General features: G+C 41.7%; 1 pseudogene across 1 annotated transcript; it reads right to left on the minus strand.

Moving 5' to 3' along the window:
* Window positions 1–21,018: 21,018 nt before the first annotated feature.
* LOC307175120 (cytoskeleton-associated protein 2-like) lies at window positions 21,019–23,292 on the minus strand (annotated as a pseudogene). Its single transcript has 2 exons — window positions 21,539–23,292; window positions 21,019–21,330 (listed from the first exon to the last, which is right to left on the minus strand). The product of its transcript is annotated as a cytoskeleton-associated protein 2-like (transcript).
* Between the last annotated feature and the right edge of the window lie 48,797 nt (window positions 23,293–72,089).

Consider the following 72,089-nt stretch of genomic DNA (forward strand, 5'->3'; position numbering starts at 1 on the left):
AAGTGGTTCAAAAGGTGATTGGTCCTAAAGCCAGTGGGTACCAAGACATCTGTCTCTAAGGGAGAGGCTGCACAGGACAGTGATGTTTCGACATTGTAATGTCTTTGTTTGACTACTGGTTAAGCAAATGCTGTACTCACTCCATCCCCACTGCCCTGACGTCTGTCGTACAGATGGATATTAAGTGGAAGTAGTTTTTACGGTTAGCTTACAGGAGGTGTCTCTTAAAGTTTCAGTGCTTCTGGAGGACTAGAATTGGAGGATATCTGCTTCTCCTCTTTTTCTTCTTAGAGGACAAGTTGAGGCCAAATTTTCAAACTCTTCCCAAATAAACCAAGGAAAGAGAGTAATTTTGTTTCAAAATGCACTTCTGTATCAAAGGCTACCGTTTATCCCTTCTCCTTCCAGCTGAAGTGATTAATATTCAAGCTGGTGCTATGCAGAAGGTTAAGCTTACTGTGTATTCTCCAGCCATTTATGCTAATTGGAGCCTCTCAGTTGTATTGAAAGATTCATAAAAGTATCAGGAGATACTTTATACTGAATTAAAAACTATTGGACTGGGTGTTTCAAGGCTCCTGCTCAGAAAAGAACAATTATTAAAATGTATTATTCAATTAAACATGGAAATCTATATCTATCTCCAAAAGTTGGGCGTAAGTAAAAGTGCTACCAGTTAGAAAGGGTCCATTAAATCTGACAGTTGTAGCATATTGTATTTTGCATGAAGTTGGGTAAGAGAATAGGAAGTAGAGAAAGACTAATAATGGGGTTTAGAATGCACTACCCCAAATGTGGCACCTGGCATCCTGAATATTTTAAGTTGAAAGGGTTTGAGCAAAGTACAGAAGCAAGAAGGTCACTCTGACCTCCTCCCTCCCTCCACTTTCTCCCCTGAAATAGGTTATAAATCCTCATGTGAGAGGTGCCCGCCCTATATTCAAAAGGAAAGGAACATCCTTATCTCCAAAGACAAAGGGACTCCAAAAAGAATCCTATCAGACCTTGCTAAGTTTCCCCTGGTTGACAACGCTGACCTTATATTCCTTAACCTACATATTCCTCCACAACTGTCCATTCTTCATCAAACCGAGCACAAAAATTCAGATTGTCTGTTTTGGAGGGATCTTCATTTCCTTATGAAGGCCCCTGTGTCACACAAAACTTATATTAAATGAACTTGTATGCTTTTCTCCTGTTAATCTGTCTCTGTTAGTTTAATTTTCAGACCCAGTCAGGGACCCTAAGAGGGTAGAAGAAAACTTTTCCCCCCTTACACTAACAAAAGGCAGTGGAAAAGTTCTAAGCTGTTCTGTCTCTCTACTCCCTAATAGGTAAAAACAATTCCAGTTGGGTAAGAAGCCCTCTGGACTTCTCATATGTTAAACTAGTCAGTGAACTTTCAGAAGAGGTCAGTCATCTACTCAGTTAGAAAGTCACCTGCAGACACTTACTGCAAGCAGGCAACGACATGCCAAAGAAGAGAGCCAGAAAAAGAGGCCAGAATGAAGGCTTCTTAACGGAGAGCTGACTTCCTGGACTCAGTTTTTCCCTCTCCCAGGAGACATTAGCCAAAGAAGTCCATTCTCCGAATAACCAGCGTCATCCGTGGCTTAGGTCTCCATCCACACTGTCTGTTCATCACTCTGTTTGATGGGTTTTAAACTCACCTGAGCATCCTATTTTGCTGCAAACTTGTTGAGCCTAGGTATCCAGCAAGTCCAGAGTCCCCTGGTACAGAGCCCTGGGCCCCTGGTCCTGAGTACATCAGATGTGTGCTGACTGCTGCTTCCTGCTTCCTGGCTTGGCCAGAGCTTTGTAGAACACACATTACATAAGAATGGAAAATAGATTGCATTATTTTCAACATCTCTAACCAAAAGGATTGTCTGCTGTCTGAATAAAGCAGGCTGCTCTGATGCACCTGGAAATTTGGCATTTAGGACATATAATATAGAAGCCAACAGCCACTGTCTCAGGAGTCTGTCAAGTCTGAGGAATGGATGTTCCCCAGGCCAAGGTATCTGGCATGTTGTAGGTCCTCAATAAATATTGAATGAAATCTGGATCTGATCATCATCTCTGGAGAATGGTCTCACTATTGGCCAGGCCTAGAGTTGCTTCAACATTTAGCAAATACATCTGAAAAGTCTTCAGAATGAGAACTTTTGAGGTTGGCGTGACCATTGTTCATTTTCTCAAAAAAGCATTCCTTCCACTGGAGCACTTTTGACTCTTGGCTTGATCTGTTTCGTTTATTAAATAGGTGTTGAGCGCTCAGATAGCCCAGGTGCTGTTCCAGGCACTGGAAGACAGAGCCCGATAACCTAGCCTCTGCCCTTGTGGATTTCCGAGCCTGTGACCCAAACATACTAATAAGTAGCATATTTATTGAGACTTCACCAGAGCTCAGTTTTTCTGTGCGAGGCCCTGTGAGAACTACAGAAGAAAACAAGTCCTTATAGTTTACTGAGGTTACAAAACATACATGTGAAAATGAGGGCCAATTTAACTCTGATGTGTCTTGTGTAGAGCGTGGGTGAAGGTCAATGGTGGTGTCCACATTCCTAAATCCTATCTTTTTTTTTTCACGTCCCATTGTGTTTGAGCTTTTATCAACGATTGACAGGGGTCATCATTCTTTTTTCTTTTGTGTGGTGGTTTTAAAAACCTGACTTCAACATTTACACACTCCTCCCATGAAGAGGTAGGGTCTGTGTCCCCTCCCCTTGAATCTGATTGGCTTTGTGATTGCTTCAGTCAATGGAGTGCAGGATAAGTAGACTCTGTGACTTCTGAGGCTAGGTGGTAATAGGCTTTTTCTGCATCTCTGGGGACACTTGCTCTAGTGAAACCATCTAAAACTTACGATGTTCATGTTGGAGAGGCCCTAATAATAGGCTTTTCCTGCTTCTCTGGGGACCCTCGCTCTGGGCAAAACCATCTGTAATTCATGAAGCTCATGTTGGAGAGGTCCTGTATAGGCACTCTAGTCAACAGCCTCAGCTGAGTCCCCAGCTGAAACCAGTGTCCACTGACGGCCATGCCAGTGAGCAATCTGGAGGCGCAGATCAGCTGAGCCTTCAGAGGACTGCAGTCGTAGCTGACATCTGATTGTATCTGCGTGAGAGACCCCAAGTGAGAACTGCTGAGCCAAGCCCTTTGCAGATTCCCGGCGCACAAAATCATCAGCAAAATAATGGTTGTTTCAAGCTGCTACATTTCGGGGCTATTTGTTTTGCAACAGTAGTGACTGAAATACCCTGGCTTACATGACATCAGATTCTCCTTGTTGCCTACTAAACCTCCCTCTACTTTTGGCCTCCTATGGCAGCTCATCCAGGCCCACATGCTGACAGCATGGAGATGGCCTTAGGATCCTGGTACTTTCCTCTGACTTCCAGTTCCATGGATCCAGTTGCCTAGTTGAATATCTCAAAGATGCGTTATTGCCTTCTTTGGTTCCTTGACCACACAGTATTTCCTTCTACCACAGGGCTTCCATGCATGCTGTGCCTTCTCCTAGAATGCCCCCCACTATCGTTCATGAACCCCTCATCCCTCAGGTCTGAGATCACGTCTCTAGAAATGGCTCTTTCTCAGAAAAGCTTTCTCTAAGATCAGGTTCCCTTGTGTTATGTTCTCATGGAGCATTTCACTCCATTTTTAAAAGTACATTTGTCAGTGCTGTATTTCCTCTTATAACTAAGGTCTGGCTCTAGTACTGCATGTAGTCCATGACAGCAGGGATGGCATCTGAATTTTGCTCACCATTTTTACCCCAATGCCTAGCACAGTGCCTGGCTCAGAGTTGTCACTCAATTATTATTCACTCATTCATTCCACTCCCAACTCTAGTCCCATTGCACTCATTCATTCATTCATAACTTCAGTGATTCCCTCATTCAACAGATATTAATCATGATAAAGGCTAAATTCCATTATGTCCCAGTGCCTGAGCTAAGCACTTTGTAAATGCCATCTCCTTAATGTCTCATGCTAACAACACTACAAGGAAAGTATTTATTATCCTCCTTTTACAGAACGGAGAACTGAGGCAGCGAGAAAGCAGTTATTAAGTGGCAGAGCAAGGATTTGAAGTCAGGTCTGTCTGGGTTCAAATCTCATGTTCTTGAGCACTGCTCTTACAGGGAGTAGTGAAGGGCAAGACTGAAGCCAGTGGTCACCTCCTTTCCTCATCTTGTTGATAGAAAGCCAAACATGCATTATAGCTGCTGTCTCCAGGGATGGCTTGAAAGGCAGGAGAGCTGGTGGGGCAAGAGAACCCTGTTCCCCCACTCCCTTCTCCCAGCACCTAGCATCTTACAAAGTCTAAACCTTGTTTCTACCTGCCACCTTGGCTTCCTACTTAGGTAGGCCTTCAGATGTTGGGAGGAAAACTTTAAGCCTCTAGCCTGCCTCTGCTGGAGTTTAGGGATTAATGGAAGCAGGAAATCTACCTGGGAAGTAGCAGAACCATCCTGTTGCCAGATAGGCCTGCTCATTGTTTGCTGAGCCAGATGACTCCGACACAAATTTGTCAGTCTGGCCAGCAGACTGGAGCTGCTACAGGGCCCCTGACTGCCTGGTAACCTAATGGAACATGGACTACTTCATTACCCTTCAGGCTTTACACTTATTCTGAACCTAATTATTGTTGTTGCCTCCTACTGCTCAGGGTTGAACTGGCTGACAACTTCTTATGGTTGCATCAGCCCCTTCTGTCACCTAAAGATGTGTGTCAGTTGTAGCATCCAAGAGCTTAAGGGATTAGTAATGAGCAGGAGATGAGTGAGGCTGGGCAGAGAGAGATGGCCTCTGATTATGAAGTTCGATGTGTTAGAAATGTTGCCTTCCAAGTACGAACTCTGATACGGTTTCCCGAGGGAGTGTGTTGATTCTGAGAAAAGGTTCCAAACAAATGGAACAGAGAGAATGACCTCATATGAATACAGAGCTTGGCATTTACTGTCACAAACACGACCTCATTGGACTTTCACCCTCTTATTGAAAGATGTGTTACTTTCTGGTGCCAGACCTATGTCCCTTTCAGAGAGATTCGGCTCTTTCATTATAGAGCCACCTCCTGTGCAAGCACGTCTAGACAGATCACTCATATGAAAATTATTTATATCCCAAACAGGGACACTTTTTGAGAATGAAAGGAGGCATTAAAATAATCAATAGGCATTAATCTATAACAAGTATAAACTGGGACTCTCCTGGGCAAACTGGAACAATGGCACAATGGACACGTTGATATCTCCCCCCAGTAAGAATCAAGGAGAACACCTCTGCTAGGAACCCCTAGTTTTTAAGAGTACAGGGAGGCTGTGTGGCATAAAATGTGGGACTTGAACTGACCATACAGATTAGTGGCTTTCAAAGTCAGTGCTACTGGAGATCCCAGGGTTTCCATAGCAGTCAGATGAGAAGAAAAGGTGGCAGTGGGTAATGGAGTTGGGTAAGAATCTGGGTAGGGCTGCCGGTTGCCCCTGGCCAAAAGACCAGACCAAATATAAAGCTGGTTGGAAAATGTCGCCTCATCATAAATGATTCACTAAACAATACAGAACAAATGGCTTAGAGTTTTCTCAACAGTAGCCAACCTAGGACTTCAGCCTCTTCCCATCCCTTGCCATAGTGGCCGTTAGATCGCTGAACCAAAAATGCAATTTATAGCATCCAGCCCTCCAAGTGAAGATTTGGGTGGGGGATTCTAAAAGCAAATAGTGGTCCAGTGAATAGGATCAAAGAGAACGCACCCAACTTGTTTAAGGGCAAACATCAAGCTTGGAGAAGCAGGTTGAGATGGGAAAACAGAATGCTGCAGGGCTTCATAGAGCCTGTGACAAAAAGGAGAGTATTGCTATCAAGTGGCCTAGAAAGAGGGCATTCATGAAACACACAGGAAATATGTCAACTTCAGACAAGCAGATCCTTGATAGCTTTAAAATATGTTCTCTGTAAAATACGCTCTGCAAAAACAATTAGATGTCAATAATAACAGTAATTAGCATTTGCCAAACACTTATTCTGTGCCAGGCACTATTCAAAATATATTAAATGTATTTTTTTCATTCAGACAAGATATAGGAAGAAGTAAAAGGAAGCTGAATGAATTTAAATAAAATTGAAATTAAAATTGCAATGGCAGAATTTGAATCCATATTAGAAACACCAAAGCGTTGATTTGATACCTGGGAAACATCTAATCCTTTGTATAGAAGACAATTTATTTTAAAATGCATATGAAAAAGGCAAAAGGATGACAACTGTTAAACATCATGACATCAAAATACATAAAGCAAAGGCTAATAAAAGTGCAAGGAGAAAAATGACAGAAAGATGAAAATGAAGTAGGCAGCTCGCACACGGTTATTTGCATTTGAAAGGCCAAGAGATAAAAGTAAATAAGTAATTAGAGATTTTTGAAAAATAAAAGTTTAAAGTTAATTTAATAAACATATACCAAACTTTACAAAGAATATACCTTTTTTAAATTTAAATTCCAACAAAGCACTTACCAAAAAAAACATATATATTAGACCATATAAAAGTTCCAAATGATTCCAAGAGTATCAGAAATCAGATAGATCATATGTGCTTTTTTCAGGCAATAATTTACTATCCTAAAGGAAATAGTATTAAAAATTAATAACAAACACATATTTTGCAAATCTACTCATTTGAAAAATGCACATATTATAAATAAGTCTTGGTCAAAGAGAAAAGCAAAACAAAAATAATTAAAATTTAGAAATTAACAATAATATTAAGTATGGGAAAGTATAGTCAAAGCTAAACTCAGGCAAATTCTTATCCTTAAATGCTTCTATTCTTAAACAATACAAGAAAAAAATAAGCTAAATACTAAGTACAAGAGATTGGATAAGAAAAGCAATAAACAATAGGAAGCAGGAGATAGAAATTAATGTAGATAAAAGAAAAATTATTTTGTTTTTAAAAGTAAGATTTTTCTAATTCAAGGAAACTGATATATTTCATACTGTATAGACTATTATAGAATATAAAGTAATTTTACCAGTGCTTTTTATGGGTTTAATCTAATACTAAAACCTGAGAGTAGGACAGATCAATCTAAATAATATATTAGTGTATGTTATGTATATTAAAATAATTTATAATGTATATTTACACGTATTAAAATTATATTATCATGATTTATTCCAGAAGTGTAAAAATAGTTTAGTAGTAAGAATCTATTAATAAAAGTCATCTACATTAATGAGTCAAAGGAGAAACATGATTTGATAAGACATGTAATTCAATATCCGTATGCATTAAGTTACAAGTATTAAGTTACATATTCAGTAATTTGGGAATTTAAATCCAGATTTCCTCTACAGTGGCAGAATTATTCATCTGAAACCTATAACTCACCTTATATTAATGTTAAAATGATAGAGATATCCCCATTGAAGTCACAAGTAAGATGGGATATGCTCTATCACGTCTGTTTAGAAAGTGATCTAGGGAGAAACTGTTGGCAAAAGACACCTCTGGTAAAGGACTTATCCAAAATATATGAAGAACTCTTGAAACTCAACAATAAAAAACTATCCAATTTAGAAATGGGCAAAAGATCTGAACAGACACCTCACCAAAGGTGATATACAGAGGGTCAATAAACATGAAAAAGATGTTCACCATCATACATAATTAGGAAATTGCAAATTAAAACAACAGTGAGATATTACTACATACCTACTAGAATGTCTACAACCCAAAACACTGACAACACCAAATGCCTGTGAGGACGTAGAACAGAAACCCCCATTTGTTGCTGACGGGAATGCAAACGGTATCAGAAGACAGTTCGGCATTTTCTTACAAAACTAAACATGCTATTACCATACAATCCAGCATAGTAATTCTTGGTATTTACCCAAAGGAGCTCAAAACTTATGTCCGTACAGAACCTGCACACAAATATTTATGGCAGTTTTATTCATAAGTGCCCAAACTTGAAATCAGCCAAGATACCCTTCAGTAGCTGGGTAGATAAGTGATCTGTGGTACAACCAGACAGTGGAATATTATTATCCAGTGCTACAAAGAATTGATCTATCAAGTCACAAAAAGACATAAAGGAAATTTAAAGGCATATAACTAAGTGCTGGAAGCCCATCTAATAATGTAACATGGTACATGATTCCAACTATATGACATTCTGGAAAAGGCAAAACTATAGAGACAGTAAAAAAGATCAGTGGATGCCAGGGCCTCAGAGGAAGGAGTGATGACTAGGAGAAGCACAGGGGAATTTTAGGGCAGGGAAACTATTCTGTATGATACTCTAATGGTGGTGACATGGCATTATACGTTTGTGAAAAACCATACAACGTAAGCTCAAAGAGTGAATCCTAGTGTAAACTGTGGACTTGATAGTGATGTGTTGGTTCACTCACTGTAACAAATGTACTACTGTTTCAGGATGTTGATAGTGGAGGAGGCTCTGTTTTGGGGGTTGGGGTGGGTCAGGGAAGCAGGGAGATCAGGAGTACGTGTGAACTGTGGCCTTTCCATTAAATGTTTTTTTTCTTTTTTTTTTTTTTCCATTAAATTTTGCCGTGAAGCTAAAACTGCTTTTAAAAAATAGTCTATTAATTTAATAGCAAGAAAACAAAAGTGATCCTGGTAGTTCTACTCATGCGATAAGAAGAATTGAAAACATATTTTAAAGGGGGATTCAAAATTACCCTTATTTGTAAATGGTGATGTCTTCCCCCAGAACCCCAAAGATGGCTTTTATGGGGTCAACTCTAAGCCAGACTTTGATTCTCCCCTTTCATCCCTTCTCTAAATTCTTTAAACATATTTTCTCCCTATCTCCATATCCCTTTGCTCAGTACAGCCTCTTCTCTGCCTCTCTCAGGGTACGGATACGGTGGAATGGTATGGACACACACACTACACGCACGTGGACACACACACTACACGCACGTGCACACACTGCTCATGGCCAATAGCTCTATTTCTTCGTCTTGCCTCCAATAATGATGGTCGTGTCTTTTGGTCACTCATTCATCCACTCAGTAAATGTTTATTTAATGCCTGACATGTGCCACGGTCCTGAGGAGAAGATAATGAGCACAGGTAAACCCGTTCCTCCAGCTCCTGGAGTTTATTACTGGAGTTCCGTCCAGGCTAGCAGGAGAGACAAACAATCAAATAATTGCACTAATGACTTCACGCATTCATTCCAGAAACATTTAGCATGTGCTGTCTTTCTAAGAGCTGGTGGCACACAAAGATGAAACACTCATGAACAGCTCATGAGGAGCAGAAGAGCCAGGGGGCAAATATCTATAGAGGACCATCCATGGACCAGGGCCTGTGCTGCGTACTTCACAGGCATTCGGCCACTGAATCTGCACCACAGCACCAACGTAGACATGATTGCCCCCATTTTAAAGATGAGGAGATTCAGACTTAGATTGAAGTAAATTATCCAAATCAAGGTGTCATGACCAGCATTGGAATTTAGGCCTGTCCAACTCAAAAGCATGCTTAATCTAAGTAGCTGTAATGTAAACTAGGACATAAGGGCGTTCATTAGCTACAACGGAGAATAGTCGCTACGTGGCACGAACAGTGTGGGTTGCCCTCAGAACCCAACACTGAGTAAATAGCAAGCACGATGCCACTCCATTGTTCCCAGCCCGTTCAGAACCGTGGAAGTGGGCAGCACCTTGACCCCTGTGCACAGTCACAACCTTTGTGGTTCCTCTCTGTCTTCACTCACCTGCAACATCTCCATGTACTGCTTGGACATGTACACTTTCCACCTACTTGGCCCAAGTGTTAATGAGCTGAAAGAAAACCAGTTGTTAATGAGAAACGCAAAACACACAAATAGCACTTTACTGAAGAATAACGATGAAGCACATTTGGCCGTATGTCCACAAACATAAAGACAGGAGGCTGACTGTGGTTATTCCCATGTATATTCCCCTCAAAGAGTTCCATGAAACTCTTACGATTTGCAGAATTAAACTATAGTTTGCATGTAAACAAGACCTTAATGTTTCCTGGAAGATCCCCACATTTTAAAATAACAATCTTGAAAACTGAAACCAAACATCAGTGCCTACAAATGCTGTGAATTTTAATCTATGTATCTTAAGACATTAAAAACCCACAGAGTTTAGAAGAAACATCAATTAACATCTTTATTGAATATGCAAGACTATGTCAAATCACAGATACTGTGTAGGAGGTGGTGTGAACCTGCTGTTTTAGCACTTGGGCCACATTTATGGGCCAAAAATGAGTTACATAGAGACGTCTTGGTAAAAATGGCAATGAGAATTGTTCCTGGGAAGATATGGTAAGCTGCATAGAGCTCAGAAAAAAACATTGACTTAAAAATACATTTCTAGTGTTACAATTTATATACAGTGAAATGCACCGAGTCCGAGATGTTTAGTTTGCATGTGACCAAACCCACCAAAACCTTCAGTTACATTGACTTAATCGCCACGAGTGTGTTGCCTCGTGCAACTGAAAGTACTAGGGCTTCAGATACAGCTGGATGCAGGGGCTCAGGCAGTGTCATCAGGACAGTCTCTTTCTTAGCTCTGCTTTCTTTCTTTGCTGGTCTCAGCCATCCTCTCTCCTTGTGCCTCTAGAAATTCCAGGTTTCTCTTTTCCTGAGTTGAAGTCCAGATAAGATGAGGACTTTTTCTAGCGGTTCCAACTAAAGTCAGAGGATTGCAGCAATTTGGCTTGGATTGGGTCAAAAACTCCTTTCCAAAAACCAATCACTGTGGCCAGGGGTGAGTAGAGTCGGTTCTACCCTCCCCCTGTGCGCTGGGGAACAGGATAATCGGAGTGCTAGTGCCAGAAAAGGGAGGAATGGATGCTGGACAAGAAAGTCAATAGATGTCGACAAAAACTCAGAAGGAGGCTTTGATCTTATGTGAAATGGTGATGTGATGATGACATTAGTTAACACAATCACTACTGCTTATTAAACACCTACATATTCCGAGCTCTCTCTACAAGCAATCCTGATCACAACACCATAAGGTAGGGGTTATTATGCCCATTTTACTAACAATGACACTGAAACTCAAAAAGATTAAATGAATTGCCAAGACTGAGTAGCTAGTAAGTGGGGAAGTCAGGATTTTAATACGGGTCTATCTATCTTAGGACCCTGGCTCAGTCTGTTGCGCCAGTCCCTAAGTAAGCATTTCCTGCTTCTGATTTGATACGGAAAAATGGGGTGTGTGTGTGTATCTGTCTGTATTGAGAATTCAGAGACAGAGGGCTGAGGAGGCAAATCATAAGGGGAAAGAAGATGCTTTCAGAGTGGGTACCCCTGACTGGGTGGGTGTGTCCTACCAGCAGCGCATTTTGCATCTCTGGAAAAGCCCAGGCCCATCTGTGGCTGAGAGACACATCTGTGGGAGCTCTGAGAGGTGGGCAGGCAGTTTTTCCACATTACGTATTTCCATGGCTTTGTTTTCTATGGCTTTGTTTCCCTTGTCAATTTCCCAACAGCTGAGAAACTTATTAAGACAGAATCACGTTGCATATTCATCAGACGACTTGTTAATCATCTGCTAAGGCCCTCTAGAGAGCAGGAGTCCTGGAGCTCAAATGAAGAATAATAGGCAACATGTCCTCACCCGCTCCTGAGCGATCTGTTATCAGCAATTATATAAAAGTTTTCGGGAAAGTGGGTTTAAAGCAGAAGGAGAGTTTGCTGTTTGTGGCTACGCTATGCTTTCTTTTTGATCATCTATTTGTTATCTTCCTCTGTTCCCACTATACAGGTAAAGTAGGAATACACTCCAGTTTACAGAAGGGAAAACTGAGACCCAGAGAGTGAATGATGGAGAGCTTCAGTGTAGGACACGTTAGAATTCAGTTCTCTTAACCCTTCATTCAGCATCCCTAGGGGCAGGAATTGTTCATCTGTCCTTTTCTGCTAAGAAGCTGCTCCTTAGAACATGTGCTTCTCTAAGATGCATGCCCTTTGTCTCATTAGTTCACCGGCAAACTACAAATTCCTAGAACAGTGCCTGGGCCATAGAAGAGAGTCAAAAAGTATTTGCTGAATGAATCCAAGTTCTCTAGACCTCAAGTAGGCACCTTACTTACGATAGGCAATGAACATAGTCCATTCTCAATCTGCTTTGATTCCCAGGAGTAGTGTCCTCTGTAAGGCCTCCCAAACAGCCCCAGTGAATGCCGCTGATTCCCGCAAACCTGGTCTAATCGCACCCGCTTGTTCAAAATGCTTCTTTTGGTTTCTTGGTAGATCTCAAAATGGTGCCTCAAAATTGCGCCTCCTGTCCACTGTGCTCTCCCCTCACCACTTATCCCAAACGATGGGCCCAGCCCCTGCCTTAATTCTTCCAAAGCACAGGTAGTGCCAGACTGAGGTATTTGGTACCAAGATTTCTCTTCTGTAGAATGACTGCAGTGACGGTAGAAGCCTATTTCATAGTGATTATCAGGAGGTCATGAGATAATGTGTGTGAAATATCACGCTCCCACGGAGTAAGTCTAGTAAGAGTTAACCATTGTCATTATCACTGAGAGGTGCCGGAACCAGACTACTGGGTTCAAGTTCCAGCTCTGCTATTTAATAACTGCGTGATCTTGGGCAAGTTGCTTAACTTCCCTCTGCCTCAGTTTCTCAACTGTAAAATAGGGATCATGATAGAATTTGCCTCATAGGGCTTCGATGAGGCTTAAATGAATCAATATCTTGTGAAGAAGAGAGAACATTTCCTGGACACATAGTCAGTGTCATAAATGTAGCAGCAGTGATATCCGGGTAAACCCAGGACCAGATAGCAGATATTGCAGCTCCTGAAGTCCTCTGCTCTCAGGGGCCCCCATTTCTCTACTTTTCTTTTACACCACATTCTAGGAATTCCTCACCGTGACCCTACCCAGCCTTTCACACATCCTAGGTCACCTACCTCTCTCTTCAGACCTGGTCAGAGGAAGAACAAAAATGTTAGAGCCAAAATGGCTTGGTCCACGGTGAGGATGGCCTGTTACGCTCTTGACTGAAATTCTCAACATCTCAGAATTATATGCATTTGTCCATATATATGCACTTACGCCCAGAGACATCCAGGCTTTGCTGAGCACCCATCCTTCTTATATGTACGCTTCCCGTTCCTTGACCTTGCGTCTGTCCTTCTGGGTACAGCCCTGATCCACCTCCTTTGAGAGTTCTCTCTTTCTGTGGGGAAGCATAATAGGCTAGTGGTTAAGAGAACAGTCTTTATAGGCAGACAGCCTCAGGTGGAAGTCTTGACTCTGATTTCTACCCCAAGCAAGTTGCTTTCCCCTCTGCTCCTCAATTCCCTCACCTGTAAAGTGGGTATAACAAAAGGTACCTCATTGATTGAGATGTCTAAATAAGTTATGTGAAAGTAGGTAGTAATATGGCAACTGTGTATAAAATTAATAGGCTGCAGTGATCCCTCTAGTTCTTTACTCTGATTCACTACACAATGAACAACAGATCAGTCATCCTCATACTTTATGGGATATTAAAATCACCGAGGTAGACATTAAGGCTCTGAGGCTCAGGTAGTATGCCAGCCTAATTAAATTAGAATCTCTGGGGGTGGAGATCAGTATTTTTTAAGTACACCAGTTTGGGACCAGTACTCTAGATTGCTTTCCAGTCTCTCTGCAAATGGTGTGAACCATGGAGTTTGGCCCAGCAGTGTGATCCAATGCTATTATATCTAAAGGGATCTTGGCCGTGAGTGGTGTTTTGCCCACGTGTCCTGTCAGCCCAGCCAGAGTGGAAGGGCCAAGAGAGCTGACAAGGGCACAGGCCTCCTTGTTTTCGCCATCCCCAAGCCTGGAAAGATAGGTGGTTGAATTCAGCGCGTTCCTGTTCTTGACGAATTAATTGAAATAAAAAGTAGGCTTCAGCTGGTAGAAAGGAAACCTGACAGTCCATTTCAAAGAAGTTGAAAGCGAAGAACAAGGGCTCTGCAGTCAGGCTGCACTGGCCTGAAATATAACACTCACTAATTGTGTGACATTGGGTAAGTTACGTAACCTCTTTCTGCTTCAAGTTCCCCATCCATGAAAGTAAGCAAATAATAAGACCTACTTCTTAGAATTGTTGTAAGAATCAAATACAATAACATGTGTGAAGTACTTAACGTAATACTTGGATCAGCAGTAAGTGTTGCCTGTTACTATTATTATTATCCTGAAGACTTGTTCTAACTTGCCTCAGAGTTCAGCTATAGGCCTATGTAATAAGCTGGTGTGATCATAAGATCTTTATTGGATCCTTATTTCTCAGTTTCCTTGGATGGGGTCTAAGACTGTAGAATTGCTTTATTTGAAATTCTGTGGTGCATCAGGGTATTTTTTCGTTTTTTTTTGTTTGTTTGGCTGTTTTGTTTTTGTTTTTGTTTTTTTAAGTACTCAATATCATGCCTGACACACACTAGGACTCAATAAATGTTCAAATGAAAGAATATCCCTGTAAGAGTCAGAGAAGGGAATGTGTCTATTTCAAAGGGAAATACAAATACAGACAAGAATCAAGGATGGAGAGAGGAACAGATGCCCCTGGCATGTTGTCATTTAAATCATCATAGGACGCCACATGTAATTCCTGATGCTGACTTCCCACAAGTCTGCCTTACTGTTTCAGAACAATCTTTTCTGGCTGTTTATTTTTGTAAAGTCTCCCCATCTCAGCCTTTGCTGAGTCCCCATGTCATCCTCACTAATTCATTTAGTCATCAAAGTGACAATGCCTAATTGTAAGCTACAGTGAAACAAGTCTAGAAAGGGACTCTGTGGCAAGCTCCCCCCTACCTGAGAAGAGGGGCACAAGTCAGTGTGTGGCTCAGATGCTCCCTGCTTCTGGAATGCATCAGCTCAGCTCAGCTACCAGGTCTATGGCCACGTCATAACGTATGTGTCTCACAGCCTCTACAGGTTCTGCTTGGACTATGGGTTTGTCTATCTTTGAAAGAGAATATAAACTTTTTGGGGAGGGGACATTTATCTAATAGTTTGGGAAATCCAACTGGTATGGCCTGAAGCCTGGGTAAATTGTGGGTGACAGTAGAACTGCATTACAGGAGACAGTAGATCAGGGTGGGTTTTTTTTTTAATTGAAGTATAGTTGATTCACAGTGTTGTAGGGTGTTTTTCAGAGACAAGGCTTTGAAGCCAGGCACGCTTGGGTTTGAATCCTGGCTCCTCTCCCCCCGTAGTTCTGTGATCGGCAGCAGTGCTACACAAAGACCACCCTCAGTCCATAAACTGTCACCAGTCAGGGAAGAGACCAGGAGCTTGTGCCGAAATGTAAATCAGCTACATCACTAAAAGCACCATTAGTCTGCTGACTTTTTTTTTTTTTTTCCCCAAAGCAAAACTTTCTCAATGAAGGAAGCAGCAGGGCATTGATTTACATCCTAGAGTAGGTTGCTTTTTCCCTTGCTGACTGATAGCAAAGAGCTCAGAGAGCAGCATTTTGAACAGCAGCAACCTCGGGCAGTGACTTAACCATTCTGAGGCTGTTACCTCATCTGTAAAATAGGGACAATGATTCCTCCTAAGTAACAGGCCTGCTGTGAGAATGGAATGAGATACGGCGTGTGAGTGCTTAGTGGGATGCCTGGTGCATATCAGGTACTCAATAAATGAAAGCTATTATTAAGCAAGATAAGGTAGTCCTAATACTACCAGACGATGTTAACGCTGTTATCTGAAACAACAATGAAAACAGAAACTTATGTTCAGGAAACGAAGGGATCAATGGTTAAATAAGTTTAGAAAGCTGATTGAGCTCTGGGGGACAGAAGGAATCCATCCTAGATGTATGCTCTATTTCTGACTCTTTGGGACCAGAGCTATTTTATTTTTGGTTCTCCAGAGCCGTCAAACACTGTGTTTAATAAATGCATGGAAAGGCTGAAAACAGATATTTCCCGTCCTGTCATCAGTAGACTCAAGACTGACCCTGGTATCTTGTTTCTCCTATTTCCATCCCCTGGCCTGTCTTGAGCATGAGTTGTTGCCTCTTCTGGGTTACCTCCACCCGGCTTCAGCTCCACACCTCCCCTCTTAACTTTCTTCTCCCATACCTTTCTGCTTGAATCCCTTTTAACAGTCTGGCAGCAAGAAATCTTTACATTAGCTGCAGGCAGTCTGAACATCCAAGAGAGCTTTTGACCCTGTGACCCCAGCAAATGGTTCTTTTGGGGCCAACTGACTTGGAGCAGACAAAAGTTCTTTCTGGGAACTCACAAGTCTCTGGTGGCAGAAAGAAGTACGCACATACAGGGTAAAGTTTCCCCATGAAATCTCAAAGGGGTCCGTGGAGGATCCGTGGAGGTAGAACTGTGTTCAAAACCAGCAACTTTCAAGCATTTTCATTCTACAGTTTCCATCATGTTTTTCCACCTCAAAATGTTAGTTTTTTTCTTTTCTTTTCTTTTAGTTAAATAATCACGCACTTGCTTTAGATTAGGTATATATTAATCTGGACTCTTGATTAAAGGTGACAGAACTCAAATTAAAGTAGCTTGAGCAAAAAGAGAATGTGTTGGTTTCCATAGCTGGGAAGGATGGAGGAGAGGCTAACTTGAGATGCGACTGAATTTGGGGTCCTAAATAAGTATCCTCAGGGCTTCTCGTCTCTCAGCTGTGTTTTTCCTTCTGCTTCTCTTTGTTGATTTCATTTTCTCCTGCTGCAGATTTATTTCCTCCCAGTAGATATATATATATATAATAGATATATACGACAGCAGTTCTGGGGGTCACAGCCTGTAATCCAGGGGACGGAAGGCTTCTGTGTCTAAACACCCAATTATAAAATCCCAGAGTCACCTGCCCATTCGGGATCAGAGAATTGAGATAGAATAATCATACTGGGGCTGGGTCATGTGACACCCCTGCCCATCTTCCCCATCCCCTTTACAGCCAGGATTTGGGGGAACGGTGAACTGAAGGCCCCACCAGAAATGCTTGGAGTCAGGGAATGTCCAGGTCTTCAAAGGAAGGAAGAGACTGTTAGAAATGAAGGAGGGAAGAGATGTCAGGCTGATTTACAGAACACATGTGTGTTACAGAATTCTGCAGGGGGAGGGCAAGACTTAAGACAAAGACATAATAGAACTTCAAACAAAAATGAGGGAGCAAGTTTAGGTCTTATTAAGGTCACTCAAATTACTCAATAGAAACTAAATACCTTGTCTGTCTAAGGAATTGACTGGTCTTGCTGATGAAAACCACTGTTTAAGTCACCTTGATCTAGAGAGAAACCAAATTCCCCACATCTTCAACACAAGCCTGCATTTTCTCATCACTAACTAGGCCTCGCTCATGAACCCAACTCTCGTCTCTCTCTTTCATTTCTCTTAATAAAATGCCTGCCACATGATACATGTTTAATGTATATTGGTTATTTCTGTCATTTTGACTTAGGTTATTACAAGAACAGTCTCATTAAATATTTATAATAACTATTTATATATATATATATATATATATATAAAATAATCTTATAATTGCTCCTAGTCTCACACGAGGAAACGGAAGCTCAGAGACTTTGTGATCATAAGATCATATCACAAATGATGGCAGGGCTGGTATTATCCAGGTTTGTCAGACTCCAAAGCCAGAGCTCTTAACCTCTACACAATGAATTTGATCTTCGGTAGTTGGCACATAAGAGGAGAAAATGGTCTTTCTTGACCTAACTCTAGTTTCAGGTCCAGAACAGTAATTTGTACCACCCCAGCCTTTAGGCACTGTGTCATCATAACTACAAACCATTCACTATACAAGCACCCTTTATTTAATTGTTAAGACTATTGAGTAGAAGATTCTGTCTTGATATTCCAATTCAGTAACATACAACAAAATCTCCCCACAGACATTTCTTGCTTAAATACAGACGCCACATCTGATTTCATTTGAACTGCAGAAACACGATAGGGCTAGTTTTTAGCAGTTCCATTTGGTCCTTTATCAGTATCTTTTGTTAATAGTCATCTCCTGTGTTGTGGATAATTTCAGCATTACTGAAGCTCCAGGTTATCTCATTTCTGTTGTTTCTGGTTCCCTGTGCTTGTTCATTTTCTACCACCTGCCAAGATGTTCGTCTTCATTTTGTATGTGTCAGCAGCCTGAGAGCCTTGAAAGATGTAATCAAGATTTTTAAAGAAAAACTAAATACCAAATTCTCTCTGGTTAAGGCAGTGGCAGTGATTTTTCTTCCCCTGCTTACTTGACTCTTAGGTCCTCACTGACCTGCATCTATGTTTGGAAATGGCATTACCACTTGTAAGAGAAAGCAGATTGTCTACTGAAAAATCTTGGATCAGATGCACACATTAAATATATTACAATTTTATTTGTCAGTGAGATTTCAATAAAGTTGAAAAAGAATCTTTGGATCAGAGAGATCCATTGGAGCCAGGATTCCCCGTTCGGTCCCTTCTTTGGAACTTCATGGTTCTCTTCCCTCCTCCCTGAGTCCTTCTTGTCTTTTTCCCTGGCTCCTCTAGTCTCTGTCATTTCTCAGGTTTTTGTCTGATGTATTAGGATGTTTCAGCTGCAAGTGACAGCTTACATTGTAAGGACACGTGTCTCACATGTCAAGAAATCCTCACATCGATCAGTTCCAGGTGGGTTAATTTAGCAGCTCAGGTCACTTCCCTCTTTTGTTCTGTTCCCCTTAGCAGGTATCTTGGTTCTTAGGCTTGTCCTCTTGCTGTTGCAATTGACTTTGAGTCCCAGGTGTTACATGATACAATCTGGCTAACAGAAATAGACATGTTTGTGTCTCACTCTCCTGTCATCATTGAGGGATGCTTACCCAGAAGCCCTCAGCTCTCACTTCAATGGGAGGAGCTACATCAGGCCCATGCCCTAACCTTGCAGTTTAGACTGATAAGGATTTATGTTCTGTGGCAGGGAAGAGGCCCTGAACATCTAACCATGTGGGGTGAGAAGAACAAAACAATCTGGGTTCTATCACTAAAAGAACTGAGATACAGAAGGTAGAGTCTGTCTCACTCTCTTGGGCAGACTTTAGGTGTGGCTAACGATCTTGGCTGTAACTAGCAGGACGATGACTCCTAGTTATTTATCTTTAGCCTGGGTTTCTTCTAAGAATCAGAGTGGAAACTCCAAATATCTGCTTAGCACTTGCATTTAAATATACAGATCTTCCTTTTGGATAACCTACAAGCTTGCAGTCATATACAACTTAGATCCCACAAACTCTTGCCTCGAAAAGATCACATGACTTTTCAATTTGCCTCTTTCATTTTTAGGACTTTATCCAGGCTGAATCCCTAAGCAGAGGTTAGTTAAAGGAACATAGGTCATGCCTGTGAACCTTATCCCATGCATGCTATGGGCACCTTTTATGGGGTCACTGTTTTTGTATTATGCCTTATATGAGCAGAACACCTCAGTGAGAGATCAGGGAAATACAGGAAGTCCTTACTTTGCATGGTAATGTGGGACTGTAAAAATGATCATGCAAAATCCACACAAAACGGTCTTGATAATCTACGTGATAATTTTCTATTGTTCTATGACCTTTAAGAATTTCCATCAAAGCATTAAAAGCTCTCTTACTGTTACTTATGAAAGTATAGGGATATGGGAAAAATAGAACTAATATTCACTTAATACAGTGTTACTTAAAACATCAGAAACATCGAGAATAAAAATGTGTTGCTTCTTGTAAAAAAAAAAAAGTTATAAATAGTAGTTTGAACAGTGCCTGCCTTCTCCTCATCACATAACTCATAATACTGCCTGTGTCAACATCTTTTCTGTGCCTTGTCAAACTGTCTTGCTTCTTTCTAAGTTTGGAGTAGCTTCCAACATTTTCTCCATTGCACTTTAAAGGTTGTAAAACAGCGCTAAGAGTTCTTTTCAAGTGAAGGTTTTTTTTTTTTTTTAATATATAGATGTTTTCATTTATTGTATACATATTAGGTACACAGTTTAAAAGGAATAAAAACCCTACTCAGTAGAACATAAGACAATAAATAGAACAAAGACTGGCACTATTTTACAAATGGAATTAATGAACGTAAATAAGAGTAAGTATGTGATTTTCAACCACATTCATATTATGCAGTTTTAAAACTACCTAATCTTTTACAATGACTAAATCCTTAACTGAAACTGTAGAGTTGGTGAAGGATGTATGCCATTTAAGTATTAGTTCAGAGACTTACAAAACAATTTTACTGGTGGTATTTATGTGTGGGAAGCAGAGACCTACTTACTGTGTATGACTATCATGTTTTAGGAGACATGAGGTTTTTATATTACAAGGAAGAAATCAATTTTAAGTATTAGTTATTTTAGAAATACTACCTAAACTAGGATGACATTTATGAAATATTATATATTCCTTCTCTAACTCCCTTCTGTTAGTCTATAAACAATATCAGACGAAGTGATGGAAGTTAAAATTTTTAACATTTCAGATAGTCAAGTTAGAAAAGGAACTAAAGAAAGGAACTCAGATTTAAAGTTCTGAATGCCCACTAGGCACATTTTCTTGCTTCTAACAAAGTATCTTCTTGTAGAAATGGAGTATTAACTATCCCTCTTGGGGACCTCGGCTACAATAAAAAAGAAAGAAGCCAAGAGACCACAGATGCAGACTCACTGGCATTGCTGGAGAGTGACAGTGAAGAACCAGGGGCAGAGTCCCAGAAACACAGGAGACCACGGCAGTCTGGGCTACTAGAATTGGGTGATAAAGCAAGCTAACTCTGTCTTGACAAAATTTACCTGTCTTAGAGAAAAAGTCAGTCTATTGAGATTGACAAGGTAGGTTTAGCTTTCCGACGCACAGAAGGCAACACCTGCTATAGAGTGGACATGAGTAAGTGTTGACTGCCGTCAATACTTAGGTACTTGGCAACTCCTGACCTAAGGGACATGCAAAGCAACAACAAACCAACCAACTCAGAATAATACAACCCCACTCCTTTCAGAGCTTCACTTCTCTGCTGTCTTGTCAGTCTCCGAGTACATGTGGCACAGGGCTGCGCTGGGGCAGCACACAAAAGCGTCAGTTTCACTTTCCAACTGTTAACTGTTCCAGTGAAGACACACAAGGATAATGGTCTTTTAACGTATCTGGCAATTTAGAAGTCTTCTCTTGAAGACATCGAAAACGTCTAACTGGTGTGAGAAACTTTAGCTGTTTAAATGCAGAATTTGTTTAGTCAAACTGCATCTTCTTTTTCGCACTTTGCAAGTATGGAGTAGTAGAAACATTATATTTAATTAAGCAACCCGCCCTAATTTCTGTATTGCGGGTTTTTTTGTGTGTGTGTGGTACGCGGTCCTCTCACTGTTGTGGCCTCTCCCGTTGCGGAGCACAGGCTCTGGATGCGCAGGCTCAGCGGCCATGGCTCACGGGCCCAGCCGCTCCGCGGCATGCGGGATCTTCCCGGACCGGGGCACGAACCCGCGTCCCCTGCATCGGCAGGCGGACTCTCAACCACTGCGCCACCAGGGAAGCCCAATGTATTGCGGGTTTTAACATCACTGGTTGGACCTTTTGTTTTGCTATCTTGCTCTTTTTTCACAACTTTGAAATACTACATTCGTAAGATGCTTATTTTCTCTTTCCGGTTTTTCTGACCCCAGATTAACACTTATATCATCAATGGTGGCTTCTTGGATTTGTTCCTTGGTTGCACAAGACTCCCCAATATTTTCTCCAAATTTAACTTTTTCTTGACTCTTCATTGTCAGAATGTCAACAGTTGCCTGTCGCATCTCTTCAATAGGCTGAGCTCCTGCCAGGATGGCCTTCTCATAGATTGCAGTAATATTTTCAATAGGACTCATAAGTGGTTCAGTACAAGCAGGCATATCCAATGTTTAACAAGATTTTTGGCATCTGGAATATTTTTAATCAGGTCATTCAGTGTAACCAATACTTCTTCTTTTGGATATCCCTCATTAATCAGGTTTAGGCATTCAGAAAATGTCTTGTTTACTTTTTCAGTCAACAATCGTTGTTCGTCTTCTTCAGCCGTGGCAGTCCAGAAGGACCCAACTGGTTTTTCATTTCGTGCTTCGGGCACAGGCTGGGTAACCACTGAGCTGGGAGGCCTTTTCATCACTCTTCCTTTGCTAGCTTTCCACTCACTCAGACGAGCCTTTCTCTCCTCCGCAGTTTCTCTGCGCTGAGTCCATCTACTGTCACTAGCTGCTTTCACCGTGGTATATCTGCACTGGTCAATGCTTTTTGACTTTTCTCTCAGTTAAGTATTAGAAGACGAAGCAGGCCTGGCTACCATTTCAGATGTCATGCTTCTTGATAGTGTCTTATTTCTTTCTGTGTCCTGAGAAGAACTGGTTTTGATAATAGACGAAGCTGTGTTTAACTGTAATAATTCTTTCTCTCGAGGTCCTTTCCAAACTGTAACACTGGCAGACATCCTACTGATGCCTTGTTTCATGGTGTCCTGGTTATTACTGTGGTGACTTCTAATAGAAGGTCGCACAAGTTGACTGCTCTGAGATGTAGTGCTCACAAATTTAGCGGCAGTCGTCGTATGTGAGGCTCTATCACTTTTCACTGTTACGCTGCTGGTGTCTACAGGCTGAGACTTTGTGGCTTTAGAGACAGTAGCTGAAAGTCTCTTCATTGTTGCAGAGCTCATCTTTGACTTGTAGAGGTTTCCTAAAGGAATTAATCTTAGACTGAACAATTTGGCCGCGATAAGATCCAAGCACAGGTTTCTTGGGCATGTTAGCACCTTGCTTTGGTTTCTCTGCAGTCATTTGTTTCTATTTACTGTTTTTAAGGTGAAATGCTTGGCTTAAGGTCATATGTTGACTTTGGGGGTCATCTTTAATTGGTAACAACGGCAGAGTTTGATTATTATCCTCAAAATTAGGTGTATCAATTGCTGTAGTTGAATTGGTTAATTCATTAGAAGGTTTTAAAGGAATACAGTTCTCTTCCATTGTTATATTATTCTTGATCCCAGTAAGTCTACCGACATTCTCTTAAGGCAAAAATGGCTGATAAAGTTTCAGAATTTTTGTCTCTTCTTGGATCTGACCTTCAGATGTCTTCACTCTTTTGTCTCTACCACTGGATAATATCTGATTTTCCTGTTTGTATGCAAAAAAAGTGTTTCTTTTTAACAGATGCTCCTTGAGTTTTTGTCTTCTTTGCTCTCTGAACGGGGACTGGGCCGTCTGACTCGGGGGCAGCTGCAGGTCCTGGGGCACGGCTGGGGTGCTCATCACAGCTCCAGATAGGGGGACGCGTCTCCAGCTCGACCGCCGCAGACTCCCTCAAGCCAGCGCCACCACACACTCTCAAGTGAAGGTTTTGAAGGTGCCCATTACTTTGGGATATTATCCTCCCTTTCCTCATTCATGTGGCTAAGTCACCTTCACTCAGTTCCTCTGGCTGCCTATCTAGAGGCGCTGCGGTAGTGGCAGTCAGCATCCCACTGTCAGCTATTACTGCGCTATTTACGTTGGATTTGAATTTTGCTCCTGGTGTTTCCACTTGCTATTTCTTTGCTGCGCCTTCCTTTGGGTTGGCCAACTTCCTCTTTTGAGTATCCATTTTTGTCAAACGTCCCATGGGTTTATCACCAGGAGACAAGGAGGCAACCTCACTCCAGGGTTTGCTGGCTGTGAGTGAACTGAATTACATGTGCAGTGACCAATCACTGCCAGCCTTTGAAAGATGTGAGTCGACTGGCCACTGACCATGGGCCATATCTGTTATTGACTGATGAGCTGGTGGCAGAGTTTCTACTTTATTCAGTTTCTCACGGTTCGTATACCATGGTAACTGAAAATGGAACTGTGTTGCTGGGGGACTGGTGTTGCTGCACTGTACCACATGGTACCTGAAATCTGTGTACTACGTTTCAGAACTGCGCAGAGTGAAGGCTGCCTGTGTGGTAATTCAGGACATATCCATTCACTGGCCACTCGCTGTCAGTGTTTATTTCAGCTTTATACTTCTGAGACACCCCAGGCCAGCCCTTTGCTTCCAGGTGGCTGTGACGTAGGCAAAGCACAGTGTTCCATCAAATGCCCATCCTTGGTTGATATACCTGGTCTCCAGCTTGAGCAAGGATGTATTTTAGCCTTGAGCCTGTGCAGTTGGCATGGACTGAAAACAGCTGTTAATTAGGGGGGTGATGTGCAGTGTAGCACTAATGAGAAGCAAGAATGCCATTAACAAGTTGAGTAAGCCAAATGACTACCCCCGTCAATCAAAGACGGTAAAGGGAACCAATATGTAGTCTACAGGTTTTCCTCTTTCTTCTTTTTTCTGGTCCGTTGGTAAGAGTGAAAATTCACTCTCTCTTAGTGGCTTAGCCTTCAAAATCTAATCTAATCCTATCTAATAAACCAAGTGCTAGGGGAAGGCCTGGAAGACTAGCACTGCCTTGCTGTGTGACCTTACACAGAAATCTTAACCTTCGTTTACCTGCACTATATTCCTCCCCCAGCTTTCAAATCCTCTCCTTGCCACAGGTATGTTGCAGGCCCCTTTGATACCCTTCAAGGTGAACTCTACCTTAACCTCCAGTGGTTTGAAGTAGTGAGGAAAATTTGGGGCTTGCTGACTTGGAGCTTATTAAGATAACACTCTTTTCTTTTAATAACAATAAAGAGTATGTGCATCTCCTATTTTTTCTTGTATCTACTTAATTATATGCTTCCTTTTATGTGACAAAGAGAGCTATTAGGTTATGGAAAGAGCACAGATTTTGGAATCGGACATGGCTGAGTTGGAACCTAGCCTTGTACGGAGTGTACTTGAGACATTCTATGTCATCTCACTGAGAATGAATTCAGTGTGTGGTGGCTCCCATCATTAACTGATGGTCATAAGCTGACATATGGGTCAAATAAGCTGATGTATGTAAAACATTTCACATAGTAACTAGGACATTAAATGTGCTCAAAAATGCTATTTCATAAACTCTCTATTCTCCTTGCTACTTTAGCTTCTGGTAAATTCACAGACAAACCTCAGTTGTTCAGTCGTAATGATTAACCAATCCTAAATATTTGGTATAGCTAGATTTCTTCTTTATATGACTATCTTTTCTTTCTTTCTTTCTTTCTTTTTGAGTAGTTTTGTTCTTAACGGTTTTCTTTTGGATGTGCTTTAATATTAGAAACCTCCTCAATCATTTGTGGATGTAGATGGATGTACAAAAAGAATGAATAAATTGTTGGTATAGGCATACCTCAGAGATATTGCGGGTTCAGTTCCAGCCCACCGCAATGAAGCAAATATTGTAACAAAGTGAGTCACATGAAGTTTCTGGTTTCTCAGAGCATGTAAAAGTTATGTTTACACTATAGTTGTAGTCTACTAAGTGTGAAATAGCATTATGTCTAAAAAAACCCAAAGTATATACCTTAATTAAAAAATATTTTACCGCTAAACAAATGCTAACCATGGTCTGAGCCTTCAGCAGGTCGTAATCTTCTTGCTGGTGGAGGGTCTCGCCTTGATGTTGATGGCAGCTGACCCATCAGGGGGTTGGTTGCTGAAGGTTGGGGTGGCTGCGACAGTTTCTTAAAACAGATGACAATGAAGTTTGTCACATAAAGTGACTTTCCTTTTCCGTAGCACGCAACACTATTTGATAGCGTTTTACCCACAGTAGAACTTCTTTCAAAATTGGAGTCAATCCTCTCAAACCCTGCCATTGCTTTATCAGATAAGTTTATGTCATATTCTAAATCCTTTATTATCATTTCAGCAGTCTTCACAGGTGTAAATTCTGTCTCAAGAAACCACTTTCTTTGCTCACCCATAAGAAGCAACTCCTCTTCTGTAAAGTTTTATAAGATTGCAGCAATTCAGTCACATCTTCAGGCTCCACTTTTAATTCTAGTTCTCTTGCTATTTCCACCACATCTGCAGTTTCTTCCTCTGCTGAAGTCTTGAACCCCTCCAGGTCATCCATGAGGATTAGAATGAGTTTCTCCAAACTCTTGTTAAGGTTGATATTTTTGACCTCTTCCAATGAATCATGAATGCTCTAAATGGCATTCAGAATGGTGAATCTCTTCCAGAAGGTTTTCAATTGACTTTGCCCAGATCCATCAGAGGAATCACTATTTCTGGCAGCTATAGCCTTCCAAAATGTATTTCTTAAATAATAAGACTTGAAAGTCAAACTTACTCCTCGATCCATGGGCTGCAGAATGGATGTTGTGTTAGCAGGCATGAAAACAACATTAATCTTGTATGTTTCATCTCCATCAGAGCTTTTGGTTAACCCAGTTGCATTGTCAATGAGCAGTAGTATTTTGAAAGGAATCTTTTCTTCTGAGCAGTAGGTCTCAACAGTGGGCTTAAAATATTCAGTAAACTATGTTGTAAACAGATGTGCCGTCTGCTAGGCTTTGTTGTTTCATTTACAGAGCAAAGGTAGAGTAGATTTAGCATAATTCTTAAGGGCCCTAGGATTTTCAGAATGGGTTATGAGCATTGGCTTCAACTTAAAAGTCACCAGCTTCATTAGCCCCTAACAAGAGAGTCAGCCTGTTCTTTGAAGCTTTGAAGCCAGGCATTGACTTCTCTCTAGCTGCAGAAGTCCTAGATGACATCTTCTTCCAACATAAGGCTGTTTTGTCTACACTGAAAATCTGTTGTTTAGTGTTACCACCTTCATTAATGATCTCAGCTAGTTCTTTTGGGTAGCATGCTGCAGCTTCTGCATCAGTATTTGTTGCTTCATCTTACACTTTTATGTTATGGAGATGGCTTCTTTCCTTAAACCTCATGAACCAACCTCTTCCAGCTTCAGACTTTTCTTCTGAAGCTTCCTCACCTCTCTCAGCCTTCATAGAATTGAAGAGAGTTAGGGCCTTGCTCCGGATTAGGCTTTGGCCCAAGGGAATGTCGTGGCTCGTTTGATCTTCTATCCAGACCACTAAAACTTTCTCCATATCAGCAATGAGGCTGTTTTGCGTTCATATCATCTGTGTATATTCACTGGAATAGCACTTTTAATTTCCTTCAAGAATTTTCTTTTGCATTAACAACTTGGCTAACTGTTTGGTGCAAGAGGCCTAGCTTTCAGCCTGTCTTGGCTTTTAAGAGCCCTTCCTCACTAAGCTTAATCACTTCTAGCTTTTGGTTTACAGTGAGAGACTCTTCCTTTCACTTGAACACTTAGAGGCCATGTAGGGTTATTAATTGGCTTTATTTCAATATTGTTGTGTCTCAGGGAATAGGGAGGCCCAAGAGGAGGGAGAGAGATGGGGGAATGGCTGGCCTATGGAGCAGTCAGAACACACACAACATTTATTTATTAAGTTCTTATATGAGCACAGTTTGTGGCACGCCGAAACAATTACAATAGTAGTATCAAAGATCACTAACCAGAGATTGCCATACAAATATAATATAATATAGTATAATATAATATAATATAATATAATAATGAAGAAGTTTGAAATATTGTGAAAATTACCAAATGTGTCATGGAGACATGAAGGGAGCAAATGCTGTTAGAAAAATGGCACTGATAGACTTGCTTAATGCAGGGTTGCCACAAAGCTTCAATTTGTAAAAAACTCAATATCTGCAAAGCACAATAAAGCAAAGGGGAATAAAACGAGGTCTGCCTGCATTTCATTTCAGCCCCAGTGATGTGCAAGTCATTTTGCTCTCCTTTTCTCTGGTCTGGTAACCTGTTGTGATGTATAGTAACATTCTTCAGCTGGTGGAGAGCTTTACCTCTGAAATAATTCAGTTTGCCCTACAGATATTTTGTTGTTGTTCTATAGTTGGCACAGTATCAAAGCTTGTCACCATGATGTTTTATTTGCCAGCCCCTTGTAGACAGCCTAGAACAAGAGCTGGTGCCGTTTGAAATGGCAGAAATAATGCTTTGTATTCAGCAAAACCCATTACATTTACTCTTCTTGGCTCACAAGAAAACTACCTTTTGTTTGCAGTTAGGCTGAGGTCATGACTGGGTTCAGGCAAATAGAATGTGGGTAGAAGTGACAGTCTAGCCAAAAAACTTTTTGGGAAATCGCTAACATTACGTTCTGATCCCCTGGTGACTTCTAAGGCTGTATTTTTTAAATGGAGAATGATATGGAAGGATACTGGTTATCACTCAGAGGAAAACCACCTCAGAGAACCACCTGGACCTGCATCAGAAAATGATATGCACCTGCAATCAATCTTTGTTGGGTTAAGCTTCTGAGCTATTAGGGCTTATTTGTTACCTAAGCATAGCCTATTCTATGCTGACTAAAACAGTTCCCTATCTAACTCATGGGACTTTTCTGGAGATAAAATGATACCGCACTCCTGTTAGTACTTTATAAAGTGTATAGGAAAGCAATATGTGAATGTATCATGTTGCTATTTGTGGAAAGTGCACAGGTTTGGAAGGTAAGAGACCAAAAACAAACTCTTATAAGCATGTCAAGCCCTCACATCTCTCTTATATTTAGCCCTGTCATCTGCAAAGTAACAGTCCTAATCCTTGTCATGACTACTTCTCCGGGTTGTTTCAAGATGCAAATGAAATCATGGATGTGTAAGAACTTGGTAAACTGTAAAGTCCTGTCAGATAAGAGGCACTGGGAGCTTCCCTGGTGGCACAGTGGTTTAGAGTCCGCCTGCCGATGCAGGGGACACGGGTTCGTGCCCCGGTCCGGGAAGATCCCACATGCCGCGGAGCGGCTGGGCCCGTGAGCCATGGCCGCTGAGCCTGCGCGTCCGGAGCCTGTGCTCCGCAATGGGAGAGACCACGGCGGTGAGAGGCCCGCGTACCGCAAAAATAAAAAATAAAAAAAATAAGAGGCACTGGAATGATTTCTCTGGAGCTTCAAACCCATCTCAGGATTACCCTTTTAACATAGAAGAGGGATGCCTCACTACCCTAAAGTGTTACTGATTTCTAGAATGTCAGCACAGATTCTTATTCAGCAAAGCGTGAGCCCAAACCTCCTGGATGTAATCTGAAACATCTGGCAGGCTTTTTCTGCCTGGAACATCTGCTTGAAGCTGAAAATAAAGGTGGCTGTACTTCTAAACACAGAATGTCTGGAGGGGAGAAAAAAGAACCTTGAACAAAGATTTAATCTCTCCTGAAGACGAGGGTAGAGGAGGGGAGGAGGGTATGTGACTGCGGTCTGGTGTAGGAGAGGGAGAGAGGTCAGACTTCACTTGGGGGGACAGCTCATGGACCCCAGGAAGGTCGGGGTCACGGCTACATACTCAGTTGCCTACAGCATATGTTTGCAGGAACGGAAGTCCCCGGGATTGCAGTCCACTCCATAGCTGGCCTCTGAAACTCCCTGGGTGAAGCATCTTTTTGGCCAGCCCCTTTGCTTCCTATCTAGATCCAACCAGCGGAACAGTCTTGTTGGGGGTATTGTGCCAAAAGTTAACGTTGTCCTAAGGAGACGTTGGGGGAATGAGGAAACTGAGATGCAGTTTTGATGTCATGTGGAGACACAGTGTGTGATTCAGAGATGAAACTCTGAGGCCCAAGTCAACCAACAGGCCCTTCAACCCAACTTTTCCACGTGAGGGCTTCATTGCAAGGGCAGCTGCGTCCTTGAGTCTCAGTGTTCACCTTCGTAACTCTCTCCACATGCCAGGCACCCTACTAAGTGCTTCACAAATGTTAGTTCATTTATTAGTCATACAAAGGCCCTAGGAAATAGGTACCAAGGCCCAGAGAAGTTGAGTTCTGGGTCACAGAAATAAAAAGTGGCACAACCAGGATTCAAACCCAGGCAGCAGGCGCTGCAGCCCATGTTCTAAACACTGAACTCTGCTGCCTCCTCCAGAAGAGGAGTGGAATATGCTTGTTGATCTTGGAGCTCCAATGGCCTCCCATATCCTGGAATTTTTCTGACTTAAATTCGTCAGCTAAGAGTCAATTAAAGAAAAAAATCAAACAAGAAATCCACGTCTTGACCAGTCCATGTTGTGCAGGTATGTGCACGGAGCTAACAGAAATAAATTGCAAATCCTCTTTGTCAGTTCCTTGCTACTGCAAACAGCCTCACTCTTTGAGGTTCCGAAGCGAGTCAAACGCATACACTGGAGACCCCTCAGGGCCCAGAGCGTGGAAAGCCAGACCTGAGTGAGCTCATTACCTATCACTTGGTTGTTGGATGAAATAAATAAATAAAAAGAAAACCCTCTGGAGTTATGCTTGCAGTCGGGACGCTAACGTTCATTAATATATGTTCATAAAAATGCGTGTCTGCGGCACATGTTCGTTGCTCGTCACAATGCTTATACGCACCTCATTAATTACCAGTTGCCGGGACTTCCCTGGTGGCGCAGTGGTTAAGAATCCTTCTGCCAATGCAGGGGACATGGGTTTGAGACCTGGTCCGGGAAGATCCTACATGCCGCGGAGGAACTAAGCCCGTGCGCCACAACTACTGAGCCCACGTGCCACAACTACTGAAGCCCATGCACCCAGAGCCCGTGCTCCACAACAAAAGAAGCCACTGCAATGAGAAGCCCATGCACTGCAACAAAGAGTAGCCCCCGCTCGCCACAGCTAGAGAAAGCCTGCGCACAGCAACGGAGACCCAACACAGCCAAAAATAAATAAATAAATTTATTTTAAAAAAAATTACCAGTAACAAATTACCTTTGTGAGGAATCTGGAAAAAGGAAAGTGTGAGATTAGCAATTAGTATTTGTCTCCGACTTTCCTTGATAGTTGGTTGCTCACCTTGTAATGATTCGAGCATCACGCAACTGGGTTTTCAGTGAGTCTTCTCTCTGGACTCCGTGTCTCCATCTCCCAAATGAGTATTTTTCTTCCGTCTTCCCTTCCTACTACTAAGTCAGCGTTTTAAGTGTGGCCCAGACCACCTGCATCTGGTTTGTTGGGGGGTGGGGGTGGATTTATTAAAAGTGGGGAGTCCCTGGCTCCAGCACAGGCCACTGAATCGGAAACTCTTTACAAATGAGGCCTGGGTGGGCTGACTGCGTGAACCAGTCTATAACCCCTAGCTCAGAGTTGCTTTCATTTTCAGAAGTGTTCTGATTTTGATAATAAACTCCATGGGCACTCCAGGCCTGAAACTCTGCATTGTCACATGTGCCCCAGGTGATGCTTATGCCTATTAAAGTTTGAGAACCACCATCCTAAGTGTGGTAGAGGGCTTGGACAGGATAAAACTGTCAGTAGTAGTGAGTATGATGGAAAAAACACTCTCAGATGTCATTTATAAAAATCATATTCTTACGAATATCACTTGTCTAGGATAGAAGAAGGATTCTATAGGGAGAAAACCATGCAAAATATGCTATCTTACATATTAATTATGAGACTATTTCTCTGATTGGCCTCAAACAAGTCAAGAAATCTGGCAAACCCACGTCAAGGAACACAGTAGAGTTCGTCCCTGCCTAGAAATTCTATGAAGGCAGGTTCAGGTGTGGCCTGAACACAAACCCATGAGCTTCTTCAGAACTGGCCCTCAAAGAGTGACCGCCATGAAACAGCATCCTAGCATTGTCCACAGGGCTGAGAAACTTTGTGGGCAGAAGTCACAGACTGGCAGTCCCTGGCCGCTAGCCACCCACAGCTGTGTTCTGTTCTGCGCACAGTGATTTACACATTTTGTGTCATTTTCAGACATTTAAAAATGGGAGATTTTGGGCTTCCCTGGTGGCGCAGTGGTTGAGAGTCCGCCTGCCGATGCAGGGGACGCGGGTTCGTGCCCCGGTCCGGGAAGATCCCACATGCCGCGGAGCGGCTGGGCCTGTGAGCCATGGCCGCTGAGCCTGCGCGTCCGGAGACTGTGGTCTGCAACGGGAGAGGCTGCAACAGTGAGAGGCCTGCGTACCGCAAAAAGAAAAAAAAAAAAAAGGGAGATTTTATGTCCAAAAATTATTTCTAATTTCTCTGGAAATACCAGAGGGATTGGCAAATGTGGATTTTGTTCCCACGTGGCAGGAGTTGACTAGCTCAATAGTGACCACGCTCTTGGCATGGAGCTTAGGTTTTTACTTCACTCTGGTCCCCAGCCAGCCTGCTTCCTTCATTTCCATCTCCTGCCAAGCCCCATGGCTGGGATGTTGCTGCTTCTGCTCTGTGACCTGGGAGTTCTCAACCTCGGCTGCATATTAGAATTAACTTGGGAGCTTTAATTTAAAAAAAGGAGGAGGAGAAACCAGAGGAGGAGAAGGAGGGAAGAAGAGAAAGAAGATGGAGAGGAAGAAGAAAGCAAGAAGCAAAGCAGAAGGAAAAGATTGGGCTTATGACAGATTACTACTGCAGAACCTCATTTGTTGGGCCTAGGAATCTGTATTCTTAAGCTCTCCGGGTGATTCTATATGCCAGGAGAGGATTGAGAACCACAGGTTCACCCTGAGAATCTTTCCAGAAGCTGCCTCAAGGGAGGATCCCAGCAGGTTCTTGAGTGCCTGAGGGCTCATCTGTAACTACTGTGTTTAAGAATCGCCTGGCGAATTTGACCTTAAGATGCTACCCCCAGAGATTCTGTTTAAGCGGGTGGTATGGGGCCAGGGTTTGTATTTTTCACAGGTGATTTTGATGCAGGTAGTCCAGAGCCCACACTCCGAGCGGGATGCTTGTCCAGAGCTCTCCTTCCCTTCCTTCTAACAAGGTTTTTTTCTGTGATTTTAAAAGAATCCCACCCTGTTCTTTTCACCTGACTTCAGTGAATAACTGGTCTCTGAGGGATGAGCTGTCGATGTTTAAGTGCTGTCGAAATTTAAGTGCAAGGAACACTTCTTGGCCAGAGCTAATTCTCCCCTCCTAGGCCTTTTTGGCACCATTTGAACTTTCAGAAATGCTGTCTCTACTATGATAAAATGGTGCAAATGGAAGCTCATCAGAGGAAAGGGCACTCACGTTTTCCCTGACTCTGATTCAGTTTGTTCCACTTTGCCATTCTTGATGTGGCTGAAAGTCCTGATAAGTGTTTTCTATTTGATAGTTCCTTTCGAGGTAAGAAAGAAAGAGAAATGGGAACACATAGGAGAAATTCTTGTGACATTGGGTTAGGTAAAGATATCCTAGATAAACCACCAAAAGGGTAATCTATAAAAGAAAAAAATGATAATTTGAACTTTATCACAGTTAGGAACTTCTGCTCTTTGAAAGTTACTGTTGACATGGAGCAACTATTTGCAAATCCCGTATTTGATAAAGAACTACTTCCAGCATGCATAAAGAATTCTAGAATTCTCAAATATTAAGAAGATGAAAACAAGCCAATTTTAAAAATAGGCAAAAGATTTGACTAGACACTTCACCTTATAACGAGATGAAACATAGGCATGTAAAAGGAAGAATCTCACTATCTTTACTCATTAGGGAAATGCAAATTAAAACTACATTGTGGTGCCACTACATATGTATTAGATTGTCCAAAATTAAAAAGACTGACCACATCAAATGTTAGTGAAGATGCAGAGGAACCGGAGCTCTCCTACACAGCTGCTGGGAATTAAAATGGTACAAGCACTTTGGCAAACAGCTTGGCAAGGTTTTAAATGATTAATCCAGTGCAACAGGATCCAAACATTCTACCTCTAGGTATTTACCCAAGGGTAATGAAAGTATATGTCTATATAAAGACTTGTACCTAAATGTTCATAGCAGCTTTGTTTGTGATCTCCTCAAACTAGAAACAATCCAAATGTTTATCAACGGGTTAACACACACACAAATTGTGGTATATACCAGTGGGGTACTACTCAGTAATAAAAATAAACTGTGGATACATGCAGCAATATAGGATTATTTAAAAATAATTATGCAAAAAAAACCACAACACAGTATATACTGTATTGGTTCCATTTATATAAAATTCTGGAAAATGCAATCTACGACAGAAAGCAGATCGTGGTGGTTGCCAGGGAAAAGGGTGAGAAGAAATGGGAGGAAGGGATTATGAAGAGAGAAGAGAGAACTTTTGAGGGTGATATGTTTATTGTTTTAATTGGCTTCCTGGGTATGTACATACATCAAACTTTATCAACTTTTATACTTTAAATATGTGCGGTTTATTGTTTGCAGTTTTACTTACACAAAACTGTTTAAAAAGAGAAGAAAAACTGAACAACAGAAAATTATTTCTGTGATTTAAAATTTTTTTTTAATTTTTATTTGATGAATATTTTTCTGTTATAAGTGATAGAAAGTTGAACACAGACTGGCTTAGGTGAACCTGAGTCCTCTAGAAGATGTTTGCCTCATTAGAAGGAATAAAAGTGAAATCATGGAAGCTAAAGCTTAGAGAATTTTCTATTCAACTCTTCTTCCCCATCTGGCATGTTCAGCAATAAATGAACTTAACTCACTTTCCCATTTCCTTTCTAAAAAGTGTTTTCTTCTGAAAGCTCAGAGACAGAACAAGAGCATAGCGTCTTGGCTGGGCATAAGATGCTATTTCCTCCAGCAAGTGGGCAGGACTGTGAAACAAGGAAGAATGTGTTTTCTCCCTTTTATTAAGGTCTTTGGCTAAGCTTTTTCTTTTCTCTTCCTTTTGCAGAGGGAAAAGTGTAGGTCAGTTACTTAGAAGGCAGGTCACACTGAAGAGCTGGAAATTATAAGGACACTTAAGGCTCCATGAGGACAAAAATTCATCTGTGGCTCTGGATCCCAGATTGTGGTGAAAAGACACAATGCCCTTTTCCACCTGCCAATGTGCCATCTGAAAAGAACTTTCATTTCGGTCATTAAATATAAAGGACAGGGCAATGGTAGTGTCTAGACAGTCCATGATGTGGGTAATCAAGGGGGTGCTGACTGCTAAAGAGAAGATGAGTTTTCAGCCCATCTGGTCCATGAGAAATGGGTGTTAAAAGACCCACTGCACAGATAAACAAGGTAAAATTTCTGGAGAACTCATAATATTTTTCTAATAAAACTTAAACTTCTAGGCATTCGTTCTTCCCACCAGGAATAGTTAACAGAACTTTTATCATTATCTCCACTGTGTCCCAGAAGGGATACTGACTGCTCCATCATCCCTCCAGAGAAGTTAGTCCACCACAGCTTCTGGAAAGGTTAACCATCCATATCACATGACCTTGCGCCCTGGCCACAGTGATTGAACCAAGTGTACACCTGACCTAAGGCCAGCCAGTGGCATCAACCAATCAGATCCTCTATGGGGAATCTGATTTAAGACGCAAGGACCCATCTGACTATAGTCAGATGGTGGTGGGTACAAATGTTGAAGGGTTACAATACGTTGAGGGGTTGAGAAGGCTGAATGGGGGAGGTTGTGAGGTTCCCGGGGACATTGAGTTTAGTGTCTATTTTTCACTTTTGTAGTTCCAATCCTCCTGAAAGCTCTGCCACCTTTCTTGGATGTCTGTGTTCTCACCTATTGTATCCTTAAAGTAAACCCCTCATTGATTTAGTGTGAGTAGGTTCCTGCCCTTATAATCCAAAGAGCCTTGACTACCATTGACCAACATCATAGGGCTAGAAGTACCTTACAGTATACAAAATAACTTTCATAAGAATACAATTTATTTCTCCCAATAAGTTTATGAGATAGAAATTCTTATTTTTATTTTGCAGAAAGGGACCTGGGGAAATATATTTCAAGGAGAGGAAATCAATTGTCCAAGGTCACACAGATGGTAAATGGCAGATTTGGAATTCAAACCTACGTGCTCTGAGACGAGGTTGCCATTTCTACCGTAGCTAACCGGTTGTAGTTACAATATAGGTTTGGCTTCGTGTAATATAGCTTAAAAAGAATAAGAGGCTTAAACAATGTTTCTCCATGACGAAACAGTTTCTGAGTAGGTAGTCCAGTGCTGGTTTGCTGGTTTTGTTCCCTGTGATTATGCAGAGCCCCAGGCTCCTCTGTCCTGATGCTCTACCATCCCCAGGGTGTTGGCCTTGCCTCCTGTTCCAATATGGCTTCCTTCCATGACCATGTTCTAAGAAGCAGAAGGAAAAACGGGGATGCACAGAAAGGGCCTATTTCCTCTTTAAGGATAGGTGCCATAAGTCATGCACACGGCTTCCCATCACATGGCACTGTCCATGATGTAATTACTTGAACGTATGTAACAGTAAGGGAGGCTGGAAAATGTAATCTTTATCAGCAGGAGCCATGCCCTCCACTGATAATTGGGAGGTGCTGCTAGTGCTGTCATGGAGGAGACTCAGGAAATAATGGATTTCGGTGACAACTGGAAGTCTCTGCCTACATCCCTAGGTCCTCAAAATCCAGATTGGCTCCTCTCCCCATTCAGAAGTGGTTGTGCAAATTCACACTAAGATAAAAATGACTGGCAAGGGACGCTGTTTGAGAGGAGATCCCACAAGCAGAGGACACAGGAGCACAAAAAGAAGGAGCAGAGCACCCTAAAGAGATAGTTGGGGGGAACTCCCATGGGGAAAATGATACAAAATAGGAAGCTAGGGGAAAACAGTCAAAACCTGCCAATTGCACAGTTCTGCGAAGATCAGTTTTATTCCGCAAATTCTTTCTGTTCTGTGATCTTGAGGGTAAATGTGGGTGTAACAGTAATAGGTCAATTAAATCAGTCGCTATCTTTTCCACTAGGAGTAAATAAAATTTCCATACCAGATGCTGGACACCCCAGACTGGTGAATTAAAACACAGACTGGCCCAGTCCCACCATTCTCTCAATAGTTTTCCTGTCTTTTTAGTGTTTGTCTTTTTCCCTTAATGAGTGAAACTCAAAGAAACCTGAGATGCCTCATTCCTTCCATAGCAACAATGTTAACATTTTAGGTTTCAGCCCTAAAGGTGGGGATGACATTGTTAAAGTTCTTCTTCTTTTGGTCAAGCTTAATGTTGAGGCCATCATGTCCTCCCGATTTTGTGCTGAGTCTCTTCCTGGGTCGAGAGATTTGATGATGTCACTCATCGGCTTGAGAATTGGTAGAGCCTCAGACACCACGTGGGTGAGCCCATCTTAAGGGCCTGAAAACTCAGACGGAGAGGGGGAGATTTCATAATCATTTCTGGTAGAGCTGAGGCTAGAATTCCCATCTCTTCACTCCCACGCCTGTGCTTTCTGCCACACCAGCAGCTTTTGTCCTTCTAGCCTGTACTTTATTAAGAATACTCTTTCCGTCGTTTATAGGGGTGACCCTAGAAGAACCAGCAGGTGTCTCCATTACTCCCATTGTTAGACCTTCCCTTTTCTGTAAAAAGAAGGTTCAGAGAGCTTCAGCCCACCCACCTAGCACCGCTCTGTAACTGTGGTAAAGCGGTGACGTGTGGGTTTCCCAGGAGGGGCCTGATCCTGGTGGCTGAGGCAGTAGGAAAACCTATGGAGAGTGGCTCAGGATGGGAGTGTATCTCCTCCTTGCCCCTGAGGCCAATCACTGGTTCGAATCTGCTTTCTCACATCCTTCCTGAGCCAGCATAACTTCCAAAAGTCAGAAACCCAGGAGTGAATTGGACTAGTTAATTAGCCTGGGGAAGCCCCTGTGTTGATTTTTACAACCTCCAGAAATAAATACCATGTGAATTCGACATGATTAATGTGGACGCCGACGCCAAACAAGTAATAAAGATTTGACACTTATTAAAAAGTGTTGCCAGGAAAATATGAATGATTATTTCAATACAAGTGTCGTGTGGTGCGTATCCCCCTGCTTTCCTTTAATTTCCCCACAGATAAGCTGCTGTGCCTGCCATACCCCTGTGGAGCAAATGAGAAATTATATTTGGAATTAAATTTTAAAAAGAAACTGCAGTTGTTTTAATTATAAGTTACCCAGTGTGGGTCCTGAGCTAGACAGGCTCTCAGGCACTGATAAACTGGGGTGTCAAAATTGACATGGGGTCTTCCCTGGTGGCGCAGTGGGTGAGAGTCCGCCTGCCGATGCAGGGGACACGGGTTCGTGCCCCAGTCCGGGAAGATCCCACATGCCGCGGAGCGTCAGGGCCCGTGAGCCATGGCCGCTGAGCCTGCGCGTCCGGAGCCTGTGCTCCGCAACGGGAGAGGCCACGGTGGTGAGAGGCCCGCGTACCGCAAAAAAAAAAAAAAAAAAAAAAAAAAAAAAATGGGACTGAGATCCAAAACACGGGACTTGGCTTTGCAGCAAATATTAATGCAATGCTCAACTCCCATGGGGAGGAGCATATTCATTATTAAATTCAAAAGCAGGTTGAGAGCCTTTTTCATTCTAGCATCCATAGGCCTTCTAGCTATGTAAATCCTATTAAACCTAATGGGACTCCTCTGATTAAGGCTCCGTGCTCTAAATCCAGAAGATGCTCATCGGTGCCTATTCTGAGGGAGCCTCCTGAGGTCTATTGGGTAAATAATCTATATATTAAAAAGTCCTTAAGTTATCATTAGAACTCAAAAAGTCTCCTCCAGCACATGTACTGAATGGAATCCACACTAGGTACTAGGAATTCCAATGTAACTGGTAACCCTTTCTTATTTTTAATTTTTTTTTTTTTTTTTTGCGGTATCCGGGCCTCTCATTGTTGTGGCCTCTCCCGTTGCGGAGCACAGGCTCCGGACGCGCAGGCTCAGCGGCCATGGCTCACGGGCCCTGCCGCTCCGCGGCATGTGGGATCTTCCCAGCCCGCGGCACGAACCCGTGTCCCCTGCATCGGCAGGTGGACTCTCAACCACTGCGCCACCAGGGAAGCCCTATTTTTAATTTTTATTGAAATATAGTTGATTTACAAAGTTATGTTAGTTTCAGGTGTACAGCAAAGTGATTCAGTTATACGTAAAATATATATATATTCTTCTTTTGACATTCTCTTCCATTATACTCAATATCTTGTAACAACCTATAATGGTAACCCTTTCTAATTCCGCATAACTGAAATAACACACTTGTCCTTCCTGTCTTACACTTGCTTCTCCTCTTGTGCTTTTAATATCAGTTATTGGCACCACCATTCACCCCCGTATTCCTCCCTTCTCCCGCGTCTTAACTGAAGCAGACACCACTAATCATCCAGGCGCCATTTCCTGCTGACCCGAGATGCTTTTCATCTAGAACTCTAGCCCAACACTGCCCATGTACAGAATTGGCCCTCAGTGTGAAAACATTTTCCAGTTCATCCTAATAGCTTGTCTCATCCACATCTCTGACTGGTCACTGAGTGCAATGGAACATACCTTCTACATAGCCTTTTCATTTGCACTTTCTTCCTATCTGCATTTTAGCACCCTCCTCAAAGGCCCTTCAGGGTCTTCCCCTCCCCTTCTGAATAAGTTCCAAGTCCTAATTCTCCAACTTTTATTAACCCCCTCTCTGCACTGTTTCCTTCTGAGTCATCCCAACTAACGCAGTTCTCTAAACGCAGGAGGCTGTTTCAAGCCACCGTGCCTTTGCTTCTGCTGTGCCCCATGCCTGGAATGCCTCCCCACAGCTCCTCTGTAAGGACTTTCCTGCCCCACCTCTCTCCTTTAAATCTCTGCTATACTGTGTCCAGACTCCAATCACAGCATACTATTGCCACAGCCGAGGTCCCTTCTCTTGGAGATGCTACGTTTGATCCTTTAGTTAGGATGAGGACTTCCAGATCTCACCGTTGTCTACTTCCCCTTTGTAATTAGTGAGATGGCTATGGGGTAAAATTTTGCAACTGTGGGAATGTCCTATTCTCCACCAATAGTTTACCCAGTAGTTTACCAGATACTGCTAATCTTTGCTGGAACCAACTATTACATAAGGCATTGAAAAATGGTCATTTTTTTATTTCCATCATTTCTTACATTTCTCATCTAGTATTGCTGTAAAAAGAATGACCAAATATTTTTGTAAGTAGCATTCAATATACTATAGTCCTTTACTATTATTATTTCTTTCTGTGGGAACCAGTGGGAACTATTCAAGTCGGCTCTTACGTCATTCTAATGTGCTTCTGCTATGCTCGCGCACCCTCTGGCACCAAATAAAGTGCCAGGTTCTCCTTCTCCTGTCTCTGCTCCAGACTCAGATCCAGGCATTTCTCCAGGGAGCTCTGGTGTTTTGCAGTTGGAATGGTATTTAGAATCCAAGGTGTGAGTACTACTAGGTATCATTGCTTCCAGGCCCTGAGTTTACAGTAGAATTTTCTATTCAATCTTAACATAATTGACATTACAAGGTTTGTTCTAACCTTCTTTTATTTTGTATGTACATTTCTTTTATAGTAAATATCTTAGTCCTAAGAACATTGATATGTTTACTTTATCCTATTCTCCATATAAAAGAGTTTGGGGATTATTAAGCTCGTTTTAATACTCACAATACATCTATTATCTAACGTTCCAGGATTCTTTGTGGTCCTTTGTAGGTTCACGGGAAGTACAGAGAGGCCCTGTGTACTCGTCGCCATATTTACCCCACTGGTTACATCTTGCTTGAATATAGTACAGGATCGAGACCAGGAAATTAACATCAATACGATCCACAGAGCTTATTCAGATTTTGCCGGCTTTTCATGCATTCATTTGAGTGTGTGTGCGTGCATGCATAACTCTATGCAATTTTATCACATGTGTGGATTCCTATAACCACTACCACAGTCAAGATACAGAATTTCCCCATTGCCGCAAGGCCCCTTCATTTGCAGTTCTTTTTGTCTTAGAATATATCCCTCTAAATTTTTATAACCAGAGAACTGTGTTTAGAAGTTACTTGAATTAACTCTTTTTCTGTGTTCTATGCCATTGATTTAATACAATTTCATCTGTTTCTGTTTGTCTTTAATTTTAGGGTTTGCTTTTCTTCACCCCTTTTGATCTCATTTCAAAATCAAAACTACCCAAAGGTATACTTGGGGAATTCCTGCTCCCACCCCTATCTTCCTCATCCCATCCCCACCTAGTTCCTAGAGGTAACAGCTTTTCATTGTTTCTGATATATTTTCCCTATGATTCCTTTTGCAGAAATAAGATACATGCTTTTCTTATTTTTTTTCTTACACAAAAGATAGCACACTGTATTTGCTTTTTGCAGCTTTATAGCAGGGGTTCCCAGACCAGCTTCGGTTAGGCCTAGGGTACCATGGGTGTGCCTCGGGTACCTGTGGGTGGCTGGACTTGTGCCTGGGTGGGTGGGTGTTTGAAGAGGGGAAACACACAGTGTTTCAGGCTTATCATCTCTGCTGCTACCTTAGCTGCACACTTGCCATGTGTTTTGTGTGATGAGATTTCTATGGAACACTTTGCTTAGAATAAAAGATTGAAAACCACTGATACAGATGGAAGAAAGAAGAGTCATTTGCAAGTACACAAAGCTAGCAAATAAGGAGCACAAACTTGCTTTGTTCGGAGAAAACCCAATTCTGCCAGAAAGAATGAGTTTAGACTGGCAGGAGCGGGCCACTGGTTATTTCTGGCTATTCCCTGTTTACCATACTGCCCCCAGATCTTGTCTCCCTTCTCAGCCTCGCCCTGAGGCCCAGGTGAGGCTGGCCTCTGGAGACTGCACCACAAGGATTGCTTTGCCGTTTGGCTTCTATCTGAGTCTGGCCAGAGATTGGGGTGGTGGGGAGAGAGATTTAGGGTTGCTAACTTTTGCAAATAAAAATACAGGATCCCAGCATCTCCCATTCCCCTCCTGCCAGCCCCTGGTAATCACCATTCTACTTTCTGTAAGTTCAACATTTTTCGTTTAGAGTTCACATAACAGTGAGCTGTGACATACGGTATTTGTCTTTCTCTGTCTGTCTTATTCTATTTAATTTTCTTCCAGTTCATTCATGTTGTAGCAAATGGCAACATTTCCTTCTTTATCATGGTTGAATAATATTCTATGATACTCTATAATATATATAGCATAATATAGAATAATAATAATGCATTATGTACTTCAAATTTACTGTGAGAGTAGATCTTATGCATTCTCATCACACACACAAAGAAAAGGTAACTGAGGCAAAGGATGTGTTAATTAAACTGATTGTGGTAATCATTTCACAATGTATACATATATCAAGTCATCACATTGCACACTTTAAATATGTATAGTTTTATTTGACAACTCTATCTCAATAAAGTGGGGGAAACATACAGGTTTCCAGTGAAGTTTAAACTGTAGGTAACCAAAAACATTTTGTAATGTAAGTATGTCCCATGAAGTATCTGGGACATACTTATACTATAAAATTATTTGTTGTTTATCCGAAACTCAAACTGTGTGCATCCTCTATTTCACCTGGCAATCCTAGAGAAGCTGAGGTGTTTATTCCTGTTCCTTCTGCTTCTTGGCTGGGATTTTCATAAGGACTGTGTTCCTTTGACAACAGCTTGTTTTGGGAACCCCCTTCTATGGCTTGAGTTTTCACTGGGCTCTGGAAACTTGGTTCCCATCGCTTCACACCTCCCACTATTTCTAGTCTCTGAGAGCCTCACCCTCCCTTGTTGGAGATAGTCCCTTCATAAAATTCAGTTCAATAAAATCCTCTGGAATAGGCCATCTGCTTCCCATCTGACACATGGGCCACCCCTGTACAGGCCATCATCAGGCCCCTGGTCTGTCGGAACAGGGTGCCCCTAGCTTGGAGCTTCACCCTGTGTTATTCTCCGGGACAGCAGATCAAGTGAGTGGGTCCAGTGGGCAGTCACCAGCACATCGGTATCTACCGCGAGGATTGGAATTAGAATATGGTATACGCAGAAATAATCTACAGAAGGTGTTTTCTAGGCTAGATATCAGATTGGATTCCAGAAAAATAAGGAATGTCAGTGTTTTACATACATCCACATGTGCATGTATACATACACATACATATATACGCATGTGCACATGTGCAATAGGTGTTCTAATTTTATTTCTGAAGTTCATTTTTAAGAAAAATTTTCTTAAAGTGAATTTCTAAGAAAAAGAATCTTAAAAGAAAAAAACCCATAAACCTATTCCTTTTGTTTAATAATCTGCCTTATCTGCTAGAAAGGAAAAGTAAAACAAACCAAGGGAGTTGAGTGTGGTCCTCTGCAGGAGGAGGGGCCATGGTTTCATCAGCTCCTAATGTGCAGGCCGGTTTCAAGAACCACCGAGGTGACGCATGTCACCTATTGGGTGATCAATATTCTTTATCTTGTCTCTTGATTTATAATTTCAGAACATATTTGTGAGATGCTATTCTTTGTGTTTTTAATACAATGAAAAGCATTTGGTTTCTTCAATTTGTCATTCTTTCTTTAATCATAAAATTTAAAATTTGCACATAATTTCCGTAATTCCTTGCAGCAGTTCATTTGCGAGATCATTTTTTGATGTCTGTCTTAATCTAAGCATGCATTATACCTCGTGAGGCCCAGTGGTATCCCCTCAACAATGCATTGTAACATAAAGCATGTCTTTGATGAACGAAATTGGGAAAAAGCTGATCGAGTACAATCTCAACACTTAGCTCCCGGGTGATCGCTGAGTCACAAGCCATGGCCAGGGCCCCTCATTCCCATTATGGGCCCCCACTTCCTCCTCCTGAGGCTGGCAGGATGTATCAGGGAATGGAGAACACCTCCTTTTCTGCCCTTCTCAGTGGCTCCACACCCCACACTTTGGCTTTCTCTCCAAACTCTGCCCACAGCTCCCCTCACTCCTTTGTTCCCTTCCAGGGACATATCTGTCATCTTTTCCTGGGCTCCTCCCCCTTCACATTCTCCCACTCAGGAATTTTAAGTCTTCAAAGAAGTTAAGAGATTCTCCTCCCTGAAAATTAACAACCACACTATTGGAGATCCCTGATTTTAGAGGAAGAGTCCTTGACTCAGAAGGAGTCTGGAGACCCGGATGGCACCCTAGCTGTCTCGTAAGTGTTGATTTCAGGCAAATTTTACCTCCGTGCTGCTCAGTTCTCGTGTTAAATGGACATAATATCTGCCCAGCTAACTCACAGGACTTTGGCACTCAAGGAAGTGATAGACCTGAAGGTTCTTTGAAGTGTTATAAAGCTGATATAAGTCCACAGTAAGATTATAGCAAATGGATCACTTTGACCAACTTTAGTGTACAATTCAGGAAAACAGACAACTAATTTTTTTTTCTACAGAAAAGTCATGGCTTTGACTCTGTTGGTTGTTTTGGTTTTCTGGGAGGGAATTCAATTTTCTTTCATTTTAACAAAACTGAATCAAGTACCTGCAGTGTGCCAGGCAGTGTTAGTAGGAATAAAATGAAAAGTTAGTTCATAAACTGTAAACCTTGTAAACCTTGCTATCCAAGAGCTCACAACTTAGTTTGAGAGCTACTAACTGAAACATAATATGGCAAGAACAATTAATGCATCTGCAAAGCGTTCTGGGAGCATGGATGAAGAAATAACACATTCTGCCTTGGAACCAGAGTAGGTGTGGGAAGATTTTGCATCGGACATTCATTTGTTCACTCATTTTGTCATTCAGCAAATTTCTTTTAAGTCTTGGCTTTGTTCTGGGCACTCTGTCCAGTGCTGGGAATACAGCAATGTGCAGGTCTGATGTTTACTGTTCTCAGCAACTTACAGGAGAGTGGGGCAGTCAAACGTTAACCAACATCGTGCAAATACATAATTATAAGCTGAAATAAATGCACAAAAGTAGTACAGAGTACTCTTGCAGAGTCCAACTGACTTAGCATGGTGGTCCAAGGATGGAAACTGACCTAGCGCACTGGTTCTGAGGCTTCCATTGGGAAATAACACCCAGGCTGAGATCTGAAAGATGCGTAGGAGTGCAAAGGACAGCATGTGCAAAGGCACTGAGGAATGGCAGAGTAGGATTCTTTAAAATAACTGAAAGATACCTTCATAAACAGGAGTAAAAGCCTCATAAACGTGTCCTAATCTTTCTGTATCTGGATTCATCTTATTTTCTGCCCTCGTTCTGTCATCTTTTCTCAGGTCACCAGCTACGGCAGCAGCACCCACCATTTTTGAGACACCCTACACTCTTTCAGCTCTACTTCCCTTTCTTGGACACATGCTGAGTCATTTCACAGAAAATGGGGGATGAAAGGCAAGATTGGAATGATGAGGAACTCAGGAGCAAAAGTTTAGGGACCTTCTCTCAAGCTACCATGAATGTGACTCAGAGTTCATGACTCTCATTTCCGTTTCTGGCTTACAATTCTAAGTAGAAAGACTTTGAGTGGGCTGCCTTTGGTGAGCTATCTGCCCCTGGGTCCATATCTGTGTCGGGGGTAATAACACACACAGGGGTTGTCCCCCATGGGCCAGGTAGTGCTCTGAGTGCTTTGGGCATGTATCTCATTTAATCCTGAGAGTAACTCCAAAGTTAGTACTACCATAATCTTCATTTTACACAGGAGAAAGTAAGACATAGGTTGACACTTGGTCACAGCTAGAAAGAAGAGCCAGGATTTGAACTCAAGGAGTCTGATTACAGACACTGTGCTCTTAACCACTCTGCTATCTGGGGGCCGCTCCGATAGAGACATGACCGTGATGCCTTTCCCTGTGTATTCAAGCAGTTTTCAGAAAAGGAGGGATTGTTATGAGCTAGGCAGACACTTCCAGGCTTGTTTACTATGTATTCCATCTCAGGTTTAAATTCTTCCTTCTTCTTAAGACCAGGTCTTCCCCAGCTATAAAGACCACAGTCCAGGATAAATTGCAAAATTCTAGCCAATTCAGATGTGTACCACTGAAAGCATTCACAGAAAGCATGGCAGGGATACCTTCCCAATCATGCATGTCATTCTCTTACCCATGGGCATATAAAAGTACAACAAAAGGAGTGCAGTAATTTCAGATGTTTTTCATTTTATTTAATTCCATGTCCTCTAGCACTTGTGTTTAGCTTTGACCGTTTCAGAATGTAGTCATGTCTCCCTGGTGGCACAGTGGTTAAGAATCTGCTTGCTGGGCTTCTCTGGTGGCACAGTGGTTGAGTGTCCACCTGCCGATGCAGGGGACACGGGTTCGTGCCCCGGTCCAGGAAGATCCCAAGTGCCGCGGAGTGGCTGGGCCCGTGAGCCATGGCCGCTGAGCCTGTGCGTCCAGAGTCTGTGCTCCGCAATGGGAGAGGCCACAACAGTGAGAGGCCCGCATGCTGCAAAAAAAAAAAAAAAAAAAAAAAAAAGAATCTGCTTGCCAATGCAGGGGTCATGGGTTCGACCCCTGGTCTGGGAAGATCCCACATGCTGCGGAGCAACTAAGCCCATGCACCACAACTACTAAGCCTGCACTCTAGAGCCCGCGTGACACAACTACTGAGCCCGCATGCCACAACTACTGAGCCAGCATGCCACAACTACCGAAGCCCACGTGCCTAGAGCCCCTGCTCTGCAACAAGAGAAGCCACCACAATGAGAAGCCCGCACACTGCAACTAAGAGTAGCCCCAGCTCTCCGCAACTAGAGAAACCTTGCGTGCAGCAAAGACCCAATGCAGCCAAAAATAAAAATAAATAAATAAATTTATTTTAAAAATTAAAAAATACTTAAAAAAAAAAAGAATGTAGTTATGTCTCTACCATTTCCCTCTGCATCTTCCTGCAAGGAACTTTCTTCCCTTTGTCTTTAAATCATAGTGCAGAAGATTCATTACCTCATTAGTTGGGAGGATTTGAGCAGGTTCTTTGGGCATAATAACATTTTTGTTTATTTTTCTGTCAGAGCATGACAAGGGAACAAACACAGTTGACTACAATAAAAGACGTTTCCAAGAGTTTGCTGGTGCTTCCTTAGTCCCAAGTGCTGTTGCTTCTTAGACAGGCTTAGGCAGAGGAGTTGGTGAATGGATCCTACCGCCTAGCTCAAAACATGTGTCAACTACTCCCTTTCGTTTGGAAACTCAGAGCTCTCAAGAGGACCTTTGGACATACAGGAGTCAGGAATGGACAGAGTCTTTAAAGAGTGAACTAGTCAAACTTGTTTATTCTAGCATCAGAGTATTGGAAGCATTAAGATGCACGCTCTTAGGAGAGAAGAGAAAAATAGTGGCCACTACATGGTAGCAATTCACCACCGTGGAAACACTCAGAATGAGTTAAAAGGACTTTTATAGTGTCTGGAAGTTCACATAATTGTGGATGGAGAGGAAGTCAGAGAAACATATTCGTAACAAATCTTCACTCCATTTTCAAGAGTTATGTTTGCAGCAACTACAACTATCATGAAAAAGAGTTTTAATATAAACTTCTGGTTTGTTTTCCCTTTGTGGTCATGACAAAATAGGCATTGCTCTTTGGCATATCAATGATGTTTCATTGTCTGCATTCAGCAGTCCCTCTTTTATGTGACCTATACTACTTTCATTTCACTTAGTTTATTATATGTTTATTCACTCATTTTTATTTCCATCCACTCATGTTACTTATCAAACTATTATTAAGTAACTACTATATGCTGGGCATGTGCTAGGAGCTCTGTGTGCAGAAAAATGAACAAGATACAAAGTTGCTGGTACTAAAGACCCCTATTCCCTGTATGTGGTCCTTTTAATACATTCTGACATAAGTTTTTAAAATGTAAAAGTCAGCTTCCAGTTCCAGATAAGATGAAGTACATTCTACCCTGGCTTCCCACTGAATACAACTCTAAGACCTGGACCAAACGCGTGGTAGATCTATCTGAGGACTCTGCAAAGTAAAGAGTAGCAGGTAGATTGGGGAAGAAATGAGAATCTGAGGTACCACTGAAATGAAAATGAGTTTACTATTTATCTTCCCCTCCAGTATCCCCCAGCCTGGAATCAAAATAGCCTGAGGCCTGGAAGTGGGCATTGGTAAGAACAGAGAGATATCTGCATCCCTGGCTTAAGGAACAGGAAAGGGGTCTCCCAACACTCAGGGAGTAGGGGAGATGTACCATCTCTTCCCTTCCCTCCCTCTCACCTTCCCCCCTTCCCTCCCCTCCCTTCTCCTCCCCTTCTCTTCCCTTCCCTTCTCTCCCGTGTCCCAGCCTATAGACAGTCCTATGACAGGGCAGTACCAGTAGTGTCAACAGACTCCCCGAGACACATTAAACCCTCAAGGAGAGTAACCTTCTCTAATCAAATGAGCTGTGGTCCCAAAGAGGTAGGAGAGACCATCTTTGCTTTTATTTCCGTTTTCTGACTTTTTGCCCCTTGGTGTTAGATGCACGTACAATCACAGAAGTACATAGCAGCTTGGGATAAATAAAACTCCAGCATTCTGACTGGAGGACTGAAAAGGAGAATCCCAAGGAACTGAAAACTACCAGGAGATTTTAGAGTTAGATGAAACAGGAAAATACAATAGCATAAAAATTGTTTATGAACTCGCCCAGGATGGATGATCTGATTGCACTGACCCTTTTATCATTATATAATGACCTTCTTTGTCTCTTGTGACAGTCTTTGACATAAAGTCAATTTTGTCTGACATAAGTATAGCCACCCCTGTTCTCTTTCGATTACCATTTGCATGGACTATCTTTTTTCAACTCTTTAATTTCACCCTGTGTGTGTCCTTAAATATAAAGTGAGTCTCTTGTAAGCAGTGTGTAGTTGGATCTTGTTGTTTTATCCATTCAGCTGCTCTAAGCCTCTTGAGGATTCTAATCTGCTTACATTTAAAGTAGTTATTGCTAAGAAGAATATCACCATTTTGTTAATAATTTTCTTTCTGTTTTGTATTCTTTTATCTTTTTATCTCTTGCTCTTCTCCTTTTTGATTTGGTGATTACTTTGTTACTGATACGCTTTGATCTCTTTATTCTGTTCTTTTGTGTATCCTCTTTAGGTATTTTCTTTGTGATTACCCTGAGTATTTTGTAAAGAATCTTATAAAAGTCTATTTTAAACTGATAATAGCTTAACTTCAATTGCATATAAAATTTAAACTTTTACTTCTTCTTTCCTCTCACATTTTATCTTACTGCTATCATAATTTATACCTTTTATAATTTGTATCCATTAACAGTTTTTTGCCCTTATAGTTATTCTTTTTTTTATGATTTTCTTGGTATTTTTAAAAATTTATTTATTTTTGGCTGCATTGGGTCTTTGTTGCTGCGCGTGGGCTTTCTCTAGTTGTGGGGAGTGGGGGCTGTGGTGTGCGGGCTTCTCATTGCAGTGGCTTCTCTTGTTGAGGAGCACGGGCTCTAGGCGTGCCGGCTTCAGTAGTTGTGGCACGTGGGCTCAGTAGTTGTGGCTCACGGGCTCTAGAGCACAGGCTCGTTAGTTGTGGTGCACAGGCTTAGTTGCTCCATGGTATGTGGGATCTTCCCGGGCCAGAGATCAAACCCATGTCCCCTGCATTGGCAGGCGGATTCTTAAACACTGCGCCACCAGGGAAGTCCCTGTTGGTATTTTTTTTAATTGAAATATAGTTGCTATACAATATTATATAAATCACAGGTATAAAATATAGTGATTCACAATTTTTACAGGTTATATTCCATTTATAGTTATTATAAAATATTGACTATATTCCCCATGTTGTACAATATATCCTTGTAGCTTATTTTATACTTAGTAGTTCATACCTCTTACTCCCCTATCCCATATTACCCCTCCCCCTTTCCTTCTCCTTACTGGTAACCACTAGTTTCTTCTCTATATCTGTGAGTGTGCTTTTTCTGTTGTTGTTATATTCACTAGTTTGTGATATTTTTTTAGATTCCACATATAAGTGTTATCATATGATATTTGTCTTTCTCTCTGACTTATTTCACTTAGCATAATACCCTCCAAGTCCATCCATGTTGCTGTAAATGACAAAATTTTATTCTTTTTTATAGATAAGTAGTATTGTGTGTATATATGTGTGTGTGTGTGTGTGTATATATATATATATATATATATATATACACACACACACACACATCACATCTTCTTTATCCATTCATCTGTTGACGGACACTTAGATTGCTTCCATATCTTGGCAATTGTAAATAATGCTGCTGTGAACGTTGGGGTACATGCATCTTTTTGAATTAGTGTTTTTTTGTTTTGTTTTGTTTTTGTATATATACCCAGGAGTGGAATTGCTGGCTCATATGGTAGTTCTATTTTTATATTTTTGATAAACCTCCATACTGTTTTCCACAGAGGCTGCACCAGTTTACATTCCCACCAGTGGTGTACAAGAGTTCCCTTTTCTCCACATCCTCACCAGCATTTGTTATTTGTGTTCTTTTTGACGTTATTTGTGTTCATTTGGACCTGTGTGAGATGCTATCTCATTATGGTTTTCATTAGCATTTCCCTTATGATTAGCAACGTTGAGCATCTTTTCATATGCCTGTTGGCCATCTGCATTTCCTCTTTGGAAAATATCTATTCAGTTCTTCTGACCATTTTTTAATCAGGTTACTTTTTTTTTGATCTTGAGTTGTATGAGCTGTTTATATATATTGGATATTAATCCCTTATCAGTCATGTCATTTGCAAATATTTTCTGCCATTCAGCAGGTTGTCTTTTGTTTTGTCAATGGTTTCCTTTGCTGTGCAAAAGCTTTTAAGTTTAATTAGGTCTCATTTGTTTATTTTTGCTTTTATTTCCTTTACTTTAGGAGACAGCGCCAAAAAAAACATTCCTGCGATTTATTTTCAAACTATACTACAAAGCTACAGTAATCAAAGCTGTATGGAACTGGCACAAAACATACACATAGATCAGTGGAACAGGACAGAGAGCCCAGAAATAAACCCACATACTTACAGTCAATTAATCTCTGACTAAGGAGGCAAGATATACAATGGAGAAAAGACAGTCTCTTCAGTAAGTGGTGCTTGGAAAAGTGGACAGCTACATGTAAGAGAATAAAATTAGAGCATTCTCTAACACCATATGCAAAAATAAACTAAAAATGAATTAAGGATCTAAATGTAAAGCCCCGTACTACAAAACTCCTAGAGGAAAACTTAGGCAATATTTACAGTTATTCTTAATGCTCTTTTCTTTTAACTGTTATACTAGTGTTAAAAGAAATTTATACACCACTATTATCATATTGCATTTTTCTGTATTTGTCTATATACTTACCTTTACCAGTGACATTTATAATCTCATGTTTTTGTGTTGCTGTTTAGGATTTTTAAATTTCAGTTTGAGGAACTTCCTTTAGCACTTCTTGTAAAGTAGGACTACTAATGACAAACTCTCTTAGTTTTTGTGTATCTGGGAAAGATTTTAGGCTCTCCTTAATTCCTGAAGGACAGTTTTGATGGGCATATAATTCTTGGTTAGCAGGGTTTTTTTCTTTTAGCACTTTGAATATATCATGTCACTCTGTCCTGGCCTTCAAGATTTCTAATGAGAATATTACTGATAGTCTTATGGTGGTGGGTGGGTTCTTTTTATGTGTTGAGTTGCTTTTCTCCTTCTGCTTTCAAAATTTTCTCTTTGTCTTTGACTTTGGACAACTTGATTATAATATGTCTCTGTGTAGAACTCTTTAAATTCAACCTATTTGGAATCCTTTGGACTTCATGAATCTGGATGTCCATTTCCTTCCCTAGATTTGTAAATTTTTCAGCCATTATTTCTTTAAATATGTTTTCTGATCATTTCTCTTTCTCTGCAACTTCTGATAATCCCATAATACATACGTTGTTTATTTTGGTATCCCATAAGTCCTGTAGGCTTTCTTCATTCTTTTTTATATTTTCTTTTTTGTTTCTTTGACTGGATAATTTCAAATGATCTGTCTTCAAGTTTGCTGACTCCTTCTTCTGCTTGATCAAGTTAGTTGTTGAAGTCTTCTATTAAACTTTTTGGTTCAGTCATTAAATTCTTCAGCTCCAGAATTTCTGTTTGGTTCTTTATGATTTCTGTCTCTTTTTAAATTTTTCATTTTGTTCACATATTTTCACATATTTTGTTTAGAGGCTACCTGTGTTCTCTTGTAGCTCATTTAGCTTAAGACAATTACTTTGAATTTTTTTGTAAGACAATTTATAGGTCTCCATATCTTTGGAGTCAGTTACTGGAGAATTATTTAATTCCCCCAGTGGTGTAATCTTTCCCTGGTTGTTCTTGTTCCTTGGATTCTTGTATTAGTGTCTGCACATTTTACAAAGCAGTCACATCTTCTGTTCTTTATGGAAAGGCTTCTGGAGGGAAAGACCTTCACCAGTCAGCCCACCTAGAGAGTCCGAGCATATCTTAAACCTTTTCTGTGGATGTACACACTCTGGCCCTCTAACTGAGGAAGTCTTAGGATTGTGTGATTTACCTCAATTCCGTAGATCTGTCTTGAGTGCTGAGAGCCACTTATTTTATCTCCCTAGGGCAGTGCCATGAAATGCTGGAGCACTGGGTGCAGGCCCCACTTCTCTCCCTCCCTCCTAAAGGAGATGTATTGGGATTGTACATTTTCTCCCTATCTTGCATGGCCATGCTAAGTACTGAGAGTTGCCCACCCCTTTTCCCTAAGGCAGTGTGTAAAAACTCTGGGACACTGAATGTAAGCTCCACTGCTCTCCCTGCCTTCTGAAGGAGCAATCTCAGGGTTGTGTGCCTTCTGCCAATCCCAAATAGTTGATCGGATTGCTAAAGTCCATGCTGGCTCCTGAGACCTGCATGTCATCTATGGGGGCACATTTGTGGCATATGTAGGGACATGTGGCATGCCAGGTGTGCAGGTGAATGCAGGACAGTTGGTGGGGTTTGCAGTCAGCCCATCTGTAGGGTCCATGCACAGACAGGCCTGCTGGGTAGTAGTGTTTGTGTGTGGGCTGGCTGACTGGTGAGATCTATGGGTGGGCTGGCTGACAGGGTCCACAGGCCAGCTGGCCAGGCCTGTGGAATAGTTGTTGAGATCCCTGTGCCATTTGCTGTGGACCATGCCCCTTTTCTTTGTTCTTTGCTGTCCCCAAACAATCTAGTTATGCCAGTTCCCTCAGTGTTCTGGGTGAGGGGGGCAGAAGCAGGCTTATCAAGCAGTGCCCTGAAAGACTGGGGGAGCTGCACACTCAGTTCTCTCTCTTTATCCCACAGGAGAAATCACAGTCTGAGGAGGCCTCTCTTGGTGCTGAGTGGTCTGGCGTGGGTGACAGTGATGCAGGTAAAGTGAAACTGTACTTTTAACCCTTTTCAATGCAACTGTTCTCAGGTTTTGTGCTCCACTGGGGTGCTGGAACCTCTCAACTGGACTCCAGAGCTCTCATAAAGGTACATTCATTCATAGATTGTTGTTAAATCAATGTTTCCATCAGGGGATGAGGACTGAGACCTCCTATCCTGCCATCTTGCTGACAGATGATTTTAAAATCCATATGGAGAGGCACATGGAGTAGAATAGCTAAAACAATGTTGAAAAGGAAGAATAAAGTGGGACTATCACTGCCTATGCTAAAGACTTACTATAAAGCTATAGTAATCAAATGTAGGGGTAGACACATAAACTAGTGAAATGAAATACGCCTCCATAAATAACCCCACATAAATATGGTCAGTTGATTTTTAACAAAGATGCAGAGTAATTTAATGGGAGAAAGGACAGTCTTTTCAACAAATTGTGCTGAACAATGAGTCATGCATATGAAAAAAAAAGTAAAAGAATCTCCACTTAAACTTTGCCACTTTTGCAAAATTTAACTCAAGATAAGTCATAGATCTAGATGTAAAATATAAAGTCTTAAACAGAAGAGAAAATATTTGCGGCCAATGGTTAGGGAGAGTTATTTTAACAGGATACCAATAGCAAGATATACAGAAGAAAAAATTGATAAATTGGACTTCCTCAAAATTTTAAACTTAGCCTCTGTGAAAGACCTTGTGAAGAGAATGAAAAAGCAAGCTAAGGACTGAGAGAAAATATTAGCAAATCACATCTGTAACAAGAGACATATCTAGAATGTATTTTTTGAAACTATCTGCTATTAACAGTAAGAAAACAAACAACCCAATTAATAATGAGTAAAATCTTTGGATAGATAGGTCACCAAGAGAATATATGGAAGGCAAATAAACACATGAGAATATGATCAACGTCATTAGACATTAGGGAAATGCAAAGTAGAATCATGATGTGATGCCAATATACTCGTATTAGAAAGGCTAAAATAAAAAAAATTGATAATACCAAGTGCTGATAAGCAACTGGAATTCTCAAGACTGTTGCTCAGGATGCAAAACGGTATGGAAAACAATTTGGCAAGTTCTTGTAAAGTTAAATGTACACTTAGCCTGTGACTCAGTGGTCCCACTCCTAGGTATTTACTTTTGAGACATGAAAAGTTATGTTCACACGAAAACCTGTACACCAATGTCTATACCAGCTCTAGTCATAATAGGCAAAAACTATAAACAACTTAAGTGTTTAATAGTTTAATAGGTAATTTGATAACCACATTGTGGTACATCCATACAATGGAGTAATACTCAGCAGTAAAATGGAACGAAATATTGAGAGATGAAACAATTTGGATGAATCTCAGTCATTGATGAATGAAAGAATCCAGTGTCCAAAGGTTAGATGCTATATGATCCCCTTTATATGACATTCTCCAAAAGAAATAATCATAGTGGTGGAGAATCAATTACTGGTTGCCAGGGTTTGAGGGTGAGAAGGGTGTGACTCCAAGGGGAGAAGATGAGTGTGTTTTATTGGCCTAATGGAACTGTTTTGTGCCCTGATTATGGTGGACATCAAAACTATTCCATCTTCTGGACTATGGTGTCATTTTTGAACCTTGGTGATACATGAGGCAGAGCTTCTTAATTTGGGGAAAGAAAGCTGCTATTGTTGTTTGATAAATTCTAACTTGTTTATACATATAAACTTACCCAAGTTTGAGTATGACCTTTTTCAGTATTATTGCTAAGGAGGTTTTTATTCCCTGTGACGTGCTTGACAAAACGCTCCACTTGTCACCCTGGGAATGTTCTCTCCTGCTGTGTACAAGGAAGTGGGGACTCTGCCTTGAGAGCACTGAGTCCTCTGAGGGGTAGTTTACCTTCTCACTTCACTGCTTGCTGCAGAGCTGGGGTAAATGCATATGTGGTTCCCATGTCTTTTTCCTGAAAAAGTAACTTCCCACTTTCAGTCTGAAATATACTACCCCATAGAGCAGAATCATCAAATTGCAGTAGCATCTCCAGTGTGCCAATATGTTTTTAAACTCCTTCTTCAATCCATAGCATTCTTACAAAATTCTTATTTCTCAGTTTTATATGCAACATGTTGAAGGTACAGATGCAAGCACTCAAATGTTCTCATTCGAAGTAAACAGTCCACGGGGCTTGGGTTTTTCTCTGATGCTTTCTAGGGTCTTCCAGCTCATTTAGGGATCTCTGCTACAGCTGGGAACAGAATCTCAGTACTCAAGTATCCATTAGGTTACATTCCTTCTCAGATTAACTTGTACACTGCAACTATTTAAAGGCATATATAATCCTAATGAGAAAGGAAGATACACAAAGGATAAGGTAGCTTTAGCAAACTCATTGAGGGGTGTCAGTTGCAATTTAAAAGAAACCCTGTATACATTTTCTATCCATCTCCTTCTTTTCTTGTCCCTTTCTTCCTTTCCTTCTCACTTTCTTTCACCCTACCTTTATGAATGTGTTAAACATGAGTTCTACCCTAAACTAAAAGCATTTCTGAGAAGTAACTGTTAATGTCTTTTTAACACCTGGTCAAGTTACAGGATTCCTCCTTTCACTGTTATGTGGTTTAGGACAACTAATGCTTGGGCATGTGCTTTCTCTTTGGTGCTTTAGAAAAAGATTAGAAAATACGGGGAGAAGAAACTTCCACTTTTCTAAAGCTAGGCACTTCTAAAGTCTCCAGTGCAGATTCTATCTAGGACATCGTTATCCCAAATTGAGGATTAGCACCAGTTTGTAAGATGCCAAAGATGAAAGATGCCTCAGGATTGAATCATACTCTAGTGACTGGGCAGAGCAACGTCATGTTCGTGCTTCTGGAACTACAGAAAGTCTATTTACTCAGCTTAATAGCCGTGGCCATAATCTGGTCATGAACTCTATCCCATGCCTGAAGAAGCCTTTAGAAGCAATACCCTGAAAGCGGGTAAACCACATTTTCTCTGCTGACTTGCCATGCTGAGTCTATGCCCGTGGCAATGGTACCCTCGTCATTCATTTCGCTTAAGGCTCTGAGGCTCAGATGTCCTCTAAAATAATTTGTTTGAAAGTTTTCTTTTCTACTGATTATTAAGCCATGTTATAATTAGAAAGGAAACAGCAAACAGAATGACTTTCAGGTGTGTTCCCCCTCCTGCTTCTTATTGTTGAACAGATTTTTTTTTTACAAAAATTACAATCATTATGCACTTTTGTGTGCATATTGCCTTCGTTTCCTGTTAAATGAAAGTCCATTCTCATTGTAAAAACATCATATGCTGTCGTAAAGTATACATCATGCAAAAAAGTACAAAGAACAAAGTGAAAATAATCTCATAAGATCGCACCAACTAGAGAAAACGATTTTCAGTGTTTTCATGAACAATAGATTGCATTTAAAAAGCCATCCTGCACTCGGTGTGGTTGGGTTATGGCATGTGAGCAGGTGTGAGGGGAGACAGAACAGGCAAGAACTGCCATTATGATTTTTCTCCAGTTGAGAAGTACCCAGGAAACCACATGTTCAGAGGAGAAGGGAGGGAAATTGAGAGGATAGTGCAGGTGTGTGTGCATACATGTGTGTGTACATATGCGTGTGTGTGTATGTAAAGAAAGGAGGGAGCATGGAGTGTGCTAGAAATGGATGAAGGTAGGTAAATCCAGACAGCAAATAGAATTAGAACGAGCTTGTGCACAGAAGACTCTTCTCTTTGGCGAGGTTTCCTGGGGCTGATACAGCAATATCATCCACAGGTTGCCCCGTGTCTGCTCAACAACAATTTGAAAGTTTTTGGGAAGGACTTCCTAAATTAAATTCTTTAAGTCTATGTATTGAAATTACTAATCAACTTCAATTGAAAATGTCCAAGTGGGCTTGGCTGTGTGTCTACACGTGTGTGTGTATTTGTGTGTATTTTCCATGGCTAAACCAATCAACAGAGAGGCAGAACCATTGCTTGGGTCTTAATTAGAGAAATAGAGTTCACACAGTTTGTCAGCTTCTCCCTGGGGAGTAGGGCTCTTAGACCCTTCACTCTTGGCCAAGTCTCAGGCATGTCTATGCTGGGTTTATCCCTGAGTCCAGAGAAAGGCCACAGCCTCCTTTGCAACTGAGCCCAGATCCCAGGGTGCAGAATCGTTGGCCCTTGATGGTTCATTGAAATCCACAGAGGCCAGGAAGCAGAAACCAGCATATCCACTTGGAATACTAAATATCGATAGTTCTGTATTACTTCGCTTTTTTCCTCCTTCCCTTCCCCTAGGAGGCCCCGGCTGCTAGATCACAAGAAGCATAATAATCACATCTTAGATTTAATCAATTTCAGACTTTCTGGTCTGTTTGCTGGCTAGTTTGGGTGTATTGAATTTCCTCAGCAGGTTGGGAACGGTAACAGGGACTTATAGCCCAGGATGCCTCTTAACATCTTGCACGAGTGTTTCATCCTCTGTTTGCGACAAATCCAGTAAAGATTCGTTTTGTAACTCTACTGAATGGCTTCTTGCCTGCTAGCTACCCCCAGGCAATAGAGTTTTATCACATTAAGTCACCATAATAAGGATCATTGCCAATGTTTCCCCTGGATAAATAGCTCCTTTTCGACTAAGCTTGCCTTTCGGGGGTAAATGGTTAAAGACCTGCGTGTCTCCTATCATTAACAAGTTAGCAGATCAGTAGTTCTATTCAGTTATTTTCTTTGCTGTTATAGACAGTTATAAATTCACATAAATGAAGGAGACAGTTTTCATTTGGAGCCCCTACTTAGCATTCTGTGTTATTGATGCTTGCCAGATAAAATGAAATAAAACCTCTTCGTTTGCTTGGCAAGCAGCTAGATGAGCTTAGGGCGTACCCTCCAGCCCCAGGAGTCTTTCCTGGTGACTAGTGCTGGAGCTGCTCTGAATTCAGAACCCTTTTACTCAGGAGCAAGCTGACCTTATTGGATTGACCTTGTAGGAAGGCACTCCTTGAGTACAAAGAACTTTGACAGAGAGACACCAGCATTCAGCTATGTGTGGTTCTACAGCAATAATTAGATTTGCATTAGGAAAGAATAAGAACTACTGAACACCAGGGGAAGAAAGGACTGTAAGGAAAGTGCAGCCTTCTCTTGTCATAGGTGAGGAAAGTTGGTCCGAGAGAGGGAGCTACCTTGTCCGGGGTCACACAGTTAATCTAACTTGGGGCAAAAGAAAAGGTCCACATACTGGCCTTCTAAGAGATGTGATTCTCTCTGACACCCTTTGCATGAGTTCTTTTGGGTTAGGGTGACAGTTTCCACAATGGACCTGTTAAAAAGAAAAGGCTGCTTGGGAGAGAGCAAACATGAATGCCTTATCCTTCCACTTAAGCAATTAACAAGAGCTCCTTTATCTGGGAAATTACCAAAGACAACTCAGCCAAAAAGATAACATGGAACCTCTCTAACTTTTGTTGAAGTTGGATTCCCCCCAAACTTCTGAGACTAACGCCAAGAGAATGAACGAAACCCCGGAAGCTCTGCCCTTGCAGAGTGCTGCCCTCGGCGCATCAGGGAGCCCTCCTCCATTCCTGCGGCACTTGGGATTTTGACCAACCCCCTCCTTTTGGAGTTTTTCTGCGTAATGATCCCTTAGCTTCCCTGATGCCCTGCTTCTGATTTTTCTGCTCTGGGAATCAGGTCTTCCCCCTAACTTGAACTTAATTCTGTTCTTGATGAGAGACATTTGGGAGGGACTCAGCAGCTCAGCACCTAGTCAGCCTGGCTGCCGGACCCATACTGACCTTGCCTAGCTTTAACGACATTTGTGGTGACTAAGTCTCTGATGGATGGATGGAGAACAATGAGATGGTTGCAACTACTTCTTTAAAGCGTTCAAACCACCACTCAGTATGGATCCAGGATGCTGTCTCACTCAGGATTTCCCTCCACAGGGAATTCTGTGGCTTGAGAACTGGGCATGCCTATCCACCTGGCCGAGTCCTCCCACAGCTTGAAAAACAGATGGCTGAGCAGCCAGGGAGTCTCACACAGGGAGTCAGAAGACAGACTGTAATGCTAAATGTCCTTGGCTGTCCAGGGCCGAGAATCCCAGAACACGCTGGGCAGCTACCAAGGGGAAATACATCTTTGAAGTCTACTCTGAAGGACATAGGACCCAGAGGTTGCCTTTAGCCAGAGGACTGTGGTAGGTGTATTCCAGCCATCCCCTCTATTTCTAGGACTAGCAATTAGGCTGATTTATGAGATGCCTAGGACCTACTATGTAAGAGGGGTGGATAAAAGAGCAAGAAAAGAATACCTGAAATCAGCCTTGAACCACCTGATTGTAGCTTCATCTTTCTGTACAAACGTATTTTCTTTTGGCACCCCTTGTTTCTAGCTGAGGCTAGAAGGCTTCATGCTGAGGGAAAAGGCCATCTGTTTGGGGAGGATATTATTATGATTTGTTTAATGGTGAGAGCTAAATGGCTCACTTTGACAAGCTCCAGAGGTTTCTGTAATTCAGTTGACAGTCTGAACTTAGAGGTGGGCACCTGAGGACGTTGAGACAAAATACCACGCAAGCAAGGAACACAGCCACTTCACCATGACTGACCTTTTCAGTGTGGCTTTCTGTATTTCATGAAGGACAGAACAAATGCAAAGCGGATGTCTTAGTCAGTTTGGGCAGCTTTAATAAAAATATCATTGACTGGGTGACTTAAATAACAAACGTTTGTGTATCACAGTTCTAGAGGCTGAGAAGTCCAAGATCAAGTTGCAGGCAGATTCAGTGCCTGGTAGGGACTGTCTTTCTGGTTTGCGGAAGGCTGCCTTCTTGTTGTGTCCTCACATGGTGGAGACAGAAAGAGCTCTGGTTCTCTTCTCTCCTTGTGAGGGTACTGACTGCATCATGGGGACTCCACCCTTATTACATCATCTGAAGCTAATTACCTCCCAAAGACCCCACCTCCAAATGTCATCACATTGGGGATTAGGGTTTCAACCTATGAACATTTAGTACATAGCAAAGGATTCAGAGTTTGACTCCAAAAAGCATGAGGGAGGGAGGGAGACAGGGAGAAGCTTTTTGAACGCTGAATGCTGCTGGGGTTTTCCAAAGTATCTTATTTCAGAGTTGCCCTAATTGAAGAATCAGTTTTATTTCTCACAGGTCAAATAAGGTAAATTGAATATCCCTATACTGACAGTCTATTGCTACAATAATCCTATAGAGCAAACCACTCCAAGTCTCAGTGGCTTAAAACCATAATCATCTGTTGGTTATATGTGTGGAAATCAGTTATGGGAAGACAAGGTGAGTTCATAGGGTAGCAATTTAGGCTACGCATGGTTGGACAGTTCTCCTGATCTTAGCTGGGCTCCCCCATGGGTCTGGGCTTGACTGGTTATGGTTGATGTAGGATAGCCTTGCTGGAGACATCTCAGATGACTGGGGACTTTCTCCAGGTGTCTCTCACATCCTCCCAACAGGCTGGCTCAGCTACGTTCTCATAGCAATTGTGGAGAAGCAAGAGTGAAAGCAAAAAATGTGCTAGTGTTTCCACAAATTTCTGCTCGCATTAAGTTTGGTCAGAGCCGCAAGAGGGAGGAGATATGGGGATATATGTATATGTATAGCTGATTCACTTTGTCATACAGCAGAAACATACCATTGTAAAGCCATTATACTCCAATAAAGATGTTTAAAAAAAAAAAAAGAAAAGTTTGGTCAAAGCAAGTGACATGGCCAAACTGAGAGTCAGTGCATGAGGACAATTCCAAAGACATGATACAGTGAGGCTATTAATCGGCGTCCTTAATGCAGTCATTCTACAATACCATAGGAAAGCCCAGCTTGATCAGTAGTGGTACTGCCAAATCCTTACCAGATTTAGGCTATTGGTGACGTTCAGACAAATTGCACCCATGGGCAATTGGGACTCTACTGCATTGAACTTTGTAAGGCTGGGTTTCCCAAGAGAGTTCCCACCCACTCTTTCCTCCCAATCTGACTCTAGCTGACTTTCAGGCCTAACAGCAGCCCCTGACTGCTGGAGCCCCTATTCTACAGTCAGAGCCCAAAGTAAGAGCCCATTATCTAATTGTTCAACTTTAGCTTCCTTTCTGTGGGTGTTTGAAGGGGAAGATGAATGTGCAGAGAAGCCCAGAGGATGAAGGGAACTCTATTACTTATTAGTCAGGGTTCTCCAGAGAAACAGAACCAACAGAATGTGTGTGTGTGTGTATATATGTCTATATACACGTACATACATAAATATACACCACGGAGAAAGAGAGAGAAAATATGTACATCCTTACAGTAAATCATTTTATATATAAAATCTTTTATTATAAGGAATTGGCTCATGTGATTATGGAGGCTAAGAAAAGCTGGTGGGGTACTTTCAGTCTGACTCAGAAGACCCGAGAATCAGAGAAGCTTATGTTGTAAAGTCCTAGTCCAAGAACAGGAGGAGATCCAGTTCAGCTGCAAGTTCTCCCTCCCTCCACTTTTCTGCTTGAATCGATTCAGGCCCTCAGTGGATTAGATGATGCTCACTCACCCTGGGAAGAGCAATCTGCTTTGCTCAGTCTACTGATTCAAATGCTGATCTCATCCAGAAACAGTCTCACAGACACATTCAGAAATAATATCTGAGCGCCCTGTAGCCCAATCAAATTGACACTTAAAATTAACCATCACAGAAACAATAAGTAGAGATTGGAGAGTGAGGACAAGACTACCTTATAAGTTCCCTGGAGACTCTGTGTGTTTGAGGCACAGATTCCCAGAGAAGGGAGGACCCTTAGAGGTCACACCCCCAGTGGCAGTCATCTCCATGATGCATGTCCCCATAATATATTCAGGGAATCTCAAAATACAGATTTCAGCCTCTTAGAGTTTGCTACTTTTTTAAACCTGCATGATATATGGCATCAAAGTTGGGGCAAAGTGTCTGGGTCCGTAATATTGAGGAAGAGACTTGATTATATATTCTGACTTACCTCTCTCACTCTCCCTCCCCCACTCCATACAGGTACCTTCACTCTTGGCACACTCAAGGTGCAGCATCCTTAGCCCCTTTCCATTTCCTCTTTCCCAGTCTAGACATTGAGTTGGCTTCATCCTCCTGTCCTAACTCGCTACTCTTCTTCCAGCTAGTGCAGAGTCCATTCTGTCTTTGTTCCTCTTACTTGATCCTCTTTTCCTACTTTTTTCTTTTCAGGCTTAGGCTTCACCTCTTTATTCCCAGACAAGTACCTCTTGGCTATTTTCCCATTTAAGGCCGGTGGCAGAGTGACACAGTAGTTATATTCTCTGACATAGTCCTGAGCAAAGAGGATGCAGGGGGAAGAAAGAAAAGAATATTCTTTGAATATTAGGGCTTTGATGTCACTGGAATTTCACAAATGCTGTATTATGATTTAATCCATCCCTCCTTTCTTTACAAAGCAGGAGCCTGAAACTCAGTAGGGTAAAAGATTCTATACCTAGATAAATAGTCAATTGCTTAATGGAACCTGGACTCAAGTCTTTTGACTCCCAGTTCTGAGCTCTTCATCCAGTGATTACATTCAGAGATAGGGAATGTCTTCTCATCTCTGAAAATGTTCAAGCAAAAGACTTAACAACCATTGTATCAAGGAAGTGTTGGATTAATTGGTCCCTGAGGTCTTTCCTAACTCTGAGATTCAGAGACACTGAATCTAACCCCTCAATATACAGATGAGGCAACCAAGAGAAGTTAAACATAAATATAAATTGTGGTCTCTGTCCCTGGTCAGCATTCTTTTCCTGTACTCTCCATCTTAAGTGTGTCTCACGTAGATGAGAACCTGCAGTCTTGGGTGTTTCTCACCTGGAGTAGCTTCACATTGCCTGAATCTAAGTGCTCTAGAGCAGGAGAGAGGATCCTGTGCCCCATATCTGCGTTTGCTGGATTCATTTCAGTTGCTCCTGGGCCAGGAATCCAATTTTTAAGATTTGCTGTAAAGTTGCACAGCAATTATTTGGATCATTTACAGTAATTGATTTGTTTCTTCTTTGTTTTTTTTTCTTTCTCTTTTTCAATTCCTTTGGAAGAATGCGAATGAAAACACAAAGAAAAAAAAGCAACTTTTGAAAGAAACACCTTGAATTCCTTTCTCAGATGATGGTTTTCTCATCCCTAATAATCTTCTTTCTATTCCTTAAATTAATACAACTAAAATTTCCCACCAAATATCCTTAATAATGAAGGGGAGTGAGCTTGTACTTCTGGAGTCTGGAGACACAACTCTAAGACCCTCCCCCACTACTTACTTTGAAATTTCTTGGAAGCCTTTAGTCTTTTTTTTTTTTTTTAATGGAATTAAACACCCTACTCTCCAACCTATGCAATTTGTTTGTTGGTTGGTTTTTAAGTGTTTCAACTTATATACCATGAACTGAAATGGATTCTGCAGGAAATGCTGCCTTGTTTATCCTAGGATATCATCTATCTAAGCTATATTGCCACCTATCCTATTGGGCACTGTCATGAATATTTTTTTTTTTTTGATAGTTAAGAAGTAGATGTGTTAATATTCTTTGTAAAGAGGTTGCAGGAAAATGGGATGTGAGAGGATGGTCATGTCCCAGGTCTCAGGAGAGTTCCTGGGTTGGGTCACCAAGAGAGGGTCCTTGGTTTTGCTCAGGAAAGACTTCAAGAGTGAGCCATAGTAAAATGAAAGCAGAGATACACATTCCATAGTCAGAATGTGGTCTGTCTCAGAGGGTGAGAGCAGCCTAAATGTCCTTGATTAAAGAAGTGTGCCTTTAAACATCAGATAGGGAAGGATGTTGATTTTTCCCGTCTTCTCCTTGAAAATCATGAAATCACTAAAGGTTGTATTCAATAACTGTCAATGTTTAATCACCCCCAAAGATATTAAAACTACATTCTACCCCTTTAAGGGATAACACCTTCCCCAATTAGTATTTTATGTACAGTGTCTTGCTATATTAAGAACTAACATTTGAGTGTTTTGTTCATAATCTCTCTTCATCCTCATAACTCTGTAAAGTAAGAACAATATCATCAGTTCCATTTTCAAAGATGAACTGAAACCACAAAGGAGTGAAGTCACCTGCCCAAGGTCACATAGCAAGTGAAGGGGTGGAGGCAGGGTTTGTGATGAGACTCAGGCGGTGCACCTCAGAACCACCATACGTTCTGGCTCCTCTCTACGAGTTTCTGCCAGTTCTCGGCAAATGATGGCTGCTCCAGTTGATAGGCTACCCTCCCCAAGGATGATTGTTCTAGAAGGAAATCCCATGTCTTGTGTATCACAAGGCAATTTGTTGTTTCCCATCTGTTTCTCCAGCCAAGGAGACAACCAAAAAGCCCTTTGGCCATTTTCAGATATTCCCTGTCTTTTTAAGAAGAAGGAGACGAAGACATTTGTATCAAAAACAAAAACCAAATCAAACCAAAACAAAAATGCAGTGACTAAGATACTGCAGGGAACAAACCCTGGAGATACTTAAACCAGCAAGGATGAGATCAGAGAGAAGCTCAGGGGGTGTCACATTAAAAACCTGCAAGGAGAAGACTCAGTCATGATGGGAAAGGCTTCTGGGAAGAGGGTTCCCAGAAGCTGTGTTCTGTTGTTTCCTTGCTTTTGTGCTGTGCATTGTCTATGCACCTGCATTCTCTTCTAACCATTCTTCTGTTAACCCCTTCAGATGCTCAGCCATTTTCCCTGGCTTGTGTCATCAAAGGATATCCTGGCTATTGGGAACAAGGACAGTACTATATCCTTGATCCACTTCTTCCTAGAGATGAGTGTAATTTTCTCCAACACTCTACCCTTGAACATGGAGATGTCTGTCATCATGCCACCAGCACCCCAAGAAAGGGAGCTTTGGCTGTCTGAGCTCTGGTTCTCTAGAGTCATGGAATTCCTCATCATCCTACCTTGTTTTTCCTTCATTCAACAATATTTATTAAGCCTCTACTTTGTGTAAACCCTGGGCTAGAAACTAGATAAAATAATAAACATATATGCTCCCAATATCTGGAAGAAAAGGGGACCCAGTTAATAAATAATACACATATATGCAAACTTACACTGGGTAAGTGCACTGAAGGAGATGTGTGTGATGATGATACTATGAGAGCACTTAGCAGGTGCACCTGACATTGCTTGAGAGAGTAAAAAAAAAAAAAAACTATTTCTGCGAAAACTAAGAATGAACAGATATAAGTTAGGTAAAAGTGGAGAAAGGGCAGAGCATCCCATGCAAAAAGAACAGCACAGAACCTTTGAGGCCAGAGACCATAAAGGAAGGAGACATAATATGAGGTTGCAGAGCTGGGTAAGATTATGCAGTCTTCCAGGTCATGTGCATGATCTTATCCCAAGAGCATAGGAAGCCATTAAAGCGTTTAGTTAGTGGGGGAAGGGCTGGGGATGTCACATAATCGGAGTTATGGTCTGGAAAAGATTACTCTGGCCGCAGTGTGGAGAATGGATTAGAAGGAGGGCAAGAGGGGATTGGGGAGATCAATTAAGAGGCTGTTAAAGATGTTCAGGCAGAAAGGCTTAGACGAGGACATAGACTGTTGGAGCTAGAGATAAATGTCTGGATAAGAAAGATATAGGAATATGAATTCCATAGGAGTTGCTGGTAGGTTGACACAGAGGTGTAAAGAATGATTCCACTTTCTGGGTTTGCACAGCTGTATGAATTGCATGCCATTCAGTGACACAGGGCACACCCAAAGAGGGCCAGGCTTGGAGATGAAAATCATGTTCAGTTTTGGACCATTTTTTTTGGCTTGGAGCACCTCTGAGTTTGAAATAAAGGTATTAAGTAGGCAGTCTGATATACGGGTCTCCAGTTTAGGAGAGAAGTTTGAATCAGAAATGTCAATTTGAGAGGCATCGGCATGGAGAAGATAATTAAAACCATAAACTAGGAGATGACCTAGGGAGAGAGTGTCAAGTGAGAGAAGAGGAACTAGAACTGAGCTTTAAGGAACTCAAATATTTACTAGCAGTAAAGATGGGAAGATTTGCAAAGGAGGCTAAAAACAAGTGGACTGGAAGTCAGAGGAAACTGAAGAGACAAGGACGTTATGGAAAATGGAGGGAGGGGGTTCTTTAATTGGCCGGGTAACTCAGAATTTTTTCACTGATATACACTACCTTAAGTTCCTATCTGAATATCTTTCATCTTACAGAAGGTAATAGATTTCATGAAACACAGTTTAGCACTAAAGGGGAAAAAAGGATGAACAAAAATCCTCATTACCTTATTAATTTTCTTAAGAAACTGCTTTACTCAGCTAGTTGATTTTGTTGTTGCATGTGTCACATGGCTTAAAAAATTGAAGGGAACATGTCCTGAGTATGTAAAATAACTTATGCCTATAATAAGTCTCTGGTCCTGAATTGGAATAAAGAACTTCCTCCTGGGTGGGGAAAAAAAAAGGGGAGGAGTTATCCAAATACTGTTGCGTCATCAGGTAAAATGCTGGCTTAGTGCGTTTGGGCTTCTGTCACAAAATACCATAAACTGGGTGGCTCAGAAACAACACAGGTCTTTTTCTAATAGTTTTGGAGGCTAGGAAGTCCTAGTTCAAGGTGCCAGCAGATTCGGTGTCTGATAAGGAGCTATTTCCTAGATGGCCAAAGTGTAACCTCACGTGGCAGAAAGAAGCGATGAGCTTGCTCTCTGAGGTCTGTTTCATAAAGGGACTAATCCCAGTCATAGGGGCTCTGCCCTCATGACCTAATCACCTCCCAAAGGTCCCACCCCTCATCCCACCTTGAGGGGTTAGGATTTCAATATATGAAATTCGGGGGAGCACAAACATTCAGACCATAGCATATGGGTACTGAAAAAATGCCCATTGAAATGTTAGCAACTTGGAATTCATTGTGACCTCATCAAGAACCATTTTATGAACTAATGGGGATGCGTGCCAGATTGAGGAGTGGCTGAGAAATGAGAAAATAAAGAGAGCAAATGTAGATAACAATTTTGGGGAGTGTGGCTGTGAAGGGCAGATGGGAGACAGGGTGACGGCTAGATGGCTATGGGAGTCTTTTCCCCACCTTGGCTGTAGCTCCCACCTGACTTCTTGATTTTGGACAATTCCTTGCCTCCTTCAGCCCAGACTTGTGTGCGTGTGTGTGATATTTTCTACTCACCTCTGACTCTCTGTGTTCCTGGCCATCACTCCAGGTGACTGCCTATCATGGTCCCACCCTCACTCATGACCCCTCTCCCTCTGGCCTGGTTGCTGGGTCCCCTGCCAGGCCTGCCCAGACAATAGGGCTCTGCTTAGCCTGACACCTCTTAAGAATAAAAAGTGAGGGAAATCTGGCCTGGAATTGGATACACGAGTTTAAAAACAAAACACAGAAGGAATTGCGTGTGTGCCTTGAGTGGAGGGCTGCGAGGGGAAGAGTTGGGTTGATCCCAAACTCTTGGTATCTCTCTAATCAGTTGAATTCAATCACCAGCCTCATTCCACAGCTGGAATATGTTGGAAATCATAGATTTGATGGTAATGGCAGAGCATTTGTTAAGTTATTACTATATTCCAGGCACTGTGCTAAGTGTTTTACATAGATCTTTTAATCTTCACAACTGTAAGGTGAATACTATTCTTATCATCCCCATTTTACATTAAAAAAACCCAATGTCAATGTCAATGAGCCCTAGAGACGTTAAGCAGTTTGCTGAACATCACACGTAGCTAAGTAGTGCTGGAGCTCCTGAGTCCACTCAGTCAAACTCGAGAACTTGTTCTCGTCATCCCCCGACTCTGCCTCCTCTCCAGCCCTCTCATCTCAGAGCATTTGGGTAGATTATCTCCTTGAAGACTAGGGGCCTTGCAATGGCTGCATCTCCGTGCTGCATCACAAAAGAAAACAAGTACCCATGAGCGTTCTGACACTTCCTGTTCTCAGCTAGACAGAGAAAACGAGGTTTAGCGGAAAGGCTGTTGGACTCCGAAGAACTGGATTCCATTTTGACACCGCCACTGGTTAACTATGTGATCCTGGGGAACTCGGTTCACCTTCGTGAGCCTCAGTTTGCCACTGAGTGCTGAAGATATGCTAGGCACTTTCATACCTATTATCTCATTAAATCCTTACTCTCCCCCCAGATCCCATGTAAGGTAGTTATTAGTATTCCCATTTTATAGCTGAGAAAATACTCTTACTGAGATAAATGCATGGTACATTTCTCTGGACATAACCTCCACCTATGTGCAGGGCTGGCCCCTCTTTACTGCCTGCAGAATCCACCCTACTAGCCCCTTTCCAGCACCCTCTGAGAGATTATCTAGTTTCCAAGCTCTTACTCATCTCAGCCAGCTACCTATTCCATCTCTTCCGTCAACAGATGATAACCGAGCACCTACTCAGTTGGGGGAAAAGGGATTTTCTCGGCACCTTTCGAAGCTGGCATGATGGGCAGCTGCCAGCTTCTTGGTACATCTTTTTAGGGAAACCGAGTCCCTCTTACTAATTCCTCTTCACCTCAGTGTAGCCCATGTCTTTATTTGCATGTCCGCTGAGCCCCCCCAGAAGGGAAGGGAAGAGGAGTGGCAGTGGATGTGTATCAGGGAAGGGTCATTAGCATATGCTGATGCTCTCTGCACAGGGACGGCTCACGCGCTGCACAGTGGGCCTGGGGTCCTTCGTGCCCACTCAGGGCATCCAGCCGCCAGAGCCTCTGCTCCCTGAGCAGAATGAGTCTGATACTCATCATTATAAGAGGCTAAGAGCAAATGTGGTCATTAAAAATTCAGTCTCAAGCAAGCATGAATTTCAAGTGGTAAGAAAACAGGGAGCTGTTTCTTGTGTGACATTATCTTGACCTACAACAGCACTGTCATGACCACAGGCAACCCCTACCCTTAGAAAATTCTATTTGTCCTTAGATAGTCCTAGGTTAGTTTTTCCTTCCTGAGGGCCTGGCTATGGAGAGCTTTCTCCTCATGGGGGTGGGGGGTGTGTGTGTGTGGCGGGGTGCGGGTGGTGTTGGTGGAAGGAGCTTGCACTCCAGGCAGGAAGGCTGAAGGTGGTGTCCTCTCCACCACCGCTGACCTTGACCAACGTCCCTCACTTCTCTGCACTGATTCTGTGAACAACTGACGTTGCCTCCGGAGTCTTTCCTGACATCCTTCAAAACCAAATGCGGGAAGAAATGTTTGGGATTTTTTTCTTTCTCAGGTTTTTAATTGCACAAATTCCGTCTGACAGTACATCTCAGCCAATACCCTAAGGCCATTTTAAAGATTTCTCAGTGAGATGAAAATAGGTGCCTAGTGTGTATCTATATTCTTGTACTGACAGCCATGACTTGCTTTGAAAAAATTGGACTTTGGCAGGGCTGTCTAATTAATGACTAAGAATTTTAAAGTTCACGTCGATGCCAAGACTTTAAAGGTAATGCAAATTTAACTTTCAACAGATTTTGGTGAAAATAGCCTAAAAAGAAATGATGGGGGTAAAGAGCTAATTTTTTTTCTTTAGTTAGACTCTTCTGGGCATTTGCAAATTAGTAGGAGTCAAATTAGTTGAAGATACGTCAGCATTAAAGAGCAACTACTCCACAAGCCCAGCTTTCCCTTTCTGGAGAAGCCTTGGCTCGCTGCTGAAGCCTTTGGGCGGTGTCGTCCAAAAAGTCTTCCAGCCAGGAGGTGGCGCTGCAGTCTATAGCCAATAGAGCTTTATGGTTTCCTTTCTTTTTCACTTTAATCTTAATACACACTTACATACGTAATACTTTAAATTTAACTTGGTAATTCGTTACCCTTATCTTCCCTTTTTCCCCCTTCTCTATGCTTCTGTTTTCTTTCTTCTTTTCCTGTCCTTCATACTATGGCAAATTTTACTGGAATTTAGTCCTATACAGCAAAAGTCTTAAAAGACTAATAGTTAATTCGACTAAAAATACATATTTGTGTGTTTGCATGTATACATGTATTTGATGTTGCTTTTCCAGTATTTTCCACCACTATTCCACAATTCTATCTGTGTCAACAGCACATACGAGGTTTTATATACTAACCAAGTTAACAGTTTGGGATTCTACCCTAAAGTTAATATAATTCCTTTCGATAAACATTATCCTTATTCCTTAGAACAAGCTTCCTGATCTGTTTTCTTGGTATGGAGTTATATGGTAGGCTCCCCTGTGCCGCTTCTACTGCGCTTCCATTTTTCTTGCATATTTTTCCTTCCTTTTAATCTTTTCCCTTATGTCTATAGACACAGGCTAGATATATCTTGGCAGCTTGGGCCACTGTGAATGAACAAACAAAAAATTAATGGACAGTTGGTTGAAATCCTTCATGTTGTAGCTTTAGGAAATAAACTGTGTTGTCAATCTAGTTCTTATAAAACAATCTAGTTATCATATGTTCTCAAAAAACATATGCCAACCAGTGGAGCCTCGCAGTCTCCACACTATCTATCTTGTTGCTTTTCATGGTATATTTTGGTCCCTGTTGTGTACGTATTTGGGGTTTATTTTATTGCAAGGACAAACTTGTCAGGTAGAAATTTCCCCAGGTCCCGACAGCAAATGCACAAACTTTGGGCAAAGATCTTGGAGACTCCCCTTGCAAGATATTCATCGAAATCCATAAGAATTGTGTCCTCCCTATTTTTCTCTGACTCCTTTATCCTAACAGAGTGGGAGCACCATACATTTTCAAATTTGAAAATTCTAAAATTTGGCGGGAAGTTGTCTTGAAAGCCATTGCCTTATGCTCACCTAGAAGCCATCCCAGTGTTTGCCAGAAATCTGGTCCCTGTCTAACAAAATTGTTCAAAGAAAGCAGTCTGGAAAAATCTTATCCCTAGTCTTGGCTTGCTACTCTGTGCCATTCAGATCTCAGCTTAAATATCTTCTTCAGAGGGGCCATTCCTGACCACCCAGGAATACTTGGCTATCACATTGCCCCATTTCAATTCTGTCTTGTCGTACCTGATATTTTCTTTCTTTCATATGTATGTATGTATGTGTTTATTATTATTGTCCCACAAAGGAAAGATAATTCCAGGAGAACAAGGACATTTTCTGCTTTAGCAATGGGTCAGTTAGCCCTTGCTGTGTAACAAACCATCCCTGAAACTTAGTGGCCTAAAACAACAAACCATTTCTTTATTTGCTTATGGTTCCGTGGGTCAGCAATTTGGGAGGGGCTCTGCTGAGATGGTTTTCCTCTGCTCATTGTGGTGTCAGCTGGATTCACTCATGTATTTGCAGTCAACTAATGGTTGGTGGCCCACTTACAGATCTGGGGGTTGTCTGGTTGTCAGCCAGGGCAGTGGAGATACCTGTGCGCTCATGTGTTGCCCTCATCTGGCAGGGAAGCCTGGACTCGTTCATATGGTGAGGGTAACAGGGTTCCCAGGAGCAACAAGAGAGGGTAAACCCCAAAGATCAAGCACATTTTTTTAGACCCTGATTGCATGATACATGCTAATATTCCCACTGGCCAAAGCAAGTCACATGGTCAAGCCCAGATAAGGAGTAGAGGAATACACTCTTTTCGTGGGAGAAACTTCAAAGTCACATTGCAAAAGGGGCTACAGGATGGGAAAGCAGATACAGAGATAGGAGGAATTTCTGACTCTCTGCAATTTATAACAAGCACGTGGTACATGGCAGTTACTCAGTAAATACTTATTGAGTGGATGAATGAATGAGCAAATGAAAAGTCAATTATCCAAATCTACCAAGTGGAAACTCAGGTCCTTCATATGAGTTCTAATTTCTGATACTAAGTATCATGTTTATCAGGTTATGGTTTCTGCCTTTAAAGAATTGATCTAAAGCAGCCTAAAGTTCTGCTAGAAGTTAACAATAGCGCTTATCCTGTGGGAGGTGTGCTTATAAGAGCTCCTGTATCCACAGTGGTGGAGACACTTCAAAGAGAAAGCTAGTAAAGTGTGCCTTGGACCACATCGTCAGAGGCACAAACCTACAAATCTAGGAAATGAGCAACAGTGGATTCAAAACTCAGTTACCAATGGGCCAGGTTTTTGCAATCAGCCATAATTTGTATTTACGTCCTTAAAACCATTTGTTTACTTCTCTACAAAGTAGATATTTAAATGAGAGGAATCCCCACTATGTTATAACAAGACTA

This window comes from Stenella coeruleoalba, assembly GCF_951394435.1.
Source record: "Stenella coeruleoalba genome assembly, chromosome: 16".
NCBI classification, from domain to species: Eukaryota; Metazoa; Chordata; class Mammalia; order Artiodactyla; family Delphinidae; genus Stenella; species Stenella coeruleoalba.